This window comes from Lampetra fluviatilis, chromosome 1, assembly GCF_964198595.1.
Source record: "Lampetra fluviatilis chromosome 1, kcLamFluv1.1, whole genome shotgun sequence".
NCBI lineage: Eukaryota > Metazoa > Chordata > Hyperoartia > Petromyzontiformes > Petromyzontidae > Lampetra > Lampetra fluviatilis.
This window is the reverse complement of record NC_136275.1, coordinates 28248174-28320262: the sequence shown is the minus strand read 5'-3', so window position 1 is coordinate 28320262 and position 72089 is coordinate 28248174. Positions and strand designations below refer to the sequence as shown.

At 52.5% G+C, this 72089-nt stretch overlaps 1 protein-coding gene and 1 pseudogene across 3 annotated transcripts; both read left to right on the top strand.

The window, feature by feature from the left end:
- The first annotated feature begins 12391 nt into the window (after positions 1 to 12391).
- Positions 12392 to 24839, top strand: LOC144934458 (uncharacterized). 3 transcript variants are annotated; one of them, XM_078860227.1, is made up of 4 exons: positions 12418 to 12455; positions 19285 to 19559; positions 20039 to 20111; positions 23134 to 24839. In XM_078860227.1, the coding sequence occupies exons 2-4, from the start codon at positions 19451 to 19453 to the stop codon at positions 24200 to 24202; spliced, it is 1251 nt and encodes a 416-aa protein (XP_078716353.1). In that variant the 5' UTR covers positions 12418 to 12455; positions 19285 to 19450; the 3' UTR covers positions 24203 to 24839. The 3 variants fall into 3 exon arrangements, with proteins under 3 accessions (XP_078716372.1, XP_078716353.1, XP_078716363.1); XM_078860246.1 differs by lacking the exon at positions 19285 to 19559 and having other exon boundaries at positions 12392 to 12455; XM_078860237.1 differs by lacking the exon at positions 12418 to 12455 and having other exon boundaries at positions 19240 to 19559.
- A 23937-nt stretch (positions 24840 to 48776) lies between these two features.
- LOC144934006 (solute carrier family 23 member 1-like) lies at positions 48777 to 69931 on the top strand (annotated as a pseudogene).
- The last annotated feature ends 2158 nt before the right edge of the window (positions 69932 to 72089 follow it).

Below are 72089 nucleotides of genomic sequence, written 5' to 3'. Positions count from 1 at the left end.
TGTCATTTTTTGCCTGCCTGTGTGTTCACGCGCTTGCGAGGGATTTGTCTCTCTAACAGTGGGGTTTACGAAAACGATTTGCCAGGTACCACGCTGTAAGCCCTGCGGTTGGCAAGCACTATTCCTTTTTCACATCCGTCACCTTTAAATTAGTTTAATTATCGATTTTTTGCGATATTTCATTATTTATGTAGTTTTGCCGCCCGCCGCGGGACAACGCATGCAATTGGATCCCTACCAACGCACACACGATCGATAAAAATTTTCATTTGCGTTAACAATGGTTACAAAATATACACACAACGCTGAGGTTCATTCTTCACAGTCTTATGTCCCCCCCCCACCCCAATGCATGCAGTTACTGCTATAAAGTCCATAGATATTAATATTAGAGCGCTTAGATGGCATTATTGCAGCGTGGGTAGGGAGAGCGGCCCAACCCCCAGCCTGGCAATGTGTCACCTCCTCCGGCTTAGCAATCTAGGTGAGGCCGCGTGCTCTGCACGGGACTAGGCCTCACCACAGCAATGTAAAGTACAATTTTATTGAATCTTTCGCTAAGAACTCAGGCTTATTGTTTACTATTATGAAACCAATAAGTTGGCAAATATTACAATAATAATGTTTGTGTGCAGAAAACTAATATTTCATTATTTGGTTGCTAAATATTTTCTTGTTTAGCTGTGTTTTTATGAAGCTGAGACGGTGTACTGCCAATCCGTGCTGTTGCCTGCTGCCTGCTCATTAATTACCGTCAGTGCACTGGCACCATTCTGGCGAATTGCCCGATGATACTGGATGTAATTATCAGCGAAACGTCGTACTCAAAAATTGTAAACGTGAATTCACTCTTCAACACACCGGTGGGCTAAAGTAGGGAACTTTTTGTCTTTGTCAACGTGACACTTTTTTGCTGATTGGCCGTGTCGGGTGGTGGAGGGTTACGACACATTTATACATAACGCGATCTAACCCAAAAATGTTTATAATAAATAATATTGGTCGCGAAAGCCTACATGTTAAACTATCTACACTGCTAATTTTGCTTTTGGGCATTGAGTGTATGCCAGTCTATAATCTGTTGCCTGCTTCTTTACCTCACTCAGTGTACTGCCAGCCTTTCATGTCGACTGTATCCTGCTTTTTTAGCTGCTGACCGTATTGCCAGCTTTTTATGTCTACTGTAGAAATGCTTATGTCATTGAGTCGGCATACTGCAAGTTTATCATCTAGACTGTACCCTACTTCTCAACTTACCTGTACGTACTGCTGCTCTTTAATGTAAGCTTATTTCATCTTATTTTAATGCATTTCTATTGTTTCGATTGCGCACGTCACGCTATTTACTAATACGTCATACTGCGATGCCGATTAATACGTTATACTGCTAAATACGTTGGACTTTATTAGTTACAGCCCATTGCATTTCGTCTCGTTTTATTACATTCGTGGGAACATCACCCATTTACATTTTTCCGTACCGCACCTTTACTTTCCACCAAAGCGGGGAGCACGCAGGGAGGTTCAATGCCCCAAATATTGTTGACCTTGCTTTCTTACGGTGGGTGAGGATCATTGTGAGAGAGACATTGTTCTTCCATACCAAGAAAACACCATCGCACAATTTCTTGACACTAACAGAGTATACGATGCCCTACAATAACACATTTTCCTGTCGAAAGGCCAAGATGGGTACCACATCAAGATTTCTCCAATTACAAAGCTGCAGGACAAAGACATCCTCACGAAACTGTCTCCTCTAAAAAAACGTATATTCCTTCGTGATCATGGACAGAGGAGGACACCACATTATGGTGCGCCAACCTCTTTCATCAGGATGTTGTCGATGAGTATGCCAACATTGAGAGTGAGCGCCTTCTTTACATTCTACTGAATCAAAACCGCCTGCGTGTGAACATTATTCTCATCTCTGGGACGCCATCAATGCCGAAGAAGATGCAAACTGTCACAATGTTGGCTGATTAGTTATTTTGCCTTCATCCTTCACAGCTCCACCAAGATACATGCTTGAGAAGACTCGGGATGCCATGACGTACATCAGCCAATATGCCACGCCCTATCTCTTCATCACCTTCACTTGCAATCCCAAATGAAAGGAGATCCAAGTTTACCTTTATCCAATCCAAAAGCCACCAGACAGGCATGACATCTTAGCGAGGGTCTAAAATTCAAAGTTTATGACCTCATGATGCTTATTTCGAGCAACGAAGGCGGCGTGTTTGGATAGAAAAGCAGTAACTTGCACACCATTGGGTGGCAAAAACGTCGTCTTTCTCATGCTCACATTTTGTTATGGATGAGGGAAACAATTCATGTAAGTCACATTGACACATTTATCAGTGCTGAGCTATCTCACCCCCATCCAGACCCTGCCCTTTTTTCTATGTGGTCTGCAACCAAATGGTCCATGGCCCATGTGCCCAGTTCTATCCAAATGCGCCATGTATGCAAGACCACAGGTGTACCAACAGGTATCCACGGAACTACTTGAAAGACATTCAGTCGGCCCATGATGGCTATTCTCTATATCGTCAGAAATACTGATCATGGTGGATTTCAAACAACGCTCAGACCTGCCACTAACTCGCTAATTAAGGTTCACAACCGGTGGATCGTTCCCTACTGCCCTCTTCTGTGCAAGATCTTCCAGGCCCACTTTACCGTGAAATTCTGCTATTCTAAAAAAAGCCATCAAATATGTTTGCAAATACATCAACAAAGGCTCTGACATGGCTGTCTTTGCATTACAAAACAGAGGGGCAAAGTGTGCATGAGCTCAAACTTTTTTCCAAGGAAGATACATCAGCAACATTGAGGCCATTTGCAGAATTCTTGGCTACCCCATTTATGACCATTCCCTCAGTCGTCCATTCGGTACTTCACCTCCAAAATGGTCAACGCATCTACGTCACCAGTGGAAATGCCCAACAACAGGCCCTGGCTCCACAAGATATGGCGTTCTTGGTTTTGTGCCCATGTGACCCATTTGCTGCCAACCTGCTCTACCATTAAGTTCCCTGCTACTATACATGGACTGCTAAAAAAATGGAAGTGACGTGCTGCTGACGGTGAATCTGATGGCTTAGGACGAGTCTACACAGTTCATCCCAAGGCAGTCGCCCTCCAACAACAATGGATGGCGGAGGTGCGATGCTCACAACAACGAGCGGAGAGCCGGGTGGCTAAAGCACAGCAAGTTGGCATAAGCCATTCATCTCAGTCGACCCGTGGCACCTGGGTCTGCCCCGTGACCTGCCGGTGGGCGTTCGACACTTTGCGTGGCCTCAAGGTACACATAGCCTGGCACAAACGTTGTGGTGACGTCACCACCACTTGGTTGCGAATGGCGGTTGTTGTCTATCTGCGTATATCCAACCGTATTCAACTACTGTCAGTAGCAACACGCGCCTGTTCAATTTCCACGAGCCCACGACTACACGCGACTCAAACTTGCTCCGAGTCTGTGTGTGTATCTGGAACTTCTTTCACACCATACATAGCCAACCGTGCTAATCTCTAGCTCTCTGTGTGTACGTTGAACGTCTTTCAAAACATATGTAACCAACGGTGCTAATCTATGGATCTCTGTGTGAGTCTTTGTGTATCTAGAACTCATTTTAACCTTGAACCTCTGCAAAAAACAGAGAATGTGTCATGCCGCCGCCACGAAGCCGTTCAGCAGGCGCCCCATCTAAGACCTCGCCACCACCAAGCGACGGAGCCGAGCCCGCGTCCCCCTCACCTCACCTCACACGAACACACCCGCACGCATTCCCCCCCCCCCCCATAGAGCTCCGTGGGGAGGTCACCTGGCCGACCGGTTTTTATCCGAGAAGCCCTTATCGGGATTAAACTTTCACAATTTCCGGCGACCAGGGAATTGGACGACCTCCCCCGACGCTACTTTGCACCGCGGCGCTGCGACCGGCCTTAAGGTTGCAAGGTCGCAGCGAGGGGCCACTCGGCCACCGCGGGGGAAACGCATCTCACACACCCCACACACGCAAGTATCGACGGGGCAGGCAGAGGGAATAAGCATTGTGATGGAGGAGCATAATTAGAAAACACGCAGGCACCATTGTTAGGGGAGTTAAAGGATAAGGCTGTTAGTATGAGTAATCGGGAGAGCGGGGTAATGCGGGGAGCGCATTCCCTTTGAGGTAGGGAGGATAAATGGGGAGCGCAAAGGGGAAATCGCTCTCTTGCTCCGAGAAGCCAACGTCCAGGACTGCCCCAGCTCTGCCCTCCGGACGTCCGTGCGACGTGTCGAGGCAAGCAGCGAGGAAAACCCACGGAACGTCGAGTGCCTCAAACCGTGAGTAAGGAGGTAAAAGTGTTTCGTGAACGATAAATAGGGAATAGGTTCCGGGTTAGTAGAGTAGGCAGCCTCGTCGATTCATACTGACTCAACAACCAGTCCCACGTAGCAGACAATAAATCATCAATAGCTGATCGTGGCCTCGTGTGATCTCGTGTTATAAGTGTGAACGCGTGTGGTACTGTGTATGCGTAAGCTCGCGGCGTGCGTAATCAGCGTACCCCAGGTGCGCGATCATAACGTGAGCGGCGAGCGCGGCGCAGAGCGGCGCAAGAGTGGGTATCGCGTGTGGAGCTGTATGTGTGTGTGCGTGCACGTTCACGACGTGTATAATACAGGTGCGCGATCCTAGCGTGAGTGGTCAGGGTTGAGTGAGTGCCGCGCAGAGCTGTGTGTGGGTGTGCGCGTACGTAATTAACCATGCCTACTACGCGGACCCGCGGGGGAGGGGAATCCTGGAGCGACGGCTCTCACCCCATGGGTGAAGAACGCAGCAGCGGTTCGCCTAGCAGCGAGGGGGCGAGTAATGAAGTTAACCCGGCCGTTAGGGGTACCGAGGGAGGGATCTCGGGGGCTAGCGACCCTCACATATTGGTGTCAGAAACGGGACGATCCCCCGCACCCCCAAGGGAAAGAGGCCCCCCAACCCAGATTAAAATCAAATGCACATTTACGGGCAAAGGAATTCCAACATGGAAATCGTTTGCCCGCAGCATCAGGGGGGCGAAAAAGGTTAATGGGTGGTCAGATGAGGAGGCGTTGCAGCAGTTAGAGCTACATTTAGATGGGCGGGCAGCTGACTTTGTGGAAGCTTTGCCCGCAAGCGCACAAAATCAGTGGGAAAAATTAATGGGCGAACTCGAACGACGCTTCGGCGCCTATGACGAGGAGGATGCGCAGACGGCCTTAGAGGCACGCCGCCGCCAACCCGGCGAAGATCTACGAGATTACGCCGAGGATGTACGCATGTTGACCCAGCTCGCGTACCCAGAGTACGAGGCAAAAATAATTGAGGGCCTCGCCGCTGGTAAAATCCAGCGATATTTGGCACACACCCCGTGGTGGCAGCCAAATGTAGACGGTGCACGACTCTCCTTTAACACCCTCGTCGAGCGCGCGCGCAAATGCGAGAAACTCTCGGGTGAGCGCGCGCAGCCTCGAGGGAGGGGACGAGAGTGCGCCGTAGCGAGCCTACTCTCCGACGAGGAGGAAGAGCCCGCGTTCGCAGTAAGGGGACGGGCAAGGGAGCCCCAGAGACCCAGCGAGACCACCCCGGGGTGGGTAGCCGGGTTACAGGCCGGCGTGGGAGATATGATAACCCAAGCACGCGAGGAAGCAAATAAAAATATGAAGGCACTCCAGTCTGAGATGGGGGAACTACGCTCGACAGTAGGGGGGCTAGCCGGGAGGGTGTCCCAATTAGAGTCCGATGTGGGGCAACTGCGTACTGGGGGAGGGAGAGGGAGCGGACAGGGGACCCGCTACGGAACCGCCCCCCCTCCCCGAGCATGTTACATGTGCGATCGCCGAGGGCATCTAGTGAGGGACTGTCCTGAAATCACCCGAGCTAGGCAGACGCGGGGGGTTAAACTCCAACGCCCCCTAGAGAGCGGACCAACTAGGGGTGCAATCGACGCGGTCCCGATACAAATAGACGATGATGAGAATAATGGCGAGCGAGTGATCTCCACACAGGTTCCAGCAACAACGCCCACGGAAACGGTGACTCCTGGCGACTGGCTACGGGAGCTGGTGGCAGGGATCACGGGGGCCACGTCGCTGGTGGAAGGGGAGGTAAACGGAGTGTGTACCCGAATCCTGCTGGACACGGGGGCGGTGGCCTCGCTCGTGAGCGCAGCGCACTGCAGCGCGATCGGGGTCGACGTGCGTCACCTGCAGGCACCGGACCGCGCGCTGCACACGGCGAGCGGAGCCGGAATGGGGCTGCTGGGGAGAGCCACCCTAGAGGTCCGCATAGGCAGTCAGGTGTGCACCCAGGAGTTCTACGTGTCGAGTGCGTTGTGTCACGAGTGTATCGCAGGTACCGAACTCTTAGAACGGCTAGGACTCAACGTGCAACCCCGCCAGCGATGCGCCACCATGGAGAGCAACGGCGAGCGGATACCGTTCTTGGGACGAGAACCGACGCGCCCCCGCTTCGCACCTGTGGCCGCTATCCTGGCAACGGCAGTCACCATCGGCCCGCTCACCGAGATGCTGGTGCCGGTGGCAACATCCCCCACCGACCCCACGCTCCGACCATCAGGAGAGGTAATGCTAACTCCTCACCCGGAGTTGGCAAAACGGTATGGGGTCGTGGGATCCGCCACGTTGGTAAACGCAGATGGGGACCGATTGTTTATGCGGATGTTTAACCCCCACAGTACCCCAGCGATACTGCGGCGGCGTACCCCGATAGCCACCGTACACCCCCTGCACGCACGCCACTCTAACGACTCGGTGTTTGCACTCTGGGCTGAGGACCCCGGTCGTTCTGAGGGTGACCAGGACCTGGCCTGGCGAGTCGGCCCGACTCCCCGAGCCGAGGTCATTCCCCTGCTCGACGCGTTACATGTACCATGGGCGGATTTACCTAAGGGAGAGGCCGATCGGCTGCGCGAGTTACTGCGGGAGTACGCCGACGTATTCAGTGAACACGACTCGGACGTGGGTCGGACCGATCTTGTTAAGCACCAAATTGACACCGGTGCAGCCCGACCCATCAAACTCCCTGCGTACCGAGTGGGCGCACCCGAACGCGCCCAAATCAAAGAGGCAGTTGGGGACATGCTTCGCGATAACATAATTCAGCCCTCGGCGAGCCCCTGGTCAGCCCCAGTGGTACTAGTGACGAAAAAGGATGGGTCAACCCGGTTCTGCGTCGATTACCGTAAACTAAATGCAGTCACGCTCGGCGATGCCTTCCCCATACCCCGCATCGACGACACCTTCGACAGCCTCGCTGGAGCGCGATATTTTTCCACCCTCGATCTCGCGTCCGGGTACTGGCAGGTGGAGATGGCGGAGGAGGATCGGCCGAAAACCGCATTCACCACCCCGATGGGGCTATTCGAGTTTCGAGTACTCCCGTTCGGACTCACCAATGCGCCCGTGACGTTCCAGCGGCTGATGGAGTTGGTGATGCGGGGCTTGCAATGGGAACAGTGCCTGATTTACTTGGACGATGTGATAGTGTTCAGTAGATCTTTGTCTGAGCATTGGTCCAGGCTTCGAGAGGTGTTCCAGCGACTGCGAGCGGCTCATCTCAAGCTCAAGCCACGTAAGTGTTACATCGCACAACGCGAGGTGGGGTACCTCGGGCATCGCGTCAGCGAGGCAGGTGTGCACACCGATCCGGAGAAGGTACGCGCCGTAGTGGAGTGGCCACGGCCAAGGAATCTGACGGAGATCAGATCATTTTTGGGGCTCGCCACCTATTATCGTCGATTTGTAAAGGGATTCAGCGAGATTGCACGCCCCCTCACCCAACTCACCTCCCCTAAGCACCCCTACCAGTGGACGGGGGCCTGCCAGACGGCCTTCACCACTCTCAAAGACCACCTCACCCACGCCCCCACCCTCGCTTTCCCCGATTTTACCACCGATTTTATTTTGGACACCGACGCCTGCAGCAGCGGGCTGGGCGCGGTGTTGTCACAGGTACAGGATGGGACGGAACGAGTCATCGCGTACGCCAGCCGGACCTTGAGTGGGGCCGAGCTTAACTATTGCGTGACCCGCCAAGAGTTGTACGCCGTGATTTTCGCATGTAAGCAGTTCCGGCCGTATTTGTACGGCAGGAAATGTCGCGTACGCACTGACCATTATGCTCTGCAGTTCCTTCTTACATTCAAGGAGCCGCGGGGGCAGATGGCCCGGTGGTTGGCGCAGTTGCAGGAGTACAACCTGCAAATCGAGTATCGGGCTGGCCGGACGCATGCAAACGCGGACGCCTTGTCGAGGCGACCCACGGTGGACGCCGAGACAAGGGCGGAGGAGGCCTGCCCGTGCTTCACGGGGGGACGCTGCCGGCAGGCAACGGACCCCCGAGCGGCCGCGGCCACTGACCCCCCCCCAGCGAGAGAGAGTGCAGTGTGCGCCACAGAGGCCCTCACAGGTGGCACCGAGGATCCCGTCGACCGCACGGCAAGCGCGGGACCCGCGGCTCGGGACCCGATCGGACGGATCCAGGAGGACGTCGGCTGCGCCTTCCCGGGCCTGAACGACGAGCAGCTGAGACAGACCCAGCAGCGAGATCCCGATCTGGCGGCAGTGGAGGCGGCACTGCGGGAGGAAAAGAGCGCCCTACCAGGACCCTGGAGCGGTTTGTATGCCCGGTTGTGTGTGCAGAACGGAGTGGTACGGGAGTTAACCGAGGCCGGCCAGCCGGGGTGCATCTGTGTTCCTGCCCAGGTGCGACCCCAGCTGCTTCGGCTGGTGCATGACCACCCACTCGGGGGCCACGATGGGGAACGACACACTCGAGAGACCCTGCGTCGCCAGTATCTCTGGCCCAAATTGGCACAAGACGTGGCGGCCTGGGTACAGGGCTGCCGCGCCTGTCAGCAGTGCGGGCCGAAACCGGCACGATACCAGGTACCCCTAAGGCCGTTCCGCGTCAGCCGCACGAATCAGCTGGTCGGGATTGACCTACAGGGGCCATTCCCGCGATCCCATCGAGGCAACCGATATATCCTAGTCGCAGTAGAGTATTTCACCCGCTACCCCGTGGCAGTGGTCATCCCTGATAAAACGGCCTTGGTGGTGGCCCGGGCATTCGTGGAACACTACGTACTTAAGCACGGGATCCCAGAACGAGTCCTCACCGACCAGGGTAGCGAGTTCGAGGCCGAGTTGTTCCAGGCACTGTGCCGAGAGTTCGGAATCCAGAAGGACCGAACCACAGCGTACCACCCCCAAGCGAACGGTATGGTGGAGCGCATGAATCAGACCCTAGCGGGGAAACTCAAACGTATGGCGGCCGCAAATCAATGGGATTGGGACGAACACCTCCCCTACGCCCTTTTCGCCTACGCCACCACCGTACACACGTCGACGGGACAAACCCCGTTTTTAATGATGTTCGGCCGTGAGTCTCGTTTACCCGCAGATCTGCTATTCGGCGTCCCTTCCCCCCAGCCGGAGGAGGGAAGCCGCCCCGTGGAACACCTGTTGGAGACCCTGCGAGAAGCCCGAGGCCGAGCATACCCGCAAGGGGAAGCCGCGCATCGGCGGCAGGAACAGGGCACCCGACCCCGCATGGAACCCCCCTTATTCCTGACAGGCGCTAAGGTGTGGCTACACACCCCTCGCGTCGGGGCCGGGCAGGTGGGGAAACTGACGACCTACTGGCGGGGACCCTGGACCGTGGTGCGACAGATCTCCCCCTGGACGGTACTAATTTATGGCGGGGAGAGGGATCGAGAGACGGTGGTCAACGTCCGCCGCTTAAAACCGTGGAAAGCGGCCCCGGCGAGAGAGAACCCCGTCACTCGAAGGCCCCGTAATCCCGGAGTACCCGCACCCCTCGTGTTGGGGGGCCTCGCACCCTACATGGGCCCCGCCGGGCCCCCGAGACGCCCCGACCCCGCCAGGGGACGGCGCGGACGACGGCCCCTAAACCCCTCCGCTTCTGAGTTTGTACCCCAGCCCGCAGGTACCGAGGTACAGGGAGAGCCGCTGGAGTGGAGGAGGAGGCCGCCGCAGGAGCTGCAGAGGACGGAGCCACCCACCCCGAGACCAGCCACGAGGGCCGGACGGACCCCCCGGACCCCGCAGCGTTTCCTCGTGGGCGCGGCTCAAGCAAGGTGCTCCAGTCAACCCGGGACGGAGACCAGCACCTCGGGGGGCTATGTCATGCCGCCGCCACGAAGCCGTTCAGCAGGCGCCCCATCTAAGACCTCGCCACCACCAAGCGACGGAGTCGACCCCGCGTCCCCCTCACCTCACCTCACACGAACACACCCGCACGCATTCCCCCCCCCCCCCATAGAGCTCCGTGGGGAGGTCACCTGGCCGACCGGTTTTTATCCGAGAAGCCCTTATCGGGATTAAACTTTCACGGTTTCCGGCGACCAGGGAATTGGACGACCTCCCCCGACGCTACTTTGCACCGCGGCGCTGCGACCGGCCTTAAGGTTGCAAGGTCGCAGCGAGGGGCCACTCGGCCACCGCGGGGGAAACGCATCTCACACACCCCACACACGCAAGTATCGACGGGGCAGGCAGAGGGAATAAGCATTGTGATGGAGGAGCATCATTAGAAAACACGCAGGCACCATTGTTAGGGGAGTTAAAGGATAAGGCTGTTAGTATGAGTAATCGGGAGAGCGGGGTCACGCGGGGAGCCGTGCACAAATTCCCACGGCGCACCTTTGTGACGGACGCCGCCGCATAAACTGCGATAATGGGGGGGGGCCTGCGTGAGAAAGGGATTGATTGGAATTTGCGCCGCGGAGGTTGAGCATTAATTAGCATATCAAAAGCGGATTGATTGGAATTTGCGCCGCGCAGGTTGAGCATTAAGTAGCATATCAAAAGCGCCCGGAACGGCGGTGCGCATGCGAGAGGGTCGCGAGCCTATTGTCCAGAGTCGCATTCCCTTTGAGGTAGGGAGGATAAATGGGGAGCGCAAAGGGGAAATCGCTCTCTTGCTCCGAGAAGCCAACGTCCAGGACTGCCCCAGCTCTGCCCTCCGGACGTCCGTGCGACGTGTCGAGGCAAGCAGCGAGGAAAATCCACGGAACGTCGAGTGCCTCAAACCGTGAGTAAGGAGGTAAAAGTGTTTCGTGAACGATAAATAGGGAATAGGTTCCGGGTTAGTAGAGTAGGCAGCCTCGTCGATTCATACTGACTCAACAACCAGTCCCACGTAGCAGACAATAAATCATCAATAGCTGATCGTGGCCTCGTGTGATCTCGTGTTATAAGTGTGAACGCGTGTGGTACTGTGTATGCGTAAGCTCGCGGCGTGCGTAATCAGCGTACCCCAGGTGCGCGATCATAACGTGAGCGGCGAGCGCGGCGCAGAGCGGCGCAAGAGTGGGTATCGCGTGTGGAGCTGTATGTGTGTGTGCGCGCACGTTCACGACGTGTATAATACAGGTGCGCGATCCTAGCGTGAGTGGTCAGGGTTGAGTGAGTGTGGGTGTGCGCGTACGTAATTAACCATGCCTACTACGCGGACCCGCGGGGGAGGGGAATCCTGGAGCGACGGCTCTCACCCCATGGGTGAAGAACGCAGCAGCGGTCCGCCTAGCAGCGAGGGGGCGAGTAATGAGGTTAACCCGGCCGTTAGGGGTACCGAGGGAGGGATCTCGGGGGCTAGCGACCCTCACAAATGTGCTACCATATTGGCTCTTTTGGTAAAGTCACGCAGATAGAAAACGAACAATAATATATAAAATAATCAATAAAATAAAAAAGCTGGAAAATAATACATTGGTGAAAAGATGCCATTGGTCGACTGAGATTACTGTGCCCCCCACAGTGTGAACATACCCATACAGTATGTGTACGTGCACACACACAGTGTGAACACACACACACAGTGTGTACGTACACACACACATAGTGTGTGTGTACGTACAATAATGTCTACATTGTTGTTGCTGAGCTCACACACCCAAGGGGTCTCTGTTCAAGGGAGGGAGCAATGGAAAATGAATCTAAATCAATTTAAACTCCAACCCCGCTCTGTGATGTCACCACTCAGCATTACCTCATTGGCGTGAAACGCCAGGGGGAGGTGTACCTTGCTAGTGACGTCATGTCACCAAGTTATTCACACCCCGTCCAACGCGCCATTGAGCGTGACGTCGCCTCTGCCTGGGTCACTTCCGTTATCTGTTCAAGAACTATCCTTATTTGGGCAAAGCAACACCCAGTGACTGGCGGCTCATTAACATAATATATTCGTGAAAGCCGTCTCGAGTTCGTTGTGACCGGTTCCGCATCCACGCCCCATCCCTCCACGTTTGGGCCAGGCTCATTAACATAATTTATTAAGTTACAGAGCCGCTCATTGCGGGAGGGGAGTGACGTCATGTCACCTGCTACAGCGTGACGTCACGAGGTAACGTTAAGTTGCCGCTCCGCGCGGGAACTGAAATCCGAGGTGAGAAATTCTCATCGCAGTAGTGGTGGTTTTGGTTGTTGTTGTGGTTGTTGTTGTTTACCGAGGTAGAGCCTCGCTCTCTCTCGTCGGGATGTCATTTGAGTAGTAGCGAACATGGAAGCGATGCCCAGGTTGGAACTTTACAACGCAGGGCCTTGCCTCCTGCCCTCGCCTGATGGCGTTTGCTTTACTTCTCTCGCTTAGTTTATCAATCTGTGGAAGAACGTACTCAGCCAGGCGATGCGTTAGTTGTGTGTTGACCGACTCTCTGTTGCATTGCATTTCCAAATTTTACGAAGTTTGTTTAAGTGTCTCTCTCTGTGCAGTCACCAAACCTCCAAATCTTATTGACACAAGGCCGTAATTATAATATGTTATAATAATTATAATTTGTTATAATAATTACTATATGTTATAATATATAATAATTATAATGTTATAATAATTATATTTTATAATTATAATAATGTTATTAATATGTTATAATAATTATAATGTGTTATAATAATTAGAATATGTTATAACAATTATAATAATCAAATATTCCCCTCCAATATATTGCTGTAAAAATATTTTTTTAAATAATAATTGCGATGCTCTGTTAATAAAAATAACAATTTGCTAAACCTTGGCCACGAAATCTGGACTTGTCTTCATATAACAATACATAGATTTCTGTTTATATGATTGCGTTGTAATTTATTAATCCCTAATCTCTGCCATTACATACTATGAGACAAGAAAAGGTAAAAAAAGAAAAAACAGAGCTATGTATTCTTAGGTTTTTTCGGTAAAGTCACATAGGTAAAAAAATTCAATTAAAATTAATAAAAGTAAAATAAAATAAAAATCACGACGTTTCGGAGGCAACACAAGCTTCTGTCTTCATGTGGAACTGTCACAGCATGACAGCTGTATCAAGTAAATGAGTGATACCACTCCGTATATATAATGGTCCAATTTTTATTATTATGGTAAGGTGCGGCTTGAGACTACGGCTAGATTACATAACACATGACTGAGCCTTTATTATGGAGAGGTGCGGTTTGTGACTACGTCTAGCCTACGTAACAAAATGCTGCAAATGAGACCAAGCCTCTGCCATGTAGATGGTAAAAGCACAAAAGCAGGTCAGGAAGAGACAGCCTCCTGCAATGTTGTTTGGTGGGTAACACTTATAGCAGAAAACCAGTGTGTGAAAAAAGGAAGCTAAACCTGGTAAAACAAAACTGGCTGTCTATCAGTAACCTGTACAGTAACTCAAGAATAGTTGTCTGTCAAATAAGATGGTCCAAATAAGTGTAGTTAAATCTTTTTTGCATGGTTAATCACATCTTTCCAATGATTACTCAGTTTGTAACCATCACCACGGTTGAAATTATGTCTGTGTTTGTATATTTGTATGGCTTCGTGTACAAACCTTTGATGGTAGCCAGGAGGTTTGCAGAGCACCTTGGTCTCGGAAAAGACAATTTCATGAGAGCCCACAGAGTTGTAGCAATGGTCGGCAACGGCCGAAGAATCAGTTCTGCCGTGTTTCAGATCTGACTTGTGCTTGCGGACATGATCAGAGACATGACGTTTCGTTTCTCCAATGTAGCAATCACTACAACTGCAACTCAGTTTGTAGACTCCAGGATACTGTAAGTCAGGAACGACATCCTTCACAGATGGAATCAGATCACGGATTTTATGCACTGTACTGAATCTGACTTGGATCTTGTGTTTGTTTAGAATTTTTGAGATCTTTTTGGTCACGCCTGCTATGTATGGTAACGTGATAGTTTTGGTCGGAGTTTCATTTGGCTGTTTCTGTATGGTGGGAGAAACAGCTTGGCGGATGGTGCGGTCAGAGTATCCGTTCATCCTGAGGGCCCGATGTACATGTCTTAATTCACCGGCCAGGTGGTGTTGGTCAGAAATGCCATGAGCTCTGTGGTATAGCGTTTTGATGAGATAATTCTTTTGAGATGGGTGGTGGTGGGAGTCTGGTTTCAAGGAGGAATCTGTGTGGGTGGCTTTCCGTCAGGTCTCCGCTCAAACAGAATATCTAAGAATGGTAGTTTTCCATTTTTCTCCACTTCCATGGTGAATCTGATGGATGGGTGTCTGGAATTGATGTGGTCCAAGAAGTGGTTCAATGCTGGGAGGCCATGTGGCCAAATGACGAAAGTGTCATCCACATAACTCTTCCACAGGGAAGGACGCAGGGTGGATGTCTGGATGGCGTCTGATTCAAACTTTTCCATGAACATGTTGGCTATCACTGGTGATTAGGGGGAGCCCATAGGGGTACCCTCATTCTGTTTGTAGAAGGTGCCATTCCAGGTAAAATAGGTGTTGAGGCAATGCCTAACCAGCGCAGGTACATCAGAATTCAATCCATGTTGGACCAAGTCCTCAATTATTGTTAGGGTGTCCGGTACTGGGACTTTGGTAAACAGAGATACATCAAAACTGATGATGTCATCAGGAGATAGTACCATGTCCTTAACTTAGAGACTAATTGGGTTGAGTTGAGTACTGCCGAAGAGGTCTTGCCTGTGAAGGGAAGCAGAGTATCTGATAGAAACTGGGCTAGTTTGTAGGTAGGAGAGTTTATCGTCGACACGATGGGTCATAGCGAGGTGCCTTCTTTATGGATCTTGGGAAGACCATAGAGTCTGGGAGGTCTTGCCGCCGATGGTTTTAGAGAGGGACGTTTGGTTGGTTCGATTAGGGAAGTCGAACTCATGATGATTCTGTTGGTTTTTTTCGTTAGGCTATTAGTAGGATCGTTTTTAATTTTGGAGTAACTCCCATCATTAAGTAGGTCCAGAATTTTGTTGTTGTATGAATCTTTATCCATGATGACCGTGGCATTGCCCTTGTCTGCCGAGAGGATGACTATATCATCTCTCTTTTTTAGATCCGCAAGTTCAGAGCGTTCGTTTTTGCTAATGTTACTAGTGGGTTTCTTAGCATTCTTAAGTATAGTGGCTATTTCAGCTCTTGCTACATCCGCATGGATGTGTCCTATGCCTCTGAGGGCTACATCAATCTGAGAAATCACATCCTCTACTGGTATATATTTAGGGGTGATGGCGAAATTTAGTCCTTTGGCCAGTACCGTTTTTAGATTGTCAGAAATTGGGATGTTACTCTGATTAATAACGGTCTTGTTAACATCCAGCTTTGTGATGTGTGGCTCTGGTTTCTTCTTAGATAGGAGGTTCAATTTAGAAATCAGGTTAGCTTTGCATTTGGCTGACATTGAGTCAGCAGAAGCAGACGTCATGTTATCAACGTGGTTCCAATCGGAAGGTGACATTTTTTGTGTTAACATTAAACGTGTTTGTAAGAGAGTCTTGTCTAAATTATCGAGTTCAGATCGGAGTAACCTTATTCTCTCCGAGATTAGCTTTAAATAAAATCTGTTTAGAGTTCGGTGAGGACACAGCAGTGGATGTGAGTGTGAAAGCGATGGGTATTACCTTGTTATCTCGGCATCTCTTGAGGAAGGCCAGCGTCTCGAGAAGCTGTGACTTCTTGTCTCGTCTGTTAAAAATTCTAACAGATAGGTGGAATTCCCGTAGAGGGCATTCATTCTAGATTTGAAGCTTCTGTGACTGCAATGATTCATATTCTTAGGTTTTTTCGGTAAAGTCACGTAGGTAAAAAAATAAAATGAAAATTAATAAAAGTAAAATAAAAATAAAATAAAAATCACGACGTTTCGGAGGCAACACAAGCTTCTGTCTTCAGGTGGAACCGCCACAGCACGACAGCTGTATCAAGTAAATGAGAGATACCACTCCGTATATATAATGGTTGAGGGGGGGGGGCAGGAACGGCCCACTTTTTATTATTATGGTAAGGTGCGGCTTGAGACTACGGCTAGATTACATAACAAATGACTGAGCCTTTATTATGGAGAGGTGCGGTTTGTGACTACGTCTAGCCTACATAACAAAATGCTGCAAATGAGACCGAGCCTCTGCCATGTAAATGGTAAAAGCACAAAAGCAGGTCAGGCAGAAACAGCCTCCTGCTATGTTGTTTGGTGGGTAACACATCACAAAGCTGGATGTTAACAAGACCGTTATTAATCAGAGTAACATCCCAATTTCTAACAATCTAAAAACGGTACTGGCCAAAGGACTAAATTTTGCCGCCACCCCTAAATATATACCAGTAGAGGATGTGATTTCTCAGATTGATGTAGCCCTCAGAGGCATCGGACACATCCATGCGGATGTAGCAAGAGCTGAAATGGCCACTATTCTTAAGAATGCTAAGAAACCCACTAGTAACATTAGCAAAAACGAACGCTCTGAACTCGCGGATCTAAAAAAGAGAGATGATATAGTCATCCTCTCGGCAGACAAGGGCAATGCCACGGTCATCATGGATAAAGATTCATACAACAACAAATCCTGGACCTACTTAATGATGGGAGTTACTCCAAAATTAAAAACGATCCTACTAATAGCCTAACGACAAAAACCAACAGAATCATCACGAGTTCGACTTCCCTAATCGAACCAACCAAACGTCCCTCTCTAAAACCATCGGCGGCAAGACCTCCCAGACTCTATGGTCTTCCCAAGATACATAAAGAAGGCACCCCGCTACAACCCATCGTGTTGACGATAAACTCTCCTACCTACAAACTAGCCCGGTTTCTATCAGATACTCTGCTTCCCTTCACAAGCAAGATCTCTTCGGCAGTACTCAACTCAACCTAATTAATCTCTATGGTTAAGGACATGGTACTATCTCCTGATGACATTCTCGTCAGTTTTGATGCAGTATCTCTGTTTACCAATGTCCAGTCCCGGACACCCTAACAATAATTGAGGACTTGGTCCAACATGGATTGAATTCTGATGTACCTGCCCTGGTTAGGCATTGCCTCAACAACACCTATTTTACCTGGAATGGCACCTTCTACAAACACAATTAGGGTACCCCTATGGTCCCCCTTGTCACCAGTGATAGCCAACATGTTCATGGAAAAGTTTGAATCAGACGCCATCCAGACATCCACCCTGCGTCCTTCCCTGTGGAAGAGGTATGTGGATGACACTTTTGTCATTTGGCAACATGACCTCCCAGCATTGAACCACTTCTTGGACCACATCAATTCCAGACACCCATCCATCAGATTCACCATGGAAGTGGAGAAAGATGGTAAACTACCATTCTTAGATATTCTGTTTGAGAGGAGACCTGACGGATCCTTGGGACATTCTGTCTACAGGAAAGCCACCCACACAGATTCCTACTTGAAACCGGACTCCCACCACTACCCATCTCAAAAGAATTATCTCATCAAAACGCTATACCACAGAGCTCATGGCATTTCTGACCAACACCACCTGGCCGGTGAATTAAGACATGTACATCGGGCCCTCAGGATGAACGGATACTCTGACCGCACCATCCGCCAAGCTGTTTCTCCCACCATACAGAAACAGCCACATGAAACTCCGACCAAAACTATCAATTTACCATACATAGCAGGCGTGACCAAAAAGATCTCCAAAATTCTAAACAAACATAAGATCCAAGTCAGATTCAGTACAGTGCATAAAATTCGTGATCTGATTCCATCTGTGAAGGATGTCGTTCCTGACTTACAGTATCCTGGAGTCTACAAACTGAGTTGCAGTTGTGGTGATTGCTACATTGGAGAAACGAAACGTCATGTTTCTGATCGTGTCCGCGAGCACAAGTCAGATCTGAAACACGGCAGAACTGATTCTTTGGCCATTGCCGACCATTGCTACAACTCTGTGGGCTCTCATGAAATTGTCTTTTCCGAGACCAAGGTGCTCTGCAAACCTCCTGGCTACCATCAAAGGTTTGTACACGAAGCCATACAAATGTACAAACACAGACATAATTTCAACCATGATGATGGTTACAAACTGAGTAATCATTGGAAAGATGTGATTAACCTTTCAAAAAAGATTTAACTACACCTATTTGGACCATCTTATTTGACAGACAACTAGTCTTGAGTTACTGTACAGGTTACTGATAGCCAGTTTTGTTTTACCAGGTTTCGCTTCCTTTTTTCACACACTGGTTTCCTGATATAAGTGTTACCCACCAAACAACATGGCAGGAGGCTATTTCTTCCTGACCTGCTTTTGTGCTTTTACCATCTACATGGCAGAGGCTCGGTCTCATTTGCAGCATTTTGTTATGTAGGCTAGACATAGTCACAAACCGCACCTCTCCATAATAAAGGCTCAGTCATTTGTTATGTAATCTAGCCGTAGTCTCAAGCCGCACCTTACCATCATAATAAAACGTGGTCCGTTCCTGCCCCCCCACCCCCTCAAACATTATATATACGGAGTGGTATCTCTCATTTACTTGATACAGCTGTCGTGCTGTGGCGGTTACACCTGAAGACGGAAGCTTGTGTTGCCTCTGAAACGTCGTGATTTTTATTTTATTTTTATTTTACTTTTATTAATGTTAATTTTATTTTGTTACCTACGTGACTTTACCGAAAAAACCTAAGAAGAAGAATCCTTGCAGTCACGAAAGCTTCAAATCTAGAACAGAGCAATGTAATACAATACACTATTAGACATTATTGTATCAAATAAAAAAAATTCCATCCCATGTGTTAGTGAACTTTTCTTATTTTTTAGGTAGGAAATTAGTTTTCAAATTTAGATATTTTTCTGGGGGGGGGACACCAATGTTGACTCCATGGCTACGGCCTTGCATTGACTGATAATGTCTCTACCCCCCTTCTCTCTCTACCCCCCCTCTCTCTGCCCCCCTCCCTCTCTCTGCCCCCCTCTCTCTATTTAAGGCCTCGGCACAGAGGCGTTGTTTCTCCGTGTCTGTCTGTGTGTGTCTCTCTCTGTGTCTCTGTGTCATCTCTGTGTGTCTGTGTCATCTCTCTCTGTCTCTGTGTCATCTCTCTGTGTCTATGTGTGTGTCTCTCTCTGTGTCTCTCTCTGTGTGTCTCTGTGTGTGTCTCTCTCTGTATGTCGCTGTGTTATCTCTCTCTGCTTATGTGTCTGTCTGTGTGTCTCCGTGTCTGTGTTTTGTCTCTCTCTCAAATTGGGCAATCTTTGGAAGAACGTAATCAACCAGGTGGGGTGTTGACTGTTATGTTAGCCGACTCTCTGTGTTGTATTGCATTACATTTCTAAGTTTACTAGGTTTGTTTCCTTTTTCATTTGTACCTGATGATGATTGCTTGTGTTGCAATTGAAACGTCGTATGCTATTTGCACACAGCGTTGGTGTACGGTGCTTTTTGTGGAATATTTTGCTGCTTTTCCCTGGATTTATGTTTGCACAGTCACATAGTCACTTTAAGATGTTTTCTCGTTCATGTTTTTTGTTTGTTGCGGTTACACCCGATTCAAAAGCCGAATGGCTCACGGGGCTATACCAAATAAATGAAACTGAAACTATTATGTAATTTTTTTATTTATTTATTCTACGTGACTTTTCCGAAAGAACCAAAGAACATCTTGCTTAAGTTAAAATTTTTCTTCACCTGGCTCGCTACTTTGTAACTTTGTTTTTATTTTAAATATTCACAGTTTTTTTTTAATTTTTTACCAGGCCACGCCCGCTTGAGCTGCTGTACCGCTCTTGTTTTCAGAAGAGACCTGCCCACAACAACAATAACAACAAGGTGGGGCTTGTCAACAGCGTGGCGGTGTTCACTCTAGACGCGTGGCGGTGTTGACTCTAGACGCGTGACGGTGTTCACTCTAGACGCGTGGCGGTGTTCACTCTAGACCCGTGGTGGTGTTCACTCTAGACGCGTGGCGGTGTTCACTCTAGACGCGTGGCGGTGTTCACTCTAGACACATGGTGGTGTTCACTCTACATGTGGAGGGGAAACCCGTGAATTGGGAAGGAAATCAAAGCGACCAAGGGGAGAGAGAGAGAGACACGCAGCCTCGGCTGTGTTGATTGATCCTCAATGAATTACTTGGTGGAGTGAGGAAGCATTAATACTAAGCAGGTGAAGGTGGCCAGGCATAGGTCTGGACACACCACCACCTGTGAACCATGCCAGTGTGTGACAGTGGTGGAGCCAGTGGGGGTGGGGTGGCAATGATCCCATCGAAATCCCTAATTTCGATGGGATCATTGGGGTTCATTAGTAACTAGCTTCGCTACTTGGCTTTGCCCGGGACTTGAATTTTTGTCTTGGATAAATTTAATATTCCCTCATATTTCACTGAAAATCCCTGAAAAAAATGTATGCTTGCAAGAAAGAAAAAAGCCAAAACACATAAATTTACCTAAATCGGATGTTTTCACTCGAGGATATTGAACCGTAACCCACTGCTACGTGAGGTCGATTTTGGCAACTCAGGAAGGGAATGACGTGGCGAGCTGAAAATAGTCGCGTTCGCTTAGAAATTCCAGACAGCATAAACTGTGGAAATTTCATGACGCCAGAGCTCAGCGTTGGAGAGTTTTTGCTGCTTCACACAAACAAACAGATGTAAGTTCTGCTTTATTTTAAAGATAGCAGTTGTACACATGTTCTTCGCACGGATATGTATTGAAACTCCGAGAAGCCAATGCCTTCATCGGCCTCAACACCTTCAGCGAGCGCGATGCCGATCACACGTGTCGAATAAAGCAAGGGACAAGTCCTTGCTTACTAATAACTCCTTCCTAACAATTCCTTAATAACAACTCCTTAATAACAACTATCATTTTTCATTGCTGGAGGGGTTGCCCCCCCTACCTGAAAATCCTGGCTCCGCCTCTGAGTGTGTGACGGTGTCAAGTTTGTATTTGCAGTAAAGTCAATTAACTCTATTGAGCACGGAGGTTATATCAAAACAGGAGTTGTTTTTTTGTTTTCCTCTGGAACTCTTTGTAAGAATGGAAACAGTCAAGAAGTTAACACAGCACACACATGCAGCTGAAGCCAGATCTGTTCATCCCAGCATTCAAGGACATCGTGAGCCTAGGCCTCGGCAAGGTAAGGTAAAAGTTAAACGGTAAAAAAAAGAGAAACTTTACCCTACCTTTTACCTTGCCACAATACAATCGTGATACCCTACCTTTTACCCTTTAGCAGATAAGGTAAAAGGTAAAAAAGAACGAGCCTACCTTTACCCTACCTTTTACCCTTATCCCATACAAATTTCCCGATTACAGGGTCATTACTGGGTTAAAAAACATGAAAAACATTTATAACGATAAATGCTAGTTAGAGCGCTTTATTCATATAGAATACTCTCAAATCGGGCGTTTAGGCTGTCGACGACACCGTCCTCCATAACCTCCTCGTCCCAGTCGTCTTGGTCGATGGTGATCTCATCAACAACCTGATCATGTTCGTCATTGCCATCATCCTCGGACGGACCACAGGCAATAAGATCCTGCGCCGCTCCGGCCCAGTTAGACAGAACCTTCAGGCAGCCGGCCATGATCCATGAGCGCAAGCACATGGACTTGATGAAGAGCGTCGCTGACAGCGACTGGCGAACGCATGTGAACTCCCGCCCGGCTCCGCTATTCGCGCGTTCACAGGGAGTTGACGTCGCCGGCGCTCCCAAGTAGTCGCAAGCCATCTTGTAGTGGGCGGGGAGCAGCTCTTTGCGGAGAAACCACCACTGCATTACGTAAATGAAGGCGCTGGCGGTCGTGACGCCCATGCTCAGAAAACGATCGACTTCATCGCCGTCGTCTATGGAGTTGCCGACGTTGCTGAACAGGGTGCTGAACAGCGACCGCTCCTCCATATGGGCAGCAACTGCCGTCGGCGAGATCGTGAGCACGTCTGAATAGCGATGCTGCAGGACAGAGCGGATTGTGGCCTTCAGTGTAGCCAGCTCGTCTTGGTCTGTCGTTTTTGGAAGCTGTGGATTCAAGTAGGATGCCACAATGGCGGGTTCCTGAACCAGTAGGTGGCGGTACCGCACCAGTTCGGCCTTCATCCCCGTCGCAGTCAAGGGCTCATCGATCGCTCTAAGGGCGGCTTCACCGTGATCGCAATGACGGACGAGGTGCTCCATCGTCACCGGCACGAGATCCAATGTCGACTTTTAGTCCGCCATCACTTTAAAATTGAGGCCACGGACTGCGCCACGGAACTTTTAGCAGTAAACAAAGTACTGTATTTACCGGGTAATTATTTGCGCTACCTTTACCCTACCGGGTAATTCTTCTGAGCTACCTTTACCCTACCCTTTACCATACCCCTTGGCATGTCGAAACCTTTACCCTTTACCCTTTTACCCGGTAATAAAGGTAATTTACCTTACCTTGCCGAGGCCTATGTGAGCCTGGCTGGCTTCACACCTCTAAGTTGCGATTGAACATTAATTTATGCATTTCTGCATAACACAAATAGTATTCTTATCAACACCTTTTGCTATGTCAGCTGAATTTAGCTTTAATAAATATTCCTTTTGAAGCCAGACAGCCGAAATTTTGTGCTCGGAGTTTTGGGTTAACATTAATTTTGAAGATACGAGGGCTTCCAGGCATGTTTATGACCATTTGCCCTCTGATTGTGTGCCATAACAGCCCATGTGATAAATTTGGGACACGTTTTTTACTATATCATAAATATATGAATAAGTATAGACGTGTAAGTCACGTGTGACTGTGTATATATGCATTCCTCTGTGCCTCGATACTGATGTGTAGATGGTGTGGAAATTCTTTTTTTCTGTCTGCAGCTGTCACTTCCTCTGCAGAATTGGTCTGATGGAGCAAAGACACTCGGCGCGGCTCAGTGCAAAAAGGCAACAATGCGACCGGTGTGCATACAGCACGGATCGTCCTGAACATTTTACACAGCACCAGAGAACTCACACAGGAGAGAAACCCTTCAAGTGCAGTGTGTGTGGGAAGGCGTTTGCACATTCATCTGCTCTTGTAGAACACCACAGAACACACACGCGAGAGAAACCCTTCAAGTGCAGTGTGTGTGGGAAGGCGTTTGCATGTTCATCAGATCGTCATTTACACCGGAGAACACACACGGGAGAGAAACCCTTCAAGTGCAGTGTGTGTGGGAAGGCGTTTGCACGTTCATCTGATCTTAAAAAACACCAGAGAACACACACGGGAGAAAAACCTTTCAAGTGCAGAGTGTGTGGGGAGGTGTTTGCACAGTCATCACATCTTCATGTACACCACAGAACACACACGGGAGAGAAACCCTTCAAGTGCAGTGTGTGTGGGAAGGCGTTTGCACTTTCATCTACTCTTGTAAAACACCAGAGAACACACACGGGAGAGAAACCCTTTAAGTGCAGTGTGTGTGGGAAAGCGTTTGCACGTTCATCTGCTCTTGTAACACACCAGAGGACACACACGGGAGAGAAACCCTTCAGGTGCACTCTGTGCGGGATAGCGTTTGCACAGTCACCACATCTTCAAAGACACCAGAGAACACACAAGCATCAGAATATCCACCAGGAGTGGAGTCTGAAATCAGCTTATGAAAGTCAAAGTTCCGCAATGAGCCCATCCCTCATGAAACAAGAACCGGAAGAAAATCCCAGCTTGGAAACTTTTAAAGGTTTCGAGGTGAAATATGAAGAGGTGAAGAGGAAATGTGAAGAAGTGATGGTGAAGAGCGAAGAAGTGAAGGTAAAATGTGAAGATGAAGATTCAACTCCAAAATCGGATCTTCACATCGATGGAGGCAACGTGAAGCAGGAGGAGAATTCTGACTGTGAGACAGAGCGAGGCAACTCCCAGCAGTTTGTGGAAGTGGAAGTGTGGGTGGACTTCCTCTGAGACAATACAAAGTCAAATGGAGACCCGGTAGATGTGTAAGCTTCAGACGATGCCGCTCCAATAGACGCACCTTTGTCACAGGCCTTTAATGACAAGAATGTGAAGTTGAACACTCAGTTCCTAGGTTCAACCTGCAGGGTAAGAGCGGCCATCTTTGTGGACCTGTGTGTTGGGTAGATCTCTAACCAGGAGCGAGAGCCAATAAGCTCCCAAGCATTTACTATGTTATGAATTGCATTTATGTTGTGCTTGCTTAATTGCCTCGGTATTTCGGAGTTTTGTATCGTATCTCATTTCTAACACTCGAAGAGCATCCCCAAGTAGCAGCTGCCCCTGTGTGGCACAAGGTGGTGGCCCTGCACTGGCCTGCATGTGGACAAGAGCCTATCAGTAGGGGGCGATGGTTGATGTGACATCTCAGTTGTGGAGTTTGTAGGTGATGTTTAGAATTTGCTAAATTTTTACCCAGATGCCAGCATGCAATGGCCGACTGGTTTTGAATGGTGCATTCGTATGTTGTACATACACTGTTAAGCAGATGGTGCGTATTTTTTTAAATTAGCTTCTTGTTAATAGGATGTAACCTAATGCAGTATATTTCGGTGCAGTAATTCAATTTTGTTCATATGCCTGTCAATAAATTAGAATGAATACTTGTCTGATGGTGTGCGTACATTTAACATTTTGTTCATAAGGGTCAAACATTTATTAAGTGATGTTAGGACAAAGTGTGTGTTTTGCAAGTAACCTGTACAGATAACTCAGGTGAGACCCGTTGTTCTTGTGATACAGGTCAAAGGGTGTTTTTATGTTTTCAGGAAGCATCTATCTCTGGAGCAACTCATTGTCTTGGAAATAGGAAGCACACTCGGATCATTCATCTTTTTATAAAAGTCTCCGCGCGCTCGAGCTTGCGGGGGATTTGGCTCTCGGACGGTGACCTTCACGTAGAAAAAAAATTGCCGGGCGGCATGCCCTAAGCCCCGTGGTGGGAATAGGCTATTCCGTTTTCCCATCCGTAAACGTTAAAGTACTTTAATTAACACATTTGTGCCGTTTCTATTATTAATTATTTACTTATTGCGCGCAGTCGACCGTACCAAGTGACGCCAATTGCGTGGGGGGGGGGGGCGGACCCTACCAAGTACTGCGCGTTCGCTCCAGCTCACGGGGACATTTTATTTCACGCGTTTAACATGGAATAAATATACACATCACGCTGCCGGTTTCTTTTCACAGTGTGATGTCCCCTACCCACCCCCCCACCACCCCAATGCGTGCAATTACTGCTATAAAGCCCTTACATATTAATTTAATATTATGACAACGCTTACTTGGTATTATTCTGCCTCGGGCGGGGGGATGGTGGGGGGGGTAGCGGCCCAGCCAGCAGCCTGGCAATGTCTCACCTCCTCCGGCTTGCCAATCTAGCCGAGGCCGCGGGCTCTGCACGGGACGAGGCGTCACCACGCCAATGTAAAGTACAATTTTATTGCATCTTTCGCTAAGAACTGAGGTTCATTGTTTACTATTATTAAACAAATAAGTTTACAAATATTACAATGATAATGTTTGTGTGCACATAACAACTCTGCTTCGCTCACTATTATGAAACTAATAAGTTGCCTAATATTACAATTATAATGTTTGTGTGCAGAAACTACATGTGTGTCCCTATAGTCGATGTCTGTGTGTGTGAGTCCATATGTGTTTGTGTGCGTGTAAGAAAATGGGTTTCTACGTGTGTGGGTCCATGTCTGTGTGTAAGTCCATGTGTGTGTCTGTCTTTATCAAACGGACAACGCCCCATGTGTGTGTGTACGTACAAGTGCGTGTGTGTCAGTCCATGTGTGTGTGTATCAATCGCTGTGTGTTAGTCCACATGTGTGTGTAAGTCCATATATGTGTGTGTCACTCGATGTGTGTGTGTAAGGAATGCGTGTGTGTGAGTCTATGTGCCTGTTAATCCATGTGTATCTAAAGTACATGTCTGTGTGTCACAGTCCATATGTGTATGTGTGTGTAGGGCAATGTGTGGGTCAGTCTATGTATGTGTGTGTAAGTCCATGTGTGTGTGTCTTAGTCGATGTGTGTGTGTAAGTACATGTGTGTTTACGTCAATGTGTGTGAGTCCACGTATGTCTGTGTGTGAGTCGATGTATGTGTGAGTCGCTGTATGTGTGTACGTCGATATGTGTGTGTAACTCCATGTGTGTGTATCTCAAGTGGATGTCTATGTGTGTGTGAGTCCATACGTGTGTGTGAGTCGATGTGTTTGTGTATGAGTCGATATGTGCGTGTGTGTTAGTCGCAGTGTGTGCATGCCTCCATGTTAGTCAGTGTAAGTCCATTTATTTGCGTGTCTGTAGGTCCATGTGTGCATCTTAGTCCATGCGTGTGCTTTATTGACCTGCTCAAGGCCAATGATACCATCAGTAGGCCTGGACTCTGGGTTGCTCTTCGTGCTTTCCGAGTCCCTGACCCACTCATCACCATCCTTAAGGACCTTCATGATGGTGAGTGACCCCGCGTCTAACTACGTAGCCGTGAGTCAGAGCCATTCCCTTTACACCTTAGGGTGCAACAGGGATGCCCTCTGGCGCCCACATAATTTTACATATATTTGGACCACGTAGTTCGTCAAGCCTTCAATGCCTGTACTGGAAGAATTCCCAACTGCTACAGATACAATAGGAGGCTGATCGATGGCCGGGTGCGGTCAAGGGATCGCTACCTATTGCTCAACCACGTTATGTATTCCGATGATCTGCTAATTGCTGCTCCTGCTCACTCGGAGGACGAGTTCGAGGTGCTGCTGCTAAACCTGGAGCTTGTCACCAACAGGTGGGGGGCCTTACCATCAGCCTCACCAAAACTAAGCACCTGCCTGCCTATTTTGTACCATCGGACACTCCACCCTCGCAACTCCCAATTTGTGACGGGGCAGTTGTGGAGACAGTGGAGAGTTTCCCATACCTTGCCAGTGTGTGACCGGCTCCGGTTTAACAGCAAAGGTCTCACTCCGAAGCAGTCGAGCTGCATTATATTTTCATTGCCTGGGTGACGCTGTGTGGAAGCTACCTGGTCTATCACTTCATACGAAGCTTCAGGTCTTCTCGGCCACGGCCATTCCCTCCCTTCTTTATGCTTGCAAAACTTGGACCCCCCTAATGGAACATATTCGCCGGTTAGAAACATTTAGGATGGCCTGCCTATGATCCATCCTGGCTTTAACCAGGCTGCATTGTGTGAGGAGCTCACAAATCCTTGAAAGATCTGGATAGTTCCATCGGTGACCTCCGGCAGGTAAGGCTGCGTTGCCTGAGTCATGTAGACCGCATGGCCAGCCACCGCATGTCTAAACAGCTTTTAATCTGCCGGATCGAGGGGGCTAAATGGGCGCGGCACGGGCTGGAGAAGACATGGAGTGATGTGCTACAGGAGGACTTGGTGCTGAGTCCACTTGCGGATGACTGGTACCAGCCGTGTCAAGATCGGCCTCTGTGGAGGAGGCTCCTGAAGGACGCTACTGGGCAGTTGGAGGCAGTCACCCTCCAACAACAATGGAGGGCGGAGGAGCGACGCTCACAACAACGAGCGGAGCGCCGGGTGGCTAAAGCACAGAAAGTTGCCACAGTATGGGCCACAGGTGGTGCATCAGCCAGTCTCCTCAGTCAATCGACCTGTGCCATCTGGGTTTGCCCCGTGACCTCCTGCCAGCGGGCGTTCGACACTTCACGTGGCCTCAAGGTGCACATAGCCTGGCACAAGCGTTGTCGTGACGTCACCACCACTTAGTGGCGAATGCCGGTTGTTGTTCAGTCTATGTATGTATGTGTGAGTCTATTTGTGCGTGTAACTCTATGTGTGTGTGTCAATTGATTTGCGTGTGTAACTACATGTGTGTCTGCCTTTTTCGCCCAGGCAACGCCGGGTACTAACCGCTAGTACTACTATACAGTCAGTACATACTACCACGGTGAGTAGCTACTAGAGTCAGTAGATACTATTATAGAGTGAGTAGATACTGCAATAGATGTAGTAGTTACTACTATAGTCAGTGGATACTACTATAGAGTCAGCAGATACTATACAGTTAGTCGTTACGACTATATAGTCGGTAGATACTATTGTAGTCCAGTAAATACTACGATGGTCAGTAGTTACTACAGTCACTAAATACTACGACACAGTCAGTAGCTACTACTGTCTCAGTAGATACTACGGTACAGTCAGTAGATACTACTACAGAGTCAATAGATACTACTTCCTCTGTTGTAAGGTGTGTAGGTATATATACCTACGAGGTGTAAAGATATTTTTGAGGGGGGGGGTCCACCATTTTCGGAAACCTTTTACATCAACTATTTACCCCACACTTTCAACAACTTTTTGGACTTGTGCAAGCCTCTTATATATTTGTTAGTATATAAATGTACAAACGGCCCACCGGGCTTTGACAATACCTTAGTATCTGTGTATATATATGTAAGGTTTTTAAGAAATATATTTTTCACCCGGGCAACGCCGGGTACTTCCGCTAGTCAGTTATAAGGCATACCACTCAAAAGTTACACGTAGAGAAGATACATTCTCTACAACACGAATTCTAATTTTGTATTGTTGACGTAGATTGTCGAATTAGGACGAGAAATGGTCCATGCTGATTAACGTCTGGATGTTGGCAACCACGGGTTGAAGCAAGCCTGACCGCCTGCAGTGCCCCTCACAACCATTTACGGCCTTGGGCCAGGAAAGTCACAAAAAAAACGACGCATCCACGCAAGCTCCCGATGCTTCGTTTTGAAGTTTTAAAATAAAACAACTTTGAATTGTATATTGTTTTGCATTTGATAATTGCATTAATTAAAAGCTGATATCATTTTACATCTGGAAGCTTATTAATTGAAAACGACATTTCGTGTGAATTTTCTCGTCGTTAAGTAGATGGCCTTGCCGGGGGTTCGGTTCGATGCGGAATTTCACCTGGTTGGGATCGCGGGATCGAGATGAGGCGACACAGAGCTGGCAGTGCGAGAAGACCGCCGTCTGCAGATCGATTCCAACGCGATCGAACGTCTGTCCCTGCGCCTCCGTCGTTCATGCAGGGGACGCGTAGGTTTGCAGCGCCCCCTGCATGAAAACGATGAAAAGTGCAGCGTTAGTCACAGATGAAGTTGTGCGCTTATATAAAAGAGTATCGCCAGTGGGTTTTCAAAGTACCTTCGTCTTACAGAAATCTATTTCTCGTGAGCCCACCACATTAAAACAATGCTCAGCTGAGCGAGGCGAGCCCCGGGGTAGGGAGTAGCTCACGCGACTTCTGCCGTGACAATGTCTGGATGTTTTCGCCTGAGGAGGACCGCTCGTGTTGCGATCGAAGCGTCGTGATTTATTTTTTATTATTTTATTTTTTCTACCTACGTGACTTTACTGAATGAACCAAAGAGGATGAAATACGTCTTGTCTGCTGATCTTGTTCTTGTCCGTGTACATCGATATCCCACATTGCTTACACGTACACACCACACACAATGAAATAAATAGAAACTAGAACGACTTCCAGGGATGGGCAAAGATCGAGGAAACTCTTTCAATGGAGCGAGTTCAGTGTGTTCGATTCAACATCTCTCTGTCCGTCTGTGTCTCTGTTCGCATCTGTGTGTTTCTCTCTCTGCCTGTGTCTCTCTGTCTATGTCGCCTCTGTCTCTGTGTTCCTCTTGTCTGTGTCCGTCCGCCTGTCTTGTCTGTCTGTGTGTGTCTGTCTATCAGCGTCTGTCCAATCGCAGTCAACGCCTGTCAGTAGCAGCAGGCGCCCGTTCAACTCCCACGACTACACGCGACTCAAACTTGCTCCCAACACACAATGACAAAGATCCCCCGTATAGCTTGGACAGAATGTCAGGGCAAATGCTGTTAGCGAGCACCTAACACAAAGACAAAGATCCCCCGTATAGCCTGCACAGAATGTTGGGGCACGTGCTATTAGTGAGCACCTAACACAAAGACAAAGATCCCCCGTATAGCTTGCACAGAATGTTGGGGCAAGTGCTGTTAGTGAGCACCTAAGACAAAGATTCCCCGTATAGATTGGACAGATTGTAGGGGCAAGTGCTGTTAGCGAGCACCTAACACAAACAGAAAGATCCCCCATATAGCCTTAACAGTTTCATTTCATTTTAATTTATTTGGTATAGCCCTGTGAGCCATTCGGTTCTTGAATCGGGTGCAACCGCAACAAATAAAAAAAAACATGAACAAGAAAACATCTCAAAGTTACTATGCGTAAACAGAAAAATCCAGGGAAAAACTGCAAAGTCTTCCAGAAAAAAGCACCGTACACCGACGCTGTGCAAAAATCCCATTGGGATGCAAGTCAAACAACAACAACAACAACAACAACCAAAAGGCAACTTAAATTAAAGCCATCATTCTAACTCCGTACTACAACAAACAAACATGGCTAAACCAAAAAACGTTTTGAAATAACCTAAATAAAGCCATAAGCAATGTAACAGTGATCATAGGAACTGTGACCGAAATTTCACAATAAACGACAAACATGTTCCACCAACCCCTGTAGCCATAGCTGGCTGCATGAGTCACCCCACAACAGCAGGAGCATCAGTAGGAGTATAAAACCAATTTCAAATGCACGTTTAAAGATCAAAGATGGAGAGCTCTGAAATCAGCTCGTATGCAGGTGCTCCGTGAAATGTTGCATTGCAAGAAAATGTGATGACAGCTTGGAGAGGCCTCCATCCAGCATTGGATTTAATCATGGTTGATAATGATGATGAATATGAATCGAAAACTAAGCTTTGCCGCCTATTTACTTAAAAGACTCGTCTGAGCTGTATCGCCACTAGGTGGCACCATATTACAATTTACTCCAATTCTGGCAATATGTTTAGGAGATAAATGAAAACGTCGAGGTCTGCTAGCCAGAAGAGGGCTTCCGGAGAGAGTTGGTGTAGTTTTGTTATTCCTTCATTGCAGGAACGAAGACTACAGTGGTTTACTATATGGTTCACTGTATTTACCGGGTAAGGTTGCCCTTTGGGTTTATTGCCGACGCAACTCAACAACATAAGATAAGCGGGCTTCCTCACTGCTCCGAACGTGAACCAACGCTAACGGACGGCGCAGTAACAGTGATATGCCCTCGCGATTAGGAACGGAAACGCACCATCCCTGCAGATCATTGCCAAAAACCTCGACTGCCGCTGGGGCATTCCAAACAAATACAATCACAGTTGGAATGTTTCCATAAAAGCAAACCGTCCTGGATTGTTTAAAACTGTTTCCAAAGACCAGCATAAATGTTCCATTTCTCTATTAAATGTTCACCATTCATCTCCTCTGGTTAGTAATGTCAGACAAGCACCGTGACACTGGATGTGGCAGGACAATGTGTTAAACTGTCAAGCGAGTGTAGCAGAGGGAAAGCCAACTAGTTTCCCTTGCCAAATGAATCTAACCAAAAAACCGCACACAGAGTTGTAATGTTCGGGCCTTTAATAACCCTTGAACAAGATCAAAATTTACGTCTTGTTTGGGGTGGTGTGTCAGTTGTAAAGGTCACAAGGCTATTACAATTCGTTCAACAACTTGTGCAACGCAACAGTAAATTCCTCTCCACTTAGTGCAAGTGAAGGAGAATTTATTCCATCAAGCGGTAATATTTAACTCTTAGGTTATTTCATTGTTTCCGTTGTTTTGATGGGAAATGAACAGAAACACATTCCTGCGGAGGGAGCTGGTAGCAACATTGGGTTGCTCGGTCAATGGCCAGGGTCAACGGTGGCGTGGTGTATTCCGCAAATATGCCCGACTGTGAGAGAGAGCACAAGCCGGCGTGAGTAGGTTAAACGTTGAGTTTTACAAGGGCACCACGGGGTGACCAGTCCTTCCCCACCCCTCCCACCCACCCAGCCTCACCCCTCCCACCCAGCCCCACCCTCCCCACCCAGCCCCTCCCCACCCAGCCCCTCCCTCCCCACCCAGCTCCTCCCTGCACGAACAGGTTCCGGAGACACTTGTAGAGGTAACTTCTTTATTACAATACAACACTCCAACAGTCCAACAGTCCTGATACTCTGTTACAGCCTAGGTACACAGCCTAGCTACACAGCCTAGATACTCTACTCTGGCTACGCTCCGGAACTCGCCCTCACAAGGTCGTAGAGTCGGGAGTTCCAGAGTCCCAGCGCTGGCTCTCACAGCATCCCCGGGTCTTCAGATGGCTGGTCGTGGGTCTTGGGTCTTGAGTTACAACTGGGCCCCGATCGTCCAGGGAGCTCTCCTTTTATGCCTGGTACAACGAGGGGTGGGGCCGTGTGCGCCCCCAGATATCCCACAGAGCACACACAGCCCCCCCCTTTGGCGGCGCCAAGGGGATTAAGCGTCTGGACCCCCTGGGAACTCAACGCCTGGCGCCCAGAGGCTTAAGCGTCTGGACCCACCTGGGAACCCAGAGCCCCCAGCAGCCCCTCCCTTCTTATGTCACTACATTACCCCCCTCTACGTAGCCTCCAGCCGACCCGGCTGTCAAAAAAAAATACAATTGTACAAGAAATTATTTGTTAACCATCAGAATGAGTGTGTGACAAATCAAGAAAAAAAATGAGAAGAAAGCGCCTCTCCCCCTCCTGTGGTCACCGATGCAGAACAACACTGTATAAACACATATATGCAGGATGAACGCACGCCCCAATCGCCCACTATACATGATGGAAAAGTGAGTGGCGTCGCGTTGGGACGAGAGTTCGTGGGCGGGGGTCATGAAAATCGTTTGAGTTTTGAGTGAGTCCGAGTGGCAGGTCCATCGGTCGCGACGGAGGCAGGAGGGGACTGACGACCCGCTGTTGCGCTTGTGTCCTGGGTCGCTGATCCCGCGGGCAAGCTTGTTCCCGCTGGGTCGGCCGTGGCGGATTTCATTCCCAAGGCACCTGAGGGCGGGGCAGCGGGACCTGCCCGAGAGTTAGAAGCAGCATCATCGCGGCGCGACTCGTCAGACATGTCGCGCTCTCGGCCCCGGAGATGTGAAGGAGGTGTGTAGGGTTGAATGTAAGGTTTTAGACGTGACGGGTGCACGAACCAACGTCGCTTGCCATGCTGGATCCTGACACACTGCGGGCGGAGAACGCGAATAATAACAACCGGCCCTCTCCAAGGCTTAAGCAGTTTTGAGGAAGTAGCCAATGGTACCTGCGGGCAGTGGAGCCAGGCGCGGTCCCCTTCTACCCAAACGTGGCGGGATGTGCGGAGATTCCGCAACCGCTCGTTGGCAAGCTGACGGGCTTCTGAGTTATTTTGAGCAGCCTCCCGGGCATCTACGAGACGACGCACATTAGCACGGATGTGGTCGGCAATCTTAGCCTTAGGTGCGGGCTGTTTAATGTGCAATTGTACGTCGATTGGGGGGCAAACCTCCCTACCATACATAAGATAGAATGGCGAGTACCCCGTGGCAGCATGGGGCGCCATTCTATAGGCGGCCAAGACACCAGGTATGTGGAGATCCCAATCAGTCTGTGACTCAGACACCTGGTGGCTTAGCATGGAGGTAAGTGTCCTATGTAATCGCTCGACCATACCGTCAGTCTGGGGGTGATATGGCGAGGTGCGAATTTTGTGTGTCCCTAGCAGGTTGCACACATCCCGCAACAGGGTGGAAGAGAAATTTTTCCCTTGGTCGGTCAGCAGGCGTTCGGGAGCACCCTTGTCCAGGACGTAGCCCTGGAAAAAGGCCTCTGTAATGGCTGCTGCAGACTGGTTGGGGAGTGGCCAGGCCATGGCCCATCGGGTAAAATATTCGACCCCAACCAAAAGGTACTTATTACCCCGAGGAGTAGCGGGAAACGGACCCAAAATATCCAATGCGACGATCTCATTGACCCGGGAAACTTTAATGGATTGGAGCGGCGGGCAGGACGGCCTAGCAGGTGGTTTCCGCCGTGCACATTCTGTGCAACCTTGCACAAGGTCAGCCACATCGTTTGCCATGCCCGGCCAGAAAAATTCCAATTGGATTTTAGCTAGTGTTTTCTGAACACCCAAGTGCAAGAGGCGACTGTGGGTTTCCCACACAAGTCGCCCCCGCAGGGAGGTGGGCACCACCAATGTGTGGGATTGGGACCCCCCATCCCAATGCATGAGGACGCCTTCCCGGATGACATATGATACGGGGCCCCCCTGCCCCCTGTGACCCTCGGCATCCCTAGCGCGGCGTCTCAATTTGAGGAGGGAGACGTCTTCCATCTGAAGACGTCCCCAGTCGTCCAACCCGAGGCCCAGCAATGCGTCCTGCGGAACTTGCGTGGAGGGAGCCCCGTGGTCCCCGACCCCATCCCCGGCCGCGGCAGCAAGGGATGGGGGCGGTACCCCGTCAGGCTGCCTACAACGCCCCGCACCCAAAAAACAAGCACAGCGCCCATTGTTCGGCAGTCGCGACAACCCGTCGGCGTTCCCGTGTTGAATCCCCTTGCGGTAAATGACAGTGAACGTAAAGTCCAGGAGGATCTCGAGCCAACGCGAGAGCTGTCCAGATGGTTGGTCCACTCGCAAGGCGTATTGTAGCGCCGCGTGGTCGGAGCGTACTGTGAAATGCCTGCCATACACGTATGGCCTGTACTGCTTTATGAAAAAAACGATAGCAAGCAATTCGCGGCGCGTCACGCAGTAACGTTGCTCCGCGGGCGACAGCACCCTGCTGCCATAGGCGACGACGCGCTCCACTCCATTGACAATTTGCGACAGCACCCCTCCAATTCCGGTGTTGCTGGCGTCTGTATCCAGAATGAACGGAGTGGTAAAATCTGGATAAGACAGGGTAGGAGCATCGACCAGTGCTTTTCGGACGGCATTGAACGATGCCTGTTCTAACTCTCCCCATCGGAATTTGACCCCTTTGGCCGTTAATGCGTGGAGGGGCTTCGCAATAGATGCGAATCCCGCAACAAATCGTCGATAATATGAGGCGAAGCCGATAAAACTCCGCACCTCCCCAACAGAGGTAGGAGTTGGCCATGAGCGCACGCAATTTGTCTTTTCGGGGTCCGTGGCAATTCCCGAGCGGCTGACAATATGGCCCAAATAACGAACCGAATCCCTCATGAGGTGGCATTTTTGCGGTTTGAATTTGAGGTTAGCCGCTCGCATTTTAAGGAAAACTGCCTTCAATCGCGTGAGGTGTTCATCAAAAGTTTTGCTGAACACGATTACATCGTCGAGGTAGATTAGGCAAGAATCCCACTGGAGCCCAGCGAGGACCAGCTCCATCAGGCGCTGGAACGTCGCCGGGGCCGAGTGAAGACCCATGGGAAGTCTGTTGAATTGGAACAGTCCCTGCGGCGTGCGAAAGGCCGTCTTTGGTTTGGATGCGTCATCAAGGGGTAGCTGCCAAAACCCCGAGAGGAGATCCAAGGTGGAGAAGTAATGCGCACCTGCTAAGGCATCGAGCGACTCGTCCATCCTGGGAAGCGGGTAGGCGTCGGCCACAGAAATCTTATTAAGTTTCCTGAAGTCAACACAAAAGCGGAGGCTCCCGTCGTGCTTCTTAACAAGAACGATCGGCGCCCCCCATGGGCTATTTGATGGCGCAATGACATCGGCCGCCAACATATCGTTGACGGCCACCCGTACATGTTCCTTTTCGGCCGGGCTCAACCGGAATGGGTTTTGACGAATTGGAGCGGCATCACCCGTGTCGATGTGGTGGCTTAGCAATTTAGTGCAGCCAATGTCGAATTTGCTTTGACTGAAAACGTCGGCGAAATCGCTCAGCAGCGTGCGTAATTTAGCATGCTGTAATGGTGACAAATCGGCAGAAGTGGAGCAAAGCGCGTCGAGCCATCCTGTGTCAGGACCTGGCTTGGCAACGGAAGAGAACTCGCCCCCTACGTGACCCACGATCACATCTTCTGGCGGGGCTGGCGTCGCGTGAGCAAGCACCATTCCCTGACAGATAACGGCCGTTTCCAATCCCGCGTTAAGGACCTGGATAAAGGGGTCGTGGTCGCTTCGCACGAGCGTTTGTGCACACACGAGGTCCGACACCCGCTCAGCTGAACGCGAAGGCCCGATCACAGCACCCCCCATGAACGCGTCGTAATCAAGGGGTTTACGAAACCGGAGGGGAACTAACATCTGAGAGCCAGGAGGAATGTGAATTGTGCACGCCGCCAACGCCTGCACTGTCGTAGATGCGGAGTGCAACCGAGTGGGTGTGGGTAGGAAGGCCATGCGTCGGCCGGAGGGGAGCTCAATACACCCTTTGTTAATGAGAATTTTAATGGGCATCTTCCCCAAGAAATCTGTTCCGAGGAGGCACGGAACGGCGAGGGTTGATGAGACCAAAATGGGCCCAACTAATTGGACGTCAGCAATGCGGATCTGAGCATTGATCCGTCCGGTGATGCCCAACGAACCCCCATTTGCGGCATAGCATGGCACATCAACTGGCTGCAAGGGACGGCATATATCGGGCAAAATGTTATAAATTATGTCTGAAATGATGGTCGCCGACGCACCCGTATCGATCAACATACGAACATCAACGCCCTCGATGGAACCCACTACGGCAGAGGACCCTGCCGCAGCGGCAACGACCCTATGGGCCAACTCGGACCATTGACCCGGTCCGAGCGCCCGGTTGTTCAATGATGGGCCCGAATCCCCCTCCTCCGAAGCATGACCCCCCTGTGTGGTGTGAGGGTGCGTGCTTGTTGTAAGTGGGGGCCGAGAGTGCGAGGTGTCGTGACTCGCCTGGGTATGCCGAGGATACGGTGGTGGCCGAGGCGCCGGAGGTCCTGAAGTCCGGCGTCGGGGGACCCGGCAGCCGGACGCCACATGGCCCCGAAGGCCACAGTTGTGGCAGACGATGGACGCTCCGTCCTGGCGCGAGGTTGGCCGGTCCCGCTGGTGGTGATCTCGCTGGGATCGCCAGTTGGACGATCCGCGATTTTCTGTTGCTGCGAAGGCCTGATGAGGCCCCGAATGCACGTCATAGGCTTGTGCATCAGGTGGGCCTGCGCAGGCGGCGATGGTCGTGTCCTCATCGCAATGTAGGTGTGCTTGGATGTGTAGTGGTGGTATTGACGTGCGCCGACTGTGACAGTGATGGATCACGGGGCGGCGCGGGGTGCGGGGTTGGGCACGCGCAGTGGGCGTGGTGTGGACGCGCGCGCCGGGAGTGACAGATGACGAGGCGGCGCGGAGTGAGTGGTGAGGCACGATGAGATGTGGGAAAAGAGGATCGTAGCCAGCGCCCGGCGATTGGTCGAATAAGTGGGTGCTCGCAGCGACGTCCGCAGGTGGGGTATAAAGGGGGACGCGCGAGAGCACTCGGGGAGAGTTACCCAGTTGAAGACCCGAAGACGGAGCTGAAGACCTAGTGAAGCCGAGTAGCTCAGTGGCGTTAGTCGCCGAGTAGCTAAGTGGATGTTGGTCATCCGAGTAGCTCAGTGGCGTTAGTCGCCGAGTAGCTAAGTGGATGTTGGTCATCCGAGTAGCTCAGTGGGCGTTAGTCGCCAAGTAGCTAAGTGGGTGTTTGTCACCCGAGTACTAAGTGGATGTTGGTCATCCGAGTAGCTCAGTGGCGTTAGTCGCCAAGTAGCTAAGAGGATGTTGGTCATCCGAGTAGCTCAGTGGGCGTTAGTCGCCAAGTAGCTAAGTGGGTGTTTGTCACCCGAGTACTAAGTGGATGTTGGTCATCCGAGTAACTCAGTGGGCGTTAGTCGCCAAGTAGCTAAGTGGGTGTTTGTCACCCGAGTACTAAGTGGATGTTGGTCATCCGAGTAGCTCAGTGGGCGTTAGTCGCCAAGTAGCTAAGTGGGTGTTTGTCACCCGAGATACAAAGTAGGTGTTAGTCACCTGTAACCAAGTTTGATAAAATAAAAAGTGTGTTACCCGTGAAGTCGTCTCCCGTGGAGTTACTACGTTACAACTGGCGTCAGAAGTAAACCTGTCTTCAAGAAGTATGGACACAAGGAAGACTACCCGTACCCACGAGCGAGGTCGGGATGACGACGGCGTACCGGGGACACCGACCTCGGGAGTAGAGGACGAGGAGTTGCCGCCGATGCAGCACTTCGCGGTGATGGCCGACGCTCCGCTTGCCTCCGACACCGGCCTCCAGGACGCGCACGCCCGCTTGGCGGAGTTGCTACTCGCCGCCGCCGCTGTCTTGGCCGACATCTCCGTTCCGGCGAGCGGAAAAACGGCTGCGGGGGTCGTGGAGGAAGCGACGGTGGAGGATTCCCGCCAAAGGGCGCTTCGCGCCAAAAGCCTGGAAGTTGCCGCCGTTTTTGGGGGGCCGCCACCGATTGGCGGGAAAGACGGACGCCACGTGGCCGGACACCTCCGCGCAGCGCAGCCCACGTCATCGGCGCGCGCCGGAGCCCTCCATTTTGCGCCTGACAACCGAGCCGACATTTTACACAACTCCAGCGGAGCGCGGGAAAATCTCTCCGACGTCGACGACGATCGGGTCCTCCAGCAAAGATTGCCCGCGCTGTCGGCGTTCAAGGCGGATGGGGGCGACTGGGGAGCCTTCCAACGAAGGTTCCTCGCTCATCAGGAGATGTCGGGGTGGTCCGACACCACTGCCCTGCGTGCGTTGCCAGCGATGCTTGACGACGACGCGCTTGCAGCCTTCACATCTGCTGCAAGGTCGTCCCGCTCTACGCTCCAGGCCGCACTACACCTGATGGCGAAGGTGTTCGGGCCGCCCTCCACGTGCCGCCACCAGTTCTACGATCGGCGGAAGGTGGCTGGGGAAACGACGCTAGCCTACCGCACGGCACTGCTCGCCTTGGCGGACGCGGCTTTTCCCCGCATGGATAAGGAGGGGAAGGACGCCATGGTGACGGAGCAGCTGCTGGTGTTGGCCCACGAGTTGGGGGTCCCCATCAACGTGGCAGACGAGATGGAGATCTGCTCCCTGGCGATCGCCACGAGCATTCACGCGTACGAGGTCCTCAAACGCAAGCCGGGGGTCGTCTGCAAATGGCCGGGGAATGCGGCACTGGCCGCCACGATCGCCGAACCTCAGCCAGCTGCGGTGCAGGAGCGGGGCTTCGCTGCATCGTGTCCGGGGGAGTGGAGAACGGGAGGTCGTTCGCCCACACGTTCGCCCCGCAAGCTGGAGCAACCGAAACCTACGACGTCCGTCGTCTGCTACAACTGCGGCCTTCGGGGTCACGTCGCAGCCGGGTGCCGGGCCCCGCGTCCGCGCGCCGCAGGACCACGTCGGGACGACGACCAGGGCCACAAGTCATCCCAACAAAACCCGGCAAGTCGCGGCACCTCACACGTTCGGTCCACAAACACGGCACATTCGGGTCGCCGCTTCGCGGTGGGGAGTTCGCGGCTGGGTGCCGGGGGTTCAATTCGGCGAGGGGGGTCCGTACGCGGCCCGCAAGCAGTCGAGTGGTCCGAATTGGCCCACAGGATCGTGGCTGCGTCAGCCGGGTCGTCCGTGGTAACGGGGTTCATTGACGGGGTTGAGGTCCGGGTGCTTGTTGACACGGGTGCGTCGGCCACCATCATCTCGGACCTTATTTATAACATTCTTCCCGTCCAAAGTAGACCCCTTCTGCCGGTAGACGTGCCATTTTATGCGGCGAATGGGGGATCCCTGGGGATCATCGGCCAGATTCGGGCGACTATTTGCATTGGGGACATTAAATTAGCGGGCCCTATTTTTGTATCATCATCGCTGGCCGTTCCCTGTTTGCTAGGTACGGACTTTTTGTCAAAAATGCCCATCAAAATTCTTATTGATCAGGCCTGCATAGAGCTTCCGTCAGGTCGGTGGGTTGCCTTCTTGTCGAGCCCTATCAAAGTGCGCACGGTTTGTGCGACGGTGCAGGCGCTGGCGACTCACACTGTACGGGTACCCCCGGGATCGCAAATGTTAGTACCCCTTCGGTTCAGGAAGCCACTCGAGGTGGGTGCGGAGGCACAGGGGGTGCTGTTGGGGCCGTCAAACAGAGCCAGTAAGGGCCTCGACTTAGCGGTTGCTCAAACCGTGGTGAGAGGGGACAGTGAGCCGTTCGTAATGGTCCTGAATACGGGGTCGCGGCCGGCCGTAATTGCGCAGGGAACGGTGCTGGCTCACGCCGCGCCGCTGCCCGTTGAGGAACGGCTCGTGGCTCAAGCAGATTTTACTGTCGAGTCGCATCCTCAAAGTGATGAGGGGACTGAGTGGTTGGACTCGCTGTGTGCGGGTTCTGCTAACTTGTCCGGGGTGCAATTGGGAGCATTGAGGGGTTTGCTCATCGAGTTTGCTGACGTGTTCAGCAAACATAAGTACGATATCGGCTGCACTGACCTGTTGCGCCACCACATAGCTACAGGGGACGCGGCCCCTATTCGTCAGAATCCCTTCCGGCTCAGCCCGGCCGAGAAGGAACATGTGCAATCGGCGGTTAATGATATGTTGGCGGCCGATATCATTTCGCCCTCTTCTAGTCCGTGGGGTGCTCCTATTGTCCTAGTAAAGAAACAGGACGGGTCCTTGCGGTTTTGTGTCGATTTCCGCCGCTTAAACAAAATCTCGATGGCGGATGCGTATCCGCTCCCCAGGATGGATGAGTCGCTGGATGCCTTGGCGGGAGCGCAGTTTTTTTCCACACTCGATCTGCTTTCTGGATTTTGGCAATTGCCACTCGATAACGAGTCTAAACCTAAAACTGCTTTCCGGACACCTGGGGGCCTTTTTGAATTCAACCGTTTGCCCATGGGCTTACATTCCGCTCCCGCCACGTTCCAGAGACTCATGGAATTGGTTTTGTCGGGCCTCCAATGGGATACCTGTTTGATTTATCTTGACGATATTATCGTCTTTAGTCGGACTTTCGAGGAGCACCTCCAGCGACTGAGAGCGGTGTTCCTCAGGATGCGTTCCGCTAAGCTTAAATTTAAACCGGCTAAATGTTTTCTGCTTCGGGAATCGGTCAGGTATTTGGGCCATATCGTGAGTCGTTCAGGGATCTCGACGGACCCTGCTAAGACGCATTGCGTCAGCTCATGGCCAACGCCAACCTCGGTCACGGAGGTTTGTAGTTTCATTGGTTTTGCCTCCTATTACCGTCGTTTTGTCAAGCAATTTGCCACCATAGCCAAGCCCCTGCACGCTTTGACGGCTAAGGGTGTGAGGTTTCACTGGGGGGCAGAGGAGGAGGATGCGTTCTGCTCCCTCCGTGACGCTTTGGTGCAGGCTCCCCCCTTGTGTTACCCCGATTTCACACAACCGTTTTTGCTTGACACGGACGCCAGCAATACGGGTATCGGGGGGGTGCTCTCACAGTTGGTCGGGGGGGTTGAACGGGTGGTCGCCTACGGTAGTAGGGTTCTTTCCCCCGCAGAACAACGCTATTGCGTAACTCGTCGTGAATTGTTAGCCATTGTGTTTTTTACACAGCAATTCAGGCCGTATCTTTACGGCCGTCATTTTACGGTCCGGACGGACCATGCGGCTCTACAATACGCTATGCGCGTGGCGCAGCCATCGGGCCAATTGTCCCGATGGTTGGAGGTCCTTCAAGACTACCAATTCACGACGATTTACCGAAAAGGGTTGCGGCACTCAAACGCGGACGCCTTGTCGCGGTTGCCGCCGTGCACGGACTGCACATGTTTGTTGGGATCAGCGCGGTGCAAACCCCCGGTCGCCGGCACCCCGGGAGTTGCGCTCGCCGCCACTGACACCCCGGGAGAGGACGCCCCCACGGGGAGGGATTCGCTGTTGTCGTTGCCCCTCATTGAGTGGGGCCGCCTCCAGATGTCCGACAGCTCCCTACTTACGCTGCGTCGGAAAGTTGGCGCTCCCGAACAAGGGGAGGCGCGGGTCGGTTCCTGGGTGTGCAGACAGGGCCTGTTGATGAGGTGGGACAACATGTCCCGGCGTCACGTGCTCGTGGTGCCTGTTGCTATGCGGGGTAGGGTTGTTCTGGCAGCTCATGAACGGCTCATGCATCTGGGTTTTCACAAAACGCTCGCCCTAATCCAGCGAGACTATTATTGGCCGGGGATGGGTAACGACGTGGCGAATATTCTTAAGGGATGCGTAGGGTGCGCCAAAAGGAAACCGCCACCATTGGCAGCTAATCCACCGCTGCAATCCATTCAGGTTTCGCGTATAAACGAATTGGTAGCGTTGGACATCTTGGGGCCCTTTCCGGTTACACCAAGGGGAAATAGGTTCCTGCTGGTTGGCGTGGAATACTTCACCCGATGGCCTATGGCATGGCCGCTCGCCAACCAGTCGGCTGCGGCGGTGGCGGACGCCTTTGTCCAGGGTTATGTGTTGGACAAGGGCGCCCCCGAACGCTTGCTGACGGATCAAGGGAAGAATTTTTCGAGCGTTTTGTTGCGCGAGGTGTGCGACCTGTTGGGTACAAAGAAAGTGCGTACTTCCCCCTACCACCCGCAGACTGACGGGATGGTTGAGCGTCTGAACAGAACGATTACGTCTATGTTGTGCCAACAGGTCTGCGACGATCAGGTTGATTGGGACTTACAGGTGCCGGGGGTACTCGCGGCCTATCGAATGGCCCCTCATGCGGCGACAGGGTTTTCCCCATTTTTTCTCATGTATGGGCGGGAGGCCGATCCGGCCATGGACGTCCAACTGGGGATTTCCCAGCCACGTGCAAAATCTAAATTGGCAGACCACATCAAATTTAATATCGCCAAATTGACTGAAGCGCGGGAGGGGGCAAGGTTGAATTCGCGGTCGCGGCAGATTGCAAACGAGAAATTGCATGAGCGGAGGGTGCATACGCATGATTGGAAACCAGGCGATAAGGCCTGGCTGCATTGTCCACATGCACCGTTGGCTACGTCCCCCAAGTTGTTGAGACCTTGGAGGGGACCGGTGGAAATTGTGCGGGTTGCAGATTAAATGGGGGAAACGCCGTTGGTATGTGCACCCCTCCCGACTGAAGCCCTATGCGGCACCGTGTGACCCCGTTCTGTGCCGTGACGACCGGGCGTGTGATGTGACCGTCGACTCGGGGAGGGAGGTGTCGCAGGCTGATCCTCACGTGTCTCCACCTGACCCACCCCCAGGTGCCTCGGGCTTGACGGCTGCTGACCGTCGAGAGCCTGAACCCCGGGGCACGCACGAGTCCTCGATGCCTGGCCGATGTCTTCCTGAACCGCCGGCACCACCGGACGCTCAACCGCGTCTGGTGCCGTACGACGGACCGGCAAGGCGGACTCGGGCTAGGTCTCAACAATTTTCATGAGGACGGTTTTTTTGTGCTCTACACCGAGCTCGCCCGGTGTTCCCCTCTGCCGGGGTAATGTCCCGTTGTAGGGACGCTCGGAAGAAAAGGGGACACTGCACGAGTCGAAAGAAAAAAATTTTTTTTCCATTTATTTTTTTTGTATACACATTGCTATTGTCACTCGCCGGTTTGTATATATTGTTCTATTGTCGCGGTGGCATTGGTTGAGGGTTGCGGATGGTGGTGTTCGCGTCGTGTTGTGTGGTTAGCTTAGTTGTTGTTCTTGTTGTTGTGTTGTGTTACGGGGCACACAGGGAGGGTTTGTATATTTTTGTAGCAGCCGGGGCGGCTGCGAGCTATGTGGTAGGGGGTGATGTAGTGGTGGTATTGACGTGCGCCGACTGTGACAGTGATGGATCACGGGGCGGCGCGGGGTGCGGGGTTGGGCACGCGCAGTGGGCGTGGTGTGGACGCGCGCGCCGGGAGTGACAGATGACGAGGCGGCGCGGAGTGAGTGGTGAGGCACGATGAGATGTGGGAAAAGAGGATCGTAGCCAGCGCCCGGCGATTGGTCGAATAAGTGGGTGCTCGCAGCGACGTCCGCAGGTGGGGTATAAAGGGGGACGCGCGAGAGCACTCGGGGAGAGTTACCCAGTTGAAGACCCGAAGACGGAGCTGAAGACCTAGTGAAGCCGAGTAGCTCAGTGGCGTTAGTCGCCGAGTAGCTAAGTGGATGTTGGTCATCCGAGTAGCTCAGTGGCGTTAGTCGCCGAGTAGCTAAGTGGATGTTGGTCATCCGAGTAGCTCAGTGGGCGTTAGTCGCCAAGTAGCTAAGTGGGTGTTTGTCACCCGAGTACTAAGTGGATGTTGGTCATCCGAGTAGCTCAGTGGCGTTAGTCGCCAAGTAGCTAAGAGGATGTTGGTCATCCGAGTAGCTCAGTGGGCGTTAGTCGCCAAGTAGCTAAGTGGGTGTTTGTCACCCGAGTACTAAGTGGATGTTGGTCATCCGAGTAACTCAGTGGGCGTTAGTCGCCAAGTAGCTAAGTGGGTGTTTGTCACCCGAGTACTAAGTGGATGTTGGTCATCCGAGTAGCTCAGTGGGCGTTAGTCGCCAAGTAGCTAAGTGGGTGTTTGTCACCCGAGATACAAAGTAGGTGTTAGTCACCTGTAACCAAGTTTGATAAAATAAAGAGTGTGTTACCCGTGAAGTCGTCTCCCGTGGAGTTACTACGTTACAGATGCACCTGGCAGCACGTAGCGACGTGAAGTCGTCGTCGTCGTCGGCTGTCGGCATGGCAACTCGAAGCTGGCGGGCCAAGCTCATGAGCTTCTGCAGCACGAGTGACTCCACAGCGTCTTCATCCATGCGAGGGTAGGCAACCTTTGCCATGGCCAGCAGCGCGCTGCGGTACCCCATCGCCGACTCGGAGGCCTTCTTCCTCCTCGCATCGAAGCGGTGACGTGCTTCGGATGGGGGTCCATAAATCAGCCGCATCTGATGAAGGGCATCCGTGAGCGTGGCACGTTTTGCGCGTGGCACAGTAAGGAGTGCTGCGAGGGAGTCGTCGTCGAGCATGGCCGGGAGGCCTTGGAGCGCTTCATACTCCGACCAGCCGGACGTCTCTATAAGAGAGACGAACCGGCGTTCGAACGCTGCCCACTCACCCCCCTCTGAAGAAAATGCCTTGAGTGCCGGCAGGCGTTGCTGGACGTGAGCCAAGCTTTCGTTGCCTGGCAACCCGGCTGAAGCTGGCTTCGCGTTCGCAGCGCTGTCACTCGGCGGTGAGGGACGCAGCGCTGATGACGCGGCGTTGCTTGGTTGCAACCAGCTGTCACCCGGCGGTGAGGGACGCAGCGCTGATGACGCGGCGTCATCGGGTTGGCCCACGCTGGGCCCGGAAGTGACGTCGCTCCCAGCGGCCACTGCTCCCCCCGCAGAAGTGACGACACACCCGGATGTATTTGCGGCGGGAACGGCCGCCATCTTTGTGTGGGAGCCGGCGGGATGGTGCGGCCGCTGCGCCTCCTCTCTCCCTGCTGTCTCCGCCTGTGAGCGACGCATGTCGTCCAGGATGGAGACGGTGGCGTGGAGCAGCTCGGTGAGGCGAAGCAGCGTTTCCTCCATTGCTGCTCCCGACGCTGGAGGAGGATCGGCAGGTATGGTGGACGACTGCTGAGCCGGCGGTGCAGCGTCGCTGTCGGCCCGAGTTGGCTGCCCCGTCGCCGCTTGCTCCTCAACATCGCCGTCAGGACTGAAGGTACGTGGCTTACTTCTTGTCTCCATTGCCACTTCTGACGCCAAATGTAACAGGTTCCGGAGACACTTGTAGAGGTAACTTCTTTATTACAATACAACACTCCAATAGTCCAACAGTCCTGATACTCTGTTACAGCCTAGGTACACAGCCTAGCTACACAGCCTAGATACTCTACTCTGGCTACGCTCCGGAACTCGCCCTCACAAGGTCGTAGAGTCGGGAGTTCCAGAGTCCCAGCGCTGGCTCTCACAGCATCCCCGGGTCTTCAGATGGCTGGTCGTGGGTCTTGGGTCTTGAGTTACAACTGGGCCCCGATCGTCCAGGGAGCTCTCCTTTTATGCCTGGTACAACGAGGGGTGGGGCCGTGTGCGCCCCCAGATATCCCACAGAGCACACACAGCCCCCCCCTTTGGCGGCGCCAAGGGGATTAAGCGTCTGGACCCCCTGGGAACTCAACGCCTGGCGCCCAGAGGCTTAAGCGTCTGGACCCACCTGGGAACCCAGAGCCCCCAGCAGCCCCTCCCTTCTTATGTCACTACACGGGGTGACCAGTCCTTCCCCACCCCTCCCACCCACCCAGCCTCACCCCTCCCACCCAGCCCCACCCTCCCCACCCAGCCCCTCCCCACCCAGCCCCTCCCTCCCCACCCAGCCCCTCCCTGCACGACGGACGGACGGACACAATAATCCCCTGTGGGCTGGTGTAACCAGGATGTTCCAACCAGTATAACTTGTGCTACCTGCGGCAACGTCAAGGTTGCTGTCCTGGCTTCCATTGCTGCCACCAAAGCCCAGCAGCTCATCTTCCCTCCAAAGATCTATCAAGTCGTGAGTCTGCAGCTGGGCCGACGCCGCTCTTGTGATTGCACCTGTTGACAACGGACCACCTGGATGCAATCTCTGTCTGACATGAGCCACATCTGCAGACATGGAGTGGTTCCGGCGATAGGGAGGCAACAGACTCTAGGGGCAAGTGCTGTTAGCGAGCAACTATTAAGGGTGGGACGGCACCACGCCCGGCCGCCTTTGTCTCCCTAGTGGCGATGTTGACACACCGCACCTGGTACTCGTTTGAGGCTGAGTCGACGTAGGGGAGGCTTAGGACCGGCTCAGAAAGTCGTCACTGGCGCTGTTGGCCACGAGTGGGAATGGAACTCGGCTGGTCGGTGCGGAGCGCAGCGCTCACCACGACACTGCCGCTCCCCTTCTGTCAACAAACTTGAACTCCGACCCAGCTCTCTGACGTCACCGCTCAGCGTGACCTCATCGGCGTCAAACGCCAGGGGGAGGTGTGCTTCGCTAGGGACGTCATGTCACCAAGGTATTCGCCCCACCCCTGACGTCACTTCTGCTTGGTCGCTGCCGATATCTTCCAGTGCCCAACCCTATTTGGGCAAAGCCACGCCCGGTGACTGGCGCCTCATTAACATAATATATTCGTGAAAGCCGTCGCGAGTTCATTGCGATGGGTTCAGCATCCGTACCCCATCCCTCCACGTATGGGCCGGGTTCATTAACATAATCTATTTAAGTTGCAGATCCGCTGGAGGGGAGTGTCTTGTACCCAACGAGTGACGTCGCGAGGTAATAGGAAGTTGCCGCTCCGCGCGTGAACTGAAATCCGAGGTGAGAAATTCTCGTGGCGGTGGTTGTGGTGGTTGTAGTGGTGGTTGTGGTGGTGGTGGTGGTTGTTGTGGTGGTTGTGGTGGTGGTTGTGGTTGTTATGGTGGTGGTTGTGATGGTTGTGGTGGTTATTGTTGTTTACCGAGGTAGAGCCTCGCTCTCTCTCTTGTAGGGATGTCAATTGAGTAGCAGCGAGCATGGAAGCGATGTCCAGGTTGGAACTTTACAAAACGGGGCCTTGCCTCCTGCCCTCGCCTTATGGTGTTTGCTTCAATTCTCTCGCTTAGTTTAGCAATCTGTGGAAGAACGCAATCAGCCAGGCCATGCGTTAGTTGTGTGTTGACCGACTCTCTGTGTTGTATTGCATCACATTTCCAAATTTTAAGTTTGTTTGATTAAGTGTGTCTCTCTCTCTGTGCAGTCACCAAACCTCCAAATCTCTCATTGACCCAAGGCCGTAATTATAATATGTTATAATATGTTATAATAAGTATAATATGTTATAATAATTATAATAACATGTTATTATTATAATATGTTATACAAATTATTATATGTTATAATAAGTATAATATTTTATAATAATCATAATGTTATAATAATTATAATACTCAAATATGCCCCTCTAATATATTGCTGTAAAAAATCTTCTTAAAAAAATAATTGCAATGCTCTGTTAATAAAAACAACAATTATCTAAACCTTGGCCACAAAATCTGGACTTGTCTTCATATAACGATGCATATATTTCTGTTTACATGATTGCGTTGTACTTCATGAATCCCTAATGTCTGTAATTACATACAATGAAACAAGAAAAGGTAAAAAAAGAAAAAACAGAGCAATGTAATACAATACACTATTAGACATTATTGTGTAATGCGAGCAAGGACAGGGTGGGCGCTGCCTCCGCACCACTCACACGGGCCGGTGTATTAGAGAGGCGGAGCCTGGTCGTCGGGGTGAGTGGGGGGCGGAGACAGGGGCAGGAGGAGGAGGTGGAGTTGGGTCACATGAGAGGGGGGAATATAAGAGAGAGACGGAGGAGGAGAGGGGAGCCACGCTGGTGGGAACAGGAGAAGTGGCGCCATTGCCACGTGGTCGGGGCCGAGGGGCCCTGGAGTCTAGCGTGCGCAGGCACGGAGCGTGCGAGGGGCACGGAAGGGAGAAGAGGGCCGGAGCGGGTGTGGGGGACCCAAAGGACGGTGTGGCAAGAGCAGGGTGAGGAGAGAGCACAAGGAGGAGCCGGAGGTGACGGCGCGGCGAGGGCCACACGGAGCGTGCGCGGGGCGCACGGAGAAGGACGGAGAGGGTGCCACACGGAGCGTGTGCGGGGCGTGCGGCGAGGGTCGAAGCGAGGACCAGCGGGTGCGAGAGAGAACCCAATAAAGGACAACGGAGAGCGACAACCTGTCACAGTGTCCTTTATTACACTGGTGTCAGAAGTGAACCAAGATGTCTAAGCATCTTAAGAAGAAGAACGTACCTGCACCATCCTCGGACGAGGAAGATGAGCTTCCGATTGAGGCGGCATTCCCGACGATGGAAGGAGGGGGCGAAGTGTGGACGGGCGACACGCCGGGGGTGCAAGAAATCGTCGGCGCGGCGGGGCCGTCTGTTTCAGCGGGCGCTGAGGAAGGTTGGCGGCACGTGACGGCTCAACTTGAGTTGCTGCGGACCACGCTGACACAACTGTGTGCCCTGGTGACGACGGCGGCGCGGCCGGATCGTCCAGCAGGAGAGCCGTCCACCATTGCAGCCCACGCGACGCTTCCTGCCTTCTCCGCCACGTGGCAAGACGCCACCATCTTGGGCGGTGCCGGGGGCGAAGTGCGGGAAGCCGCCATCTTGTTAGCACGGGAAGCCGCCATCTTATCAGCGCGGGAAGCCGCCATCTTGTCTCCATGGGAGGCCGCCATCTTGGCTATGCGGGAAGAGGCTATCGTGTCACCACCGCGTCAAACACCGTCGGCGGATTATGGCGACTCGGGGACCCCCAGCCATCGGCTGACGGCGCTCAAGGAATTTTCCATTGGCGGCGACTAGAGTGCGTTCGCCTGCTGCTTTGAGGCCGCAGTCCGCTAGGCAAAATGGACGGATGCGGAGGCTCTAGAAGTTCTTCCGACGCTTCTGGATGACGAATCGGTCAGGTTTTTCCGTTCCATTAAAGCCGCAAGAAAGACTACGCTGAAGGATGTATTTGAACAGATGGCGGAAGCTTATGAGCCCCCCGACGATGCTCATCGCAGGTTTATTCAACGGCAGCGGGCTCTGGAGGAATCTCCCGTGGCTTACCGGGGTGCCGTCTTGGAATTGGCTATGGCCGCATACCCGGACACGGAACCTGACTTGCTAGAGCCTTTGATTTTAGGAAAAATATTGGAGCTGTCCAGGGATTTGGGCATTCCCATGCCTGTTTGCGGACACGAGCAACTGACCTCCCGGATAGCGGCTAAGTGCCTGGACGCGCAATTTAACCTGCGCCGGTGGAAGCAAGTGACGGCCTGGACGGGGAGCCCAAAAATCGAAGGTGGTGCCATGGGATAGGACCCGTCCAAGGCCGTGTACGTGCGGGACGAGAGGGGGCCTGCGGAGTTGACGGCAGCCACGACCCAGACGCCTACTCGGGGGGCTGCGGAGTTGGGGCCGGGGCCACCGTTGCGAGATCGCCAGGACAGGGGGAGCGCCGGACGACGGCTCGACCTGTTGTGCTTCCGCTGTGGTCGTCGGGGGCACTTCGGCAGGGAATGTTGGTTTCGCCCTCGTCCGCCGCTCCGGCAGGAGGCCCCTGACAAGGAGGCGCCGCGTCAAGAACAACCACGACAGGCAAGTCGGTATGCATAAGACACCCGGCAAGGCCTATCACCTCATGCATCGCTTTCGCCGCAGGGTATGGATAATGTTGCTAACGGGGGAACGTGCGAAGGGCCGCGTCGCTCGCTGACACAGTGGCGTAAATTGGCATGGAGGGTGGTTTCGGCCGCTACCGGGTCGTCCACTGTGCCGGGTTCCATCCAAGGGGTGGAGGTGCGTATTTTGGTGGACTCGGGTGCGTCCACGACCATTATCTCGGACGTTATATTACACCTCCTGTCCATTCCTCCGGAAAGGGTGCGACCCGTTTACGACTCGTGCATAGCGGCGAATGGGGGAAGTATGGGCATTGTGGGTCAGGTGGACGCCAGCATTACGGTTGGTGGTGTTTCGGTTTCTGGGACGGTGTTGATTTCTAGGTCCCTCGCTGTGCCCTGCTTGTTGGGAACGGATTTCCTGGCAAAAATGCCCATTCAGATTAGGGTTGATCAGAATTGCATCCAATTACCGGGGGGCCGCCAAATTGCCTTCTTGCCATCACCCTGGGGCCAGTCCGTTCCTGACCGCCAGCTTAGCTGGGCAGGGCCTCGCACGTCGCGGGGACACGATGATGAGCCACCGGCCCAACGAGCCGAAATATCAAGTGGCCAGCATCAAAAATCACGGTTAAGGTTGCAGTAGATACGAGTGTAACACGTTTATTTGATTGAGCAAGGTTATTATTGTGATTATCATGATAAGAGTTTGGGGGAAACGAGACGACGATGGGAGGAGGGAATTCCAAATTGTAGCTGTGGAAAGGGAAGGAGCTGAAATAATAACAAGCGGTGCCACCTGCAGTGGGGTGAGTGAGCGAGTGAGTGGATAATTAAGTGAGTGAGTAGGTGAGTAAGTGAGTGAGCAGGTAAGTGAGTGAGTAGGTGAGTGAGCGAGTGATTGAGCATGGGAATCTGTGAGGGAATCGAACCCAGGGATCTTCTTGTGAGAGGCACAAGGATTAGCTCATGAAGAATTAAGTGCAGAACCACATTTAACGCGGTGGCTTTTTCCGTGCAGTCGTTAGTGGGCGACCGAGCCGAGACCATCAATGTCACCGCACTTGAGAACTCGGGCGGTGGTGGAATCCCGAACCCGACCGCCACCGCCGCCAGCACCGTCTTGTCCACGCGGGTAGCGGCTCAGCGCTCTGACCTCTCGACCTCTGAGTCACCCCGTGCCGCCGTCGCTCTCCCCGTGGCGTCCACCGCGCCGGGCGCCGGAGTCGCCAGGGCGCGAGTTGAGTGTGCGGCTCGGGGGGAAGCGGCCGTCGTTGATTTGTTCTGCTGGCACCGAGCAGGGAGACGGCGGCGATGGCGGCGCTGGCGGAAAAGTGGCGGCGATGGTCGCCGCGGGGTGGCCTCCGAGCGACGAAGTCCCCGCGGAGAAGCGCGACGAGGCGCTCCTCTACGGCCTCGAGGATCGGCCGCCCATCCTCGTGTGCATCATCCTCGGATTCCAGGTCAGGGGGTGGTCAGCGTCGTCGGGGCGGGGGGCGGCACTCGCGTGACACGGCAAGCTGCAGACTGGGCTCCATTCCGCACTTAGAGAGAGCGACGCTCTCACTCAGTGAGTTTGTGTGTGAGTGAGTGTGAGTGAGTGAGCGTGAGTGTGAGTGAGTGTGAGTGTGAGTGAGTGTGAGTGAGTGTGACGGTGAGTGACGGTGAGTGTGAGTGTGCGAGTGGGCACAGGGGGGAGCACAGGTGATGCATCTGCCCGTTATCTCAGTCAACCAATGGGCACCTGGACCTGTTCTGTGACTTTGCTGCCAGCAGCAGCAAGCCTTCCACATCTCACGCGGCCTCAATGTGCACGTCACCTGGTGGCTCTTGCTGTGAGTGCGTGACAGTGTTCGGAGTACGGGGAGCGGTGGTTGAACGGTTAGCACGCTGCGCTACGAACCTGGTGTCCCGAGTTCTATTCTCACTCAACTCATGATCAACACCAGTGACGATCTGAATAGGTCCTGGGCCCCCTCTAGGCATACTCCGTCTCAAATTAGTAACTGGCGCGATGTGTAAACATCGCCACTGGGGAGACAAAGGCGGCCGGGCGTGGTGCTGGCCACCTACTCCCTCGTGTGCCGACCCGGCCTTCATAGGTACTCGCTAACAGCACTTGCCCCAACAGTCTGTTAAGGCTACACGGGGATCTCTGTCTTTGTATTTGCGCACGTGAGTGTGGGGAGCGGCGGTGTAGTGGTTAGCGCGCTGGATTGTTTGAGGAGCTCACGAATCGCAGGGCAGCAGCTCTAGCAGAGAGAGCAGGAGGCGTCTGGATGGCTGTGCGCCTCACGTGCCCGTCCACAGCACTACCTCCTCGCGTTCGGCGGCATCATCGCACGCGTGAGATTTCTCCGGGTGCTCCAGTTTCCTCCCATTTCTATAAGCACTCATTAATTGGCTGCAAACATCTTACAATAAAAATCATTGTAGCAGGGCCTTCCTGAAAAAGAGTCATACAACTCAGTGTGGCTCTCCTCGATAAACTTGTAATTAGTATAACATTATTAGTATTATTATAAATTGCCACCTGTTTGCCACCTGCACGGGGATTGATTGTTGGCCCACAATCGAGGGCCACTTGGCGCCCACGCTGTGGGGTCCCCGCGCCTCGCGAGCCCCAAGCTCGGCGCTCCACGGCGCCCCCCCCGCCCCCCCCCCCCGAGCTGTTTGTTTGACTCTTGGTGACGACCGCACGCAGCTGCAGGGCGCCATCATGGTCGCGTCGCTCTTCTAAGTGGCGCTGGGCCTCACGGGCGCCATGGGACCGGCCCTGCGCCTCATCGGGCCGCTATCCATCGCGCCCACCATCACCCTCATCGGCCTCTCGCTCTTTGGGGAGGCCGGACGCAAGAGCGGCGGCCACTGGGGAATCGCGTGCCTGTGAGTGGGCACCACCCTCGCCACCACGGCCTAAACCTCACCCACTCACCCACCCACTCACTCACCCACTCACTCACCCACTCACTCACCCACTCACTCACTTACCCACTCACTCACCCACTCACTCACTCACACTCTCACTCACACTCTCACTCACACTCTCACTCACTCACTCAAACTCTCACTCACCCACTTAATCACTCACTCACCTACTCACTCACCCACCCACTCACTCACACACCCACTTATTCATTCACTCACCCACTCACCCACTCACCCACTCACTCACCCACTCACCCACTCACTCACCCACTCACCCACTCACCCACTCACTCACTCATCTATGCACTCACCCACTCACTCACCCCCTCACCCATTCACTCATCTACGCACTCACCCACTCACTCACCCACTCATTCACTCACTCACTCACCCACCCTCTCACCCGCTCACTCACTCACCCACTCAATCACCCACTCATTCACTCACTCATTCACTCACTCATCTACGCACTCACCCACTCACCCACTCACTCACCCCCTCACTCATCCCCTCACTCACCCACTCACTCATCTACGCACTCACCCACTCACTCATCTACGCACTCACCCACTCACTCACCCACTCACTCACTCACTCACTCACTCACTCACCCACTCACTCACTCACCCACTCACTCACCCACTCATTCACCCACTTACTCATCTACGCACTCACCCACTCACTCACCCACCCACTCACCCACCCACTCACCCACTCACCCACTCACTCACCCACTCACTCACCCCCTCACCCACTCACTCATCTACGCACTCACCCACTCACTCACTCATTCACTCACTCATTCACTCACTCATTCACTCATTCACTCACTCATTCACTCACTCATTCACTCACTCATTCACTCACTCATTCACTCACTCATTCACTCACCCACCCTCTCACCCGCTCACTCACCCCCTCACTCACCCACTCACTCATCTACGCACTCACCCACTCACTCACTCACTCACCCACTCACCCACTCACCCACTCACTCACCCACTCACTCACCCACTCAGTCACCCACTCACTCACCCACTCATTCACTCACTCACCCACCCTCTCACCCGCTCACTCATCCACTCACTCACTCACTCACCCACTCAAAGGTAAAGATCCCCCTTATAGCCTTATCAGACTGTTCGGGCAAGTGCTGATCGCGAGTATCTAAGAAGGCCGGGTCGGCACACGAGGGGGGTAGGTGGCCAGCACCATTCCCGGCCACCTTTGTCTCCCCAGTACATCACACCAGGTATTTCTTTGAGACTGAGTTGACCTAGCAGAGGCCAAGAACCGGTTCAAATAATCGTCACTGGTATTGGCCGTGAACGGGAATTGAACCTGTGTCGCCAGGTTCGTAGCGTGGACCGCTCCACTCACTCGCGTGCTCACTCGGCCACCAAGGTGCAGTGTGCAGTAGTTCCACAGTAGACGGCGATGTTGCTGCTAATCCTAATTGAATAATTTGCAGGTACTGAAGTTTTCCCACTTGGCAAAAAATGTATCACATTGACGGGCACTGAATGGGGAACCGTGTGAATGTGTTGGTCCTATCGCTGCGAAATCCAAAGCCATTAGAAACCGCCACGGCTGTAAGTCGCCACACCGCGAGTGATGACGCGCACCTCCGCGTGTGATGACGCGCACCTCAGCGTGTGCCCAGGACCGTGGCCCTGATCGTGCTCTTCTCCCAGTACCTGCGCGACGTCGCCGTGCCGGTGCCGGGGTTCGTCGGGGGGCGGTGCCGTGTGGTGAGGTACCCCGTCTTCAAGATGTTCTCTGTGAGCCTCCACCTGCACGGGCGCACCCTTGCATTCAGCCCCCACAGCGTCGTCTCCATCATCATCATCATCTCCATTCTTGTCTCCATCATCATCTCCATCATCTCCATCATCATCTTCATCATCATCTCCATCATCATTTCCATCATCATCTCCATCATCTCCATCATCATCTTCATCTTCATCATCATCATCATCTCCATCATCATCTCCATCATCATCTCCATCATAATCTCCATCATCATCTCCATCATCTTCATCATCATCTCCATCATCATCTCCATCCTTGTCTCCACCGTGCTCATCAGTACAGTCAATCAATGTTGACTAGTGCCCTATTCCTCTGGAAGCCTCGTATATGGTGAGGACTTGTGCCTTTACACTCGAGTGACCCCCGTTACCACTCGCCTCAAGGCAACACTCAATCAAACCTGTGAACGACTGTGAGCGACAGGTTTGAGCCTGTATCACTCTACACGCATCTGCTCGATGGTCGACGTGAATTGCAAGAAATCTGCTCAGATTGAGAACGTTTAGGCAGAACCCGATGGCACTTCTCATTAACAACGGCCACTTCGTCTCGACACCCACGCACCTTCTGCCGTGGCGTTCTTCGGAGACGCCGGTGGAACCGTCAACCGCATCAAAGCATCAACAGGCCGCTGTGCACATCTCCTTCGTGAGTGGAAAATTCAAACCAAGCCACAGTGGTGCGGTCGTGGCCATGCAACCAAAACTATGGCCCATATAGTAAAGCACTTTCATGGAGGAGGTGGAGGAACAGCGACACGACACGAACTCTCTCTCTGCTGAAGCCCTCTCGTCGTCGCCAGAAGCAGCAGCGGCCGACCTCGACATTGGCATTTAGCTTCTGAGCATGTTGCTGTCATCGCGCGTGAGAATAGAATGATGCTGTGAGTATCATGGAGGGAAACCACCACTACTAACGATGTCATCATGGTCACGTTCACGATGACACGGAAATTGTTCCTGATCAAGCCGCCCACCGTCACGCAGGGGAGTGTCAGAGCGCCTTCCACGCGATGGGTGACTCACATCTCGTCTCAGCACAGTGGACAGGGCACACCCGTTGGGAGCTTCCCTCGGCACGTGGCGCGCGAGTGGGCGTAGTCCACCAGCAGAGAGGGGAGGGTGACGATGGCTACCGTGCGTACATCCCAATTGAGTGATTCGCGGTGGCATTTTTTTAGTTTTGGCAAATTTAGACCACGACGCCAGCACACGATGGGCCGCGACTCGCTCCGAACGCCGTCACCACGCGGGGCCTTTCACGTCCACCGCGAAGGAGGCAGACGGCGCGCGGCGCTGTTACGGTTAACGCGGTGGCGCGGTAGTAACCAGGGTGGCCTGCCGGGTCGGAACCACGAGGCTCGGGAGCAAGGGGCGAACGCGCTGCCGCTGCTGGGCCGTGCGGCCGCCGTGCTCGTTATGTTCACGTGAGAGGTCCCTTCCACAGGAACGTGGAATATCCACAGCCGTCTCAGGGCCAGCAATACACCGGGCATGACACAATAACAACAACAATGTGTTGGACATGAGGTTATGTCGACCTTGAGGCCACGAATGTTGGAGAAGGTTTCGTGTTAAACATTACAGCGCCGCACGCACCGTTCATGTTGGGGAAGCAGTTTCTCGTTACGCAACCGAAGACGGACAGCAGCGTTTAATCATTCACGGGAATAGGTCACGAATCCGAACAGAAGTCTCCCCTCTCAGCATGCGGTGATCATTCACGGACATCTGTGAGCAAGAACTTCATAGCTCATCGGATTCCTCCTCCAGTCTAAATCAAGATGCTGATGAGGACTATGTTGGTGACCGGGCTGAGACCATCAACTCACGAGTGGCTTGGAACCTGGATTCGAACCCAGGACCAGAGCGCTGTACGGCCAAGCGCTCTGGCTTCAGAGCCACCTGAGAATCTGCGGTGTTATCACCGGGCTGGCGATCCGAGTCTAACTCCAACTGACGTGGTGTGGCGGTGGCGCAGTGGTTGGCGCACAGCGCGACAAACTTGCTAGAAAAGAGCTTCGTTGAAAAGAGCTTGATAGCTCATTGGATTCCTGCTACAGTCGAAAGTCAGATTCTGACAAATCCGGCGACAGGAGTTTGATTCCCAACCCGTTCACGACCCATAATAGTGGTGACTATTTGAACCGGTGTTGGACCTCCCCTAGGTTGACTCAGTCATAAATGGTGTGTACTGTCAACATTGGAGAGACAAAGACGGCAGGACGTGGCGCTGGCCAGCCACCCCCTCGTGCGCCGTGGCGGCCTTCGCGGGTGCTCGCTCACGGCACCTGCCCCAGCAGTCTGCCAAGGTGACGACACGAGGGGATGTTTGTACAAGTTGTGTGTGTGCCCCTGTGCAGGGGCCGTGTGCGTGCCTCGTGGGGAGTGGTGGCGAAGTGATTGGGGTGCCCTGTTACGACCCCAGCGACCCGAGTTCGCTAACAGCTCTTGCCTCGAAACTCTTCGACTTAGCGGGGAATATTTGTCTGTGCGCCTGAAGTATATGTGTGTGTGTTTGATCATGGTGTGGTGTGTACACATCACTATTAGGGAGACAAAGGCGGCTGAGGGTCGTGTTATTATGTGCTGTGCTGGTCTTCATAAGCTCGCTAACAGCACTTGCCCGAACAGTCTGTTAAAGGCTATGTGGGCGATCTTTGTCTTTGTATATGTGATCTGTGTGTGTGTGCATGCGTGGCTGATCCGTGTATCAATGCGCGCACGTGTAGCCAGCGATTAGCCAGGGCTACGATGTCAGTGAGAGGGGCGCTGGACGAGGGTGGAGGGATGCGGAGTGGAAGGGCGTGTGAGGGGAACTGAATGCGGCACTCGTGCAGAGTGGAACTCCCAGCGAGGTGGGCTCGAACATATTCAGTGCTCAGGTGCAGAGAGAGGTAACCACCTGGTGAGGCACACCTGGAGCCAGAGAGAGTGCGGGGAGATTGAACTGAAGAGGGTACAAGTGCGATTGTGGCCTAGCAACCCATGTGATGGGCCACATGGTAAACTCATAGTGAACTCATAGAGATCCATGTACGTCCACGGGTGATGTTAGATCTGTACTGTGTGACCTCTGTACCGTCGCAGGACGGTGCAGTTGTTACACTCCACCATCTCCATCATCCTGCTGCAGTAAATAAAACCAATGGGGAATGGCAGTCGATGGGCCATATAGTGAACCACTGTAGCCTGGGCTGCAGGAGCAGTACAAGGACACGGACGCTCTCTCTCTCTCTCCCTCTCTCGGCTGAAGCCTCCCTCTCGTCGTGGCGAGCGGCAGCAGCAGACCCCGAGACAGAACGCATCGCTGCTGGGTAAGAGCCGGGTGCAAGTCGAGAAGGGGGAGTCACCCTGGGACCGAGACACTGATAGCGTGGAGCATGACCATGTGATGCATTTCTCCATCATATATCCGTCTTCAGAATTGTGCCAATTACAAATTGGCACACATCCCATCAGGCACCACAGCTTCCTGGGAGTGCACTAACTTCAGCTGCATTGATTTCGGCGCAAGCGGAACTCTGGGCCATTCGCTACCCCGCCGTGTCTCTCGCTTGAACCACTGCAGGGCGCGCTGCCAGAAGCGTTGTCTGCACAAAGGGACCCTCAATGGAAGACGATTCTCCATTGTATATGACAGCATTATTATTGTGAGCACTGTATATGCAACTAGCGGAAGTACCCGGCGTTGCCCGGGTGAAAAATATATTTCTTAAAAACCTTACATATATATACACAGATACTAGGGTATTGTCAAAGCCCGGTGGGCCGTTTGTACATTTCTATACTAACAAATATATAAAAGGCTTGCACAAGTCCAAAAAGTTGTTGAAAGTGTGGGGTAAATAGTTGATGTAAAAGGTTTCCGAAAATTGTGGACCCCCCCCCTCAAAAATATCTTTACACCTCGTAGGTATATATACCTACACACCTTACAACAGAGGAAGTAGTATCTATTGACTCTGTAGTAGTATCTACTGACTGTACCGTAGTATCTACTGAGCCAGTAGTAGCTACTGACTGTGTCGTAGTATTTAGTGACTGTAGTAACTACTGACCATCGTAGTATTTACTGGGCTACAATAGTATCTACCGACTATATAGTCGTAACGACTAACTGTATAGTATCTGCTGACTCTATAGTAGTATCCACTGACTATAGTAGTAACTACTACATCTATTGCAGTATCTACTCACTCTATAATAGTATCTACTGACTCTAGTAGCTACTCACCGTGGTAGTATGTACTGACTGTATAGTAGTACTAGCGGTTAGTACCCGGCGTTGCCCGGGCGAAAAAGGCAGACACACATGTAGTTACACACGCAAATCCATTGACACACACACATAGAGTTACACGCACAAATAGACTCACACATACATACATAGACTGAACAACAACCGGCATTCGCCACTAAGTGGTGGTGACGTCACGACAACGCTTGTGCCAGGCTATGTGCACCTTGAGGCCACGTGAAGTGTCGAACGCCCGCTGGCAGGAGGTCACGGGGCAAACCCAGATGGCACAGGTCGATTGACTGAGGAGACTGGCTGATGCACCACCTGTGGCCCATACTGTGGCAACTTTCTGTGCTTTAGCCACCCGGCGCTCCGCTCGTTGTTGTGAGCGTCGCTCCTCCGCCCTCCGTTGTTGTTGGAGGGTGACTGCCTCCAACTGCCCAGTAGCGTCCTTCAGGAGCCTCCTCCACAGAGGCCGATCTTGACACGGCTGGTACCAGTCATCCGCAAGTGGACTCAGCACCAAGTCCTCCTGTAGCACATCACTCCATGTCTTCTCCAGCCCGTGCCGCGCCCTTTTAGCCCCCGAGATTCCGGCAGATTAAAAGCTGTTTAGACATGCGGTGGCTGGCCATGCGGGCTACATGACTCAGGCAACGCAGCCTTACCTGCCGGAGGTCACCGATGGAACTATCCAGATCTTTCAAGGATTTGTGAGCTCCTCACACAATGCAGCCTGGTTAAAGCCAGGATGGATCATAGGCAGGCCATCCTAAATGTTTCTAACCGGCGAAGATGTTCCATTAGGGGGTCCAAGTTTTGCAAGCATAGAGAAGGGAGGGAATGGCCGTGGCCGAGAAGACCTGAAGCTTCGTATGAAGTGATAGACCAGGTAGCTTCCACACAGCGTCACCCAGGCAATGAAAAGATAATGCAGCTCGACTGATTCGGAGTGAGACCTTTGCTGTTAAACCGGAGCCAGTCACACACTGGCAAGGTATGGGAAACTCTCCACTGTCTCCACAACTGCCCCATCACAAATTGGGAGTTGCGGGGGTGGAGTGTCAGATGGTACAAAATAGGCAGGCAGGTGCTTAGTTTTGGTGAGGCTGATGGTAAGGCCCCCCACCTGTTGGTGACAAGCTCCAGGTTTAGCAGCAGCACCTCGAACTCGTCCTCCGAGTGAGCAGCAATTAGCAGATCATCGGAATACATAACGTGGTTGAGCAATAGGTAGCGATCCCTTGACCGCACCCGGCCATCGATCAGCCTCCTATTGTATCTGTAGCAGATGGGAATTCTTCCAGTACAGGCATTGGAGGCTTGACGAACTACGTGGTCCAAATATATGTAAAATGATGTGGGCGCCAGAGGGCATCCCTGTTGCACCCTAAGGTGTAAAGGGAATGGCTCTGACTCACGGCCACGTAGTTAGACGCGGGGTCGCTCACCATCATGAAGGTCCTTTAAGGATGGTGATGAGTGGGTCAGGGACTCGGAAAGCACGAAGAGCAACCCAGAGTCCAGGCCTACTGATGGTATCATTGGCCTTGAGCAGGTCAATAAAGCACACGCATGGACTAAGATGCACACATGGACCTACAGACACGCAAATAAATGGACTTACACTGACTAACATGGAGGCATGCACACACAGCGACTAACACACACGCACATATCGACTCACACACACACGTATGGACTCACACACACATAGACATCCACTTGAGATACACACACATGGAGTTACACACACATATCGACGTACACACATACAGCGACTCACACATACATCGACTCACACACAGACATACGTGGACTCACACACATTGACGTAAACACACATGTACTTACACACACACATCGACTAAGACACACACACATGGATTTACACACACATACATAGACTGACCCACACATTGCCCTACACACACATACACATATGGACTGTGACACACAGACATGTACTTTAGATACACATGGATTAACAGGCACATAGACTCACACACACGCATTCCTTACACACACACATCGAGTGACACACACACATATATGGACTTACACACACATGTGGACTAACACACACAGCGATTGATACACACACACATGGACTGACACACACGCACTTGTACGTACACACACATGGGGCGTTGTCCGTTTGATAAAGACAGACACACACATGGACTTACACACAGACATGGACCCACACACGTAGAAACCCATTTTCTTACACGCACACAAACACATATGGACTCACACACACAGACATCGACTTTAGGGACACACATGTAGTTTCTGCACACGAACATTATAATTGTAATATTAGGCAACTTATTAGTTTCATAATAGTGAGCGAAACAGAGTTGTTATGTGCACACAAACATTATCATTGTAATATTTGTAAACTTACTTGTTTAATAATAGTAAACAATGAACCTCAGTTCTTAGCGAAAGATGCAATAAAATTGTACTTTACATTGGCGTGGTGACGCCTCGTCCCGTGCAGAGCCCGCGGCCTCGGCTAGATTGGCAAGCCGGAGGAGGTGAGACATTGCCAGGCTGCTGGCTGGGCCGCTACCCCCCCCACCATCCCCCCGCCCGAGGCAGAATAATACCAAGTAAGCGTTGTCATAATATTAAATTAATATGTAAGGGCTTTATAGCAGTAATTGCACGCATTGGGGTGGTGGGGGGGTGGGTAGGGGACATCACACTGTGAAGAGAAACCGGCAGCGTGATGTGTATATTTATTCCATGTTAAACGCGTGAAATAAAATGTCCCCGTGAGCTGGAGCGAACGCGCAGTACTTGGTAGGGTCCGCCCCCCCCCCCCCCCCCCACGCAATTGGCGTCACTTGGTACGGTCGACTGCGCGCAATAAGTAAATAATTAATAATAGAAACGGCACAAATGTGTTAATTAAAGTACTTTAACGTTTACGGATGGGAAAACGGAATAGCCTATTCCCACCACGGGGCTTAGGACATGCCGCCCGGCAATTTTTTTTTTACGTGAAGGTCACCATCCGAGAGCCAAATCCCCCGCAAGCTCGAGCGCGCGGAGACTTTTATATATAAGATGCCAGGGACACTTGACTGCTTGGTGATGCACGTGGCCTGTGATACAGCATCGTGGAGGCGAGCGTTGGTGGCTCACATGACTCCCCGTGGACATTCAGGTGTCGTACCGTGAGGCTCGCCAGGAGAGGGCAGTCCAACAGAAATGTGGACTCCACCTGTTCCCTCTGTATGGGATCGAGTGTTTCCCCTTCTCACGCGTGCGGTTTCTCCGAGCGCTCCGGTTTCTTCCCACGCGTAGACGCTCATTAATCGATCGATGTCACCTTCATATTCAGAGGAACAAGTGTTGGCGGCGGCTATCGCGTGGCTGCCTTCCGGCTTGCCTGTGGCTCTTCTCGAGTAATACACTTTGTGCGAGAGCGAGCTGACGCTGTGCGCCGTCGCACGCTGTATCCAACACTCACACACTCATCCTGCTGCTGATTACTGTTATTTGATGATTCTCGTTCACCCTGGCTACCGAGTCCCAAGACTCTGTTCAAGAGGGTCCTGCAAAGTTTCGTAGATTGAGGGACGATTATTGGCACGTTCGATCCCAGCTGAGTAATTTGCGGTGTCATTCTCTAATTGTTTGGCCCGCGACGAATGGCGTCACGGGTCTCAAACGTCCACTGTGAAGCAGACGGCGCTTGGAACCCTCACGGTAAACACGCAGAGCAGCAATGGCCAGGGCGGCCTGCCAGATTCTAACCGCAAACCTCTGCAACGAGCAGCGACCTGCCACGGGCGCCACTCGCTCGCCCTCAGCACGTGGGTCATTGCGCGTGGGCGACGTCGGGTAGCATAGACGTGGGCGCGGAGTGAGGTACAACAGTGGTGCTCGTGCGCCCTCTGCTGACCGCCCCGCGTAGCGCTCGCGGGCTGCCCGCGGCATCATCGCCGTGGCGGCCCCCGGTGGAGGCACGCGGCTCTGAGGGCGTCCTCAACAATGACGCAACGCTGCTCTTCACCTGCAGGCTGCGCCACAGTGTTCCAAGAGTTGCCTTTGAGCTACGCCATGGCTAACATGTCTACTGTAATAATGTGACTGCTATTAGCCAAATAACCCTGGAGCTGAAAAATTACCAGCAAATTACTCAATAATAATATTCACATTCATATGTGTATTGGTGTGCCCTGTGTTATTGAGAACCACGGGGACATCCACGGGGACAACCACGGGGAGTACATGCAACATGCGACATGCAACATGTAACTCCACATACCCAGGCGTCAGGGTCGAGCCGGCGCGACCTCCTGCGCACCAGGCGAGGGAGGTGAATTCTCCCCGCCACCCCGAACCGGACGGTGACGACGGCTGCCCCCCCCTCGCGCAGGTCAGTGGGGCGCGCCGACGCTGGGCGCCGCCTCTGCGCTAGGCATGCTGTGCGGTGTGGTCGCCTCGGCGCTCGAGTCCGTGGGGGACTACGCGGCGTGCGCGCAACTCGCCAGGGCGCCGCCGACGCCGTCGCACGCCGTGAGCCGCGACCTCGCGGTCGAGGGTCTCGGCTGCCTGCTGGCCGGGTTGCTGGGCACGGGCAACGGCACCACCTCCTTCAGCCAGAACATCGCCGCGCTGGGCATCACCAGGGTGACGGTGGACGGCCGTGTGTGGGTGTGTCTGTGTGTGTGTATGTGTCTGTGTGAGTATCTGTGTGTGTCTGTGTGAGTGTGTGTGTCTGTGTGAGTGTCTGTGTGAGTGTGTGTGTGTCTGTGAGTGTCTGTGTGTGTGAGTGTGTGTCTATGTGTGTCTGTGGGTGTATCTGTGTGAGTGTCTGTGTGTGTCTCGTTGCGTGGGGAGTGGTAGTGTAGTGGTTAGCACTATGCTGCGCTACGAACCTGGCAACCCGGGTTCGATTCCCGCTCACGGTCAATACCAGTGACGATTTTCGGAACCGGTCCAGGGCCTCCCCTAGGTCGACTCAGCCTCAACTGAGTGCCTGGTGCGGTGTGTAAACATCATCACTAGGGAGACAAAGGCGTCGGGGCGCGGCGCTGGCCACCCATCCCCTCGCGTGCCGTGGCGGCTTCTCGGGTGCTCCCTCACAGTACTTGCCCCGACGGCCTGTTGAGGTCTACACAGCTGGGGACCTTTGTCTCGCTGCGTGACAATGCAGGTGGGCAGTCGGCTGGTGCTGCAGGTCAGCGGAGTCATCCTCGTGCTGATGGGGATCTTCGGGAAGTGTGGAGCCGTCTTCATCACCATCCCCGAGCCCATCATCGGCGGCATGTTCCTGGGCACCTTTGGAATGATCGCCGCCGTGGGCATCTCCACCCTGCAGGTTCGTGCGGCAGGCTGCGTGAGGATACCGTGCAGGAGGAACGCAGATGTTCGCGATTCGGACCCGGCAGGCCACACTGGTTAACACTGCGACGATGTATTCACCTTAAACAAACACTCGCCCTCCGCTTCACGGGTGGACGCGACAGATCCCGCGGTGTTGTTGGAAAACAGCAGGAGCCCATCGTGTGGCGGCCTCATGCTACAACTTTGCCAACAAATAATTGGGAGATTTGGCAACTCCGTTGGTTTTACACAAACAGTGGCAATTGTCGCCTGAGCTACCGGCAGGCTGATGCCTGCTGCTTGTCCCACACGGGGTTGGCATGAGATGCGGCTGCTGTGTCTGTGTCTGTGTGTGTCTGTGTGTGTCTGTGTGTGTCTGTGTGTGTGTGTCTGTGTGTGTCTGTGTGTGTGTGTCTGTGTGTGTTTGTCTGTGTGTGTTTGTCTGTGTGTTTGTGTCTGTGTGTTTGTGTCTGTGTGTTTGTGTCTGTGTGTTTGTGTCTGTGTCTGTTTGTGTCTGTGTGTGTTTTTGTCTGTGTGTCTGTGTGTGTGTCTGTTTGTGTCTGTGTGTGTGTGTGTCTATGTGTGTTTGTGTGTGTATTTGTGTTTGGGGAGCGGTAGTGTAGTGGTGTGCGTGCTGCGCTATGAACCCGGCGACCCGGGTTCGATTCCCGCTCATAGCCAACACCAGTGACGATTATCTGAACCGGTCATGGGCCTCCCCTAGGTCGACTCAGCCTCAAATGAGTACCTGGTTCAGTGTGTAAACATCGCCACTGGGGAGATAAAGGCGGTCGGGCGTGGTGCTGGCCACCCATCCCCTCGTGTACCATTCCGGCCTTCATAGGTGCTCTCTAACAGCACTTGTTAAGGCTATACGGGGGATCTTTGTCTTTGTGCAATCTCACTGCCGACGTTTTGTTCTCTCCTGGGAGGTCCCAAATTCTCTCCGTGGGTTCTAACGGGTGCAGAAGTGTGCTCGCAAATAGCAGCAAGACGCAACTCCCCATCCGCATGCTTTGCGTGTCAAAATTACTTCTCATTTACCCAGGACAGCCACACTGAGTCCTGCTACATTGGGCTGTTTGACCAACACCAATGCCGTTGTCTGATGGCATAGGTTTCCTTCGGAAACAGGGGAAGATCACACAAACGCCACACTCGGACACACTCACACGCTGCAGAATGGGGGTCAGAATATACAAATTCCACAAGGAAAGGCGCCCGATTTGGAATCGAACCCATGTGGTTTCTGCTGCGAGGCACCGGCTGCGCCACCCACATATAAACCACCGCATCGCGTGCGCAATGCTGTCAGCCTTGTCGCGACCACCGGCTCACAAGAGCTGAACGCCTTGGCAGTGATATCGCTTCGCCCGCCAGCTCACCGCCACCGTGAGCCCCGACGCCCGTGTGCCCCTGCCGTGTCAGTACGCAGACATGAACTCATCCAGGAACGTGTTCATCGTTGGCCTGTCCATCTTCTCGGGTCTGGCCATTCCAGCCTGGCTCAAGGAGAACCCCGGGGCCATCAACACCAGTAGGGACCCACTGCTCACAGGCGCCGCGCACGCAGCCCGGCGGGAGCGCGTCTGCCGCTCGTTCTTACGCAGGCTCGCGGTTCGAATCCCGCAGCCCACCCTGGTTAATGCTGCAGTGTCATAACCGCTAAACCCCGACGCGCCGTCTGCCTCCCTCACGCGCGACGTCGTTCGGAGCGTCACCAGCGGCCAGTCGCGTGCCGGCGTCGTGGTCCAAATTGAGCAACTTGGAAACTTCCACCGCAAATCACTCAATTGGGATTTACGTGCGACAGCAATCGTCACCCTCCCGCCCGCCTCCTGGCAGACTACGCCCGCTCGCAGGCCACGTGCCCAGTCAACTTGTGCACACACAGGGACAGCTGCCACCGGGGGTGCCCTGTCCAATTCGTTGAGATGAGACGTGAGATGTCAAGGAGGGCGTTCGACCAAACCACAACTCGCCATCGACGTGTTGAGACGGCCACGCTGGGGCCGTGTGGACCGTCACCACACCAACGATGGAAGTGGAAGACGGATGTTGCCTGTCACTTGTTCTCCGACTGCTCTTTTAACATCATCATCGTGAGCTTAAAATAAAACACGCCCACAATGTACCTGGCACTGGCCAAACAGCCCAATGCTGAAGTATCATCTACCGAAAGAACCAAAGAGAATGGATTCCTGCAGTCACGAAAGCTTCAAATCAAGATATATGCAGATTATTCAATTGGGGTAGCACTTGGCAGGACCCTCCTGAAAGAGAGTCTTGAGCCTTCCTTGGGTCAACAAACAAAATAAATAAAACCCATCAGCCATGTTCGATCCACTACTGGATGAAATCATCCCCAAGCCGCGGCCACCTCTCGCGATCCTGGCGATGCAACGTTCCACCCTGCACACAAACTGCTTCCACCGCTCCGTCTCCGGCACGCGTTCCACTCCCTGGCTGCCGCTCCGCCATCTTCGCCGCCCATCGTCTCTTCTGGCCGTGATGCGTCCGGCCCGAGCCTCACTCCATTTTCCTTTCGCTTCGAATGGCCAACCAATCGATATTTATTGCACGTGCCAATATCGGCCTCAATAAGGTCGGCATCGGTGCACATTGCAGCAGAACGGGAACGGCCCCGATGGCACGGAGCCACAGGAATGAAGACAGAGACCCCTCACGCCTTCAGCGGCTCGCACCGACTGAGCAGAGTAAATTACAAAATAAAGTGCAGCCATGCACAACGACTAGCAAGATAAAAGTAAGGAGTGGATAAAATAAATAATAAGTAAAGAAAAAAATGTCCCCTTCTTTGTCTGCAACATCGTGCGCATGCACTCCCCTCCACGCGCTGCTCTGCGTGTCTCACAGCGCAGCTCCCAGCGTGCCGCTCGCCACGCTTCTTTGTCCACTCTTCAGGTTTCGTTCTCTGCGTCGACCGTGGACGACCAGCGGCCAGCGGCGTGTCTGGGCCATGCAGCGTCGCAGGGAGTGCGCACTGACGTGACACTTTCTTGTTTGGGATCCAGGTTCAGATTTTCTAAAAGCCCTCCGACCTGCTCTCCTCCATCCCTCAATGTCACAGTTTTAATGTTTTTTCTCCGCCTACAACAGCTCTTCTCGAGCGAAGTTAAAACAAACACCACCATTATTGTTGTGGCATTTATCTCCTGGGCAAAGTGCTGCCGTCATGCACAATGAGTTAATTCTTCACAGTCGTCTGTAATCCGCTGCTGGATGAAGGCCTCGCTATCCACTATGTTTGAAAGTACTACTACCACTATTATTGCTTGTCCAAGGAAATCCCCTCTGAGCTTCAAGACTGATTTTTCAGGAGCGTTGTTCCAAGTTTTCACAGCAGGGGGCGGCCTTGCTGCTGCTGCTGCTCTGTGCAATCCCCATTGAGTGTTTAGTTTGTTGTCCTTCCCCCGCACCTCCGACGAGCATGGTTGGCTACGTGTGGTGCAAAAGAAGTTCAACACACACACACACGCACACACAACCTGCAGGCGATAGTTCAGCATTGGGATGTTGTTGGCCGATTACGGTTACACCGCGCGTTGTGTTGCTCAGCCGTGGGAGGGAGCCGGAGGGAGCCCGCTGCAGCACGTGGGGGGGGGGGGGGCACGCAGCAGAGGGTGACAGCGGTTCCGTCTCTCTGTCTTTCCCTCCGCGTGGGGCAGAGGTGGCGCCGATCGACCAGACGCTCACCGTGCTGTGCACCATGAGCAAGTTCGTGGGAGGATTCCTCGGCTTCGTCCTCGACAACACCGTGCCCGGTTCGTTGTCCTCTCACCGAGTCTCACGGTGGAGCCGTGATCCGTCCACGTCGCACGCGCGTTTCACGGCGCGTCTCACGGCGAGATGTTAACTCCCTCGCCTGGTATGCAGGAAGTTGTGGGCTCGATCCAGACCCTGACGCCTTCTGTGTATTTGGAGTTTGAATGTTTTCCCCGTGGTCGCGTGGATATTTCTACGGGTCCTCCGGTTTTTCTCTCCATATTTATAATCAACATCACGCGTTTAGAGTATTTGGAAGCAATACATTTACACGTGATAAGCCGCTTCATTGAGCTTTCATTTGTGGCCGGGTCGCTTCTGAAAAAGAGCAACGTACAGTGTAGCTGAGTGGGCCTTACCTGGTGAAATAAAAAAATAGTTTATCTCACAGCACGCCGCACGCGTCTAACAGTGCGTACTGAATCACTATGGAGTCTGCGCTCCGTCACCGCAGAACAACTCTCTGTCTCTCTCTGCTGAAACCCTCTCGTCGTGGCCAGCAGCGCTTGACATTGGCATTCAGCTCCTGAACAGGTTGCTGCTGCTGCCATCATACGCAAGAGAGGGAGAGACGGGAGGATAGGCGCGAGGAACCACAGGCGAGGGGGAAGGCAGCGACCGGGTGCTGTGCTGGCGTCGCCAGCTGTTGCCCAAGCTCTGCTGGTCCTCTTTACATTCAGATATTTTTCCCCAAATAATGAGCGCTTGTGCGTGTGAGAGGAAACCTACCCATGCGATTGCAACACGCAATCCCCAATGATTGCCCGAGCTCTGTGGTTCTATCATGGGATGTTTGACCAACTCCAATTTAATGTTTGTACGTGTGGGAGGAAAACCGAAGGGCCCGGGTAAATGCAGCCATCCCTCTGAGGTCACCAGAGTGCAGTGCGCCAAGATGGGGCTTTATCCAGATCGGGCCGGGTGGCTCAGAGGTCAGAGGTCAGATCGCTGAGCAAGGCGATGGCCGGGTCCGGGTTTCATCCGGCAGTCACTCAACCGGGTTCTCAAGCGTAGAGAGCTGATGGCCTCAGCCCAGTCAGCGATGATGCACAAAAAAAAATACTACAACAATTCTGCATTCATTTCTTGAGATGAACTCCAACTCCTGAGAATTTAAAGGAATGGTTCGAGTCGTCACGAAACGACGCAACCTCACTCCCGCGTGCGGAGTGCGTGAAAAAATGTCGCTAAGAGTCTCACTGGACCGTCCATCTCGGAGGCAGCTCCGGCGTGTCCACTTCTGCGCAGGCCCCTTCTCAGGACGCGAACGGCATGGTCGGGATAACACGACGACCAAAGCGGCGACGGTGGGCGCTCGTTTGAACCGCGGCGGTGGCGGCATGGCGGCACTTTGATTACGCGGCGCAATTGGCGCTCCCGGCCTGCCCCCCCCATCCCATCTCGCCGCCCGTCGCTCTGCCAGGCACCGTGGAGGAGCGTGGGCTGTTGGCGTGGAGGAGCCACGGGCGGGGCGACCCGCACGGCGCCCAGGGCGGGGGCGAGGCCGCAACGCGCGTCTACGACCTGCCGCTCGTCGCGCCGCTGCTGCGCAAGTGGACGTGGCCGCGCCGCGTCCCCGTCTGCCCGACCTTCGGGCAGAGGCCGGCGGGCGCGCAGGTCGCCGTGGGAACGAACTGCGCCATGTAGCCGTGGCGACGGCGGCGGGGCACCCGGCTTGGAGGATGGATCGGCGACGGCGTGGGATTACCAGAAAACGAATTCTACGATTTGTTATTTTTGTTGTTGCCAAGTGAAGCCCACTGAGCGACGTAGCTCTTTTTCACGAGCCACCTAGCCACAAGTGACAGCTCAACGAAGTGGCTTACCATGTATGGGAATTTATAGTCGCAGCCAAATAATCTAAACGCACGTTTTTAAATGTGGAGGGATAAAACGCAAACTCCAAATATACAGGCATCGTCAGGGTCTGGATTGAACCCACGCCCTCCGGCATACCAGGCGAGGAAGATAACATCTCCTAGCCCCCACGGCGCCCCAGCTTCAGCCAAATCGAGCCAAGCACGGTGCGTTGATCACGTGACTTCAGTGCTGTGACGTCACATCGCAAACCACGCAATTGGGATCACACAGCAGCAGCAGCAGCAGCGACATCGCCCCCCTACTGCGGAAAATTGGCAGAATCCTCCTGAAAAAGTTTCCTTGGGACTCAGTGAGGCCTTCCTAGGTAAACGAGCGTATTAGTCATCATAATAATGTAGCTCTTTTCATAGATGAATACAGATTGTGTGCTTGTGTATTATAGATTATATCTTGATGTTTTACATGTCCAAATAAATAATGTTTTTTGTTAATATCAATCAGTCAACTATAAGACTCCCTTGATAATGCGATGCATGTTTTACCACAAAGCATGATGTGTGGTGAATGCAGACGTGGCGATAGGCGTCCGTTTGGCATTTGAACGTCTTAAATCCTCCTGTATACTTGCCGGAAAGGTTAAAGCCTATTATTTTGTCAACAAATTATACATCATGTAGCCATTATAATTACAGCGGTACAGTATATATAATGACTAGTGCAATGATAAGCTAAGACTGCAGTCATAAGCTAAGGCTGCAGTGATAAGCTAAGACTGCAGTGATAAGCTAAGACTGCAGTGATAAGCTAAGACTGCAGTGATAAGCTAAGACTGCAGTGATAAGCTAAAACTGCAGTGATAAGCTAAGACTAGTGATAAGCTAAGACTGAAGTGATAAGCTAAGACTGCAGTGATAAGCTAAGACTGAAGTGATAAGCTAAGATTGCAGTGATAAGCTAAGACTACAGTGATAAGCTAAAACTAGTGATACGCTAAGACTGCAGTGATAAGCTAAGACTACAGTGATAAGCTAAAACTGCAGTGATACGCTAAGACTGCAGTGATAAGCTAAGACTGCAGTGATAAGCTAAGACTGCAGTGATAAGCTAAGACTGAAGTGATAAGCTAAAACTGCAGTGATACGCTAAGACTGCAGTGATAAGCTAAGACTGCAGTGATAAGCTAAGACTGCAGTGATAAGCTAAGACTGCAGTGATAAGCTAAGACTGCAGTGATAAGCTAAGATTGCAGTGATAAGCTCAGACTGCAGTGATAAGCTAAGACTGCAGTGATAAGCTAAGGCTGCAGTGATAAGCTAAGACTGCAGTGATAAGCTAAGACTGCAGTGATAAGCTAAGACTGAAGTGATAAGCTAAGACTGCAGTGATAAGCTAAGACTGCAGTGATAAGCTAAGACTGCAGTGATAAGCTAAGACTGCAGTGATAAGCTAAGACTGCAGTGATAAGCTAAGACTGCAGTGATAAGCTAAGACTGCAGTGATAAGCTAAGACTGCAGTGATAAGCTAAGACTGCAGTGATAAGCTAAGACTGCAGTGATAAGCTAAGGCTGCAGTGATAAGCTAAGGCTGCAGTGATAAGCTAAGACTGCAGTGATAAGCTAAGACTGAAGTGATAAGCTAAGACTGCAGTGATAAGCTAAGACTGCAGTGATAAGCTAAGACTGCAGTGATAAGCTAAGACTGCAGTGATAAGCTAAGACTGCAGTGATAAGCTAAGGCTGCAGTGATAAGCTAAGACTGAAGTGATAAGCTAAGACTGCAGTGATAAGCTAAGGCTGCAGTGATAAGCTAAGGCTGCAGTGATAAGCTAAGACTGCAGTGATAAGCTAAGGCTGCAGTGATAAGCTAAGACTGAAGTGATAAGCTAAAACTGCAGTGATAAGCTAAGACTGCAGTGATAAGCTAAGACTGCAGTGATTAGCTAAGACTGCAGTGATAAGCTAAGACTGAAGTGATAAGCTAAGA

Coding starts and splice junctions, on each gene's coding strand:
- LOC144934458 (XM_078860227.1), top strand. CDS start 19,451: ATGTCGCTGTGTTATCTCTCTCTGCTTATGTGTCTGTCTGTGTGTCTC. Junction 19,560..20,038: donor GGAAGAACGTAATCAACCAG/GTGGGGTGTTGA, acceptor ATTTTTTACCAG/GCCACGCCCGCTTGAGCTGC. Junction 20,112..23,133: donor ACAACAACAATAACAACAAG/GTGGGGCTTGTC, acceptor TTCTGTCTGCAG/CTGTCACTTCCTCTGCAGAA.